The sequence below is a fragment of the Rana temporaria genome, chromosome 4, assembly GCF_905171775.1.
Source record: "Rana temporaria chromosome 4, aRanTem1.1, whole genome shotgun sequence".
Classification (NCBI taxonomy): Eukaryota; Metazoa; Chordata; class Amphibia; order Anura; family Ranidae; genus Rana; species Rana temporaria.
Window position 1 is genome coordinate 10,176,298 of NC_053492.1, and position 72,089 is coordinate 10,248,386.

Sequence of the window (72,089 nt, forward strand, 5' to 3'; positions counted from 1 at the left end):
AATTATTTCTATGACCTAATAGTTGAACTGCAGTTTCTGAGTGTATATCTAAATCTTTGTGACAGACAGAGTATCTCTGCCCTGTCCTTGCTAATATTTCAAATGTTGATATTTTAAATCCTTGATATTATTCCATGTTCCTCCTGTAGAAAAGCATAAACACAACATGATGCTGCCACCACCATGTGTCGGTGGGAATGGTGTGTTCAGGGTGATGTGCAGTGTTATGCCTCGTACACACGACCGTTTTTCACAACGAGCAAAGTGTCATTTTTTATATTGGTCGAGAAAACCGGTCGTGTGTATGCACCCTAGCAGTTTTCTCAATTAAATAACTGTCCGCAAAAAAATGAAACCAGCTCTCTTTTTCCTTGTCGTATTTCACGTCAGTCTTTTTCTCATCACGAAAAACGGTCGTGTGTGCTCTTTTCCGAGGGGAAAAAAAAGCGCATGCTCAGAATCAAGTATGAGACGGGAGCGCTCGTTCTGGTAAAACTAGCGTTCGTAATGGAGATAGCACATATGTCACTCTGTAATGAACTGAAAAGCACAAGGCTGAAAAGCGTGAATCTTCTCTCACCAAACTTTTACTAACACTAGGATCAGCAAAAGCAGCCCAATGGGTGGTGCCATTTGAAAGGAACTTCCCCTTTATAGTCCCTTCGTACGTGTTGTACGTCACTGTGCTTTGGTCGGACGTTTTTTTGCATGAACATGTGTATGCAAGTCAGGCTGGAGAGAAATCACGTTGTGAAAAACTACAGGTTTTTGAACGTCAGGAAAAACAATTGTGTGTACGCGGCATCTGTTTTTCGCCACACAGCATTTTGCTTTTATGCAAAAAAAGTAAAATTTTGGTCTCATCTGACCAGAGCACCTTCTTCTACTTGTTTGCTGTGTTCCCCACATGGATTCTTGCAAACTGCAAACAGGACTTCTTATGGCTTTCTTTCAACAATGTCTTTCTTCTTGCCACTCTTCTATAAAGGCCAGATTAGTGGAGTGCACGACTAATGCCCCGTACACACCATCACATGTGATGAAAAAAAATTACGTTTTTAAAAACGTCACTTTAATTGACCGTGTGTGGGGGAAAACGTCGTTTTATGTCTTCTAAAAAACAACCAAAAAAAATTTAAGCATGCTTCAATTTTATGTGTAGTTTTTCAAAACGTCAACTTTTACTTCACAGAAATTGACCGTGTGTAGTAAAAAACGTTGTTTAAAACTACGTTTTTTCACCTGCGCATGCCCAGAAGCTACTTATGACGCAAGCTTCAATGGAAAAAGTGGTGAGAACGTAACCTCGCTTTGCTAGAACATTGTGAGAAAAACGATGGTGTGTAGGCAACTTCGTCTTTGAAAATTGAAGTTTCAAAAACGTAATTTTTTACTTCACAGAAAATGTCGTTTTTTTTCATCACATAAAGTGATGGTGTGTACGGGGCATAATAGTTGTCCTGTGGACAGATTCTCCCACCTGAGCTGTGGATCTCTGCAGCTCCTCCAGAGGTAACATGGGCCTCTTGGCTGCTTTTCTGATTAAAGCTCACCTTGCCTGGCCTGTCAGTTTAGGTGGACGGCCATGTCTAGGTTTGCAGTTGTGTCATACTCTTTCCATTTTCAGATGATGGATTGAACAGTCATGTTCTCTGACAGACTAATAGCATACTTATAAGGCAAATTAAATAATCAATTTTCCTCTAAAGCAGCTGACATTCTAATTCCATCAATTTTGCCCTTCTGTGTACAAGAGCTAGGTTTTGAGATCTTGAAAATAATTTGTAGTTGTCATTGGCCCCCCAAAAAATCAGTTATTTAAGAAAAAAAAACTCGATTCACATCGAGTTTTTTTTTTCCTGATGGACACCGCGCCGGTTCCAAAGGACCGGCACTCAGCGGACTAGGCCGAAGCCGCAGCCTCGCCTAAAACATCCTGCCCGCAGCTCATGGCCTTTTCCCAGGATCGCGGCGAGCTGTGGGCAGGATGTTTTAGGCGAGGCCGCGACTTCGGCCTAGTCCGCTACGATCCTGGGAAAAGGCCACGGACTAGGCCGAAGCCGCGGCCTCGCCTAAAAACTTAGGACCGGCTCTCCGCGGACTAGGCCGAAGCCACGGCCTCGCCTAAAACATCCTGCCCACAGCTCGTCACGATTCCGAGAAAAGGCTGCGAGCGGCTTCCGGCTGGATGCTGCTCGCGGCCTTTTCCCAGGATCGCAGCGAGCTGTGGGCAGATTGTTTTTAGGCGAGGCCGCGGCTTCGGCCTAGTCTGCAGAGCGCCGGTCCTACGGAGCAAAAAAAACCATCAGTGGCTGCCGCGCTGCTCTCTTACTGCTCCATCCCCACTGACGCCGCTAATCACATTCCAAAATGACAGTGGCAGGCAGTACGAGGACCAGGCAATGTCCACCATCCCAGCCAAGACCCCACTCGCCAGGATGCTATTTCTAGTTGCCATGGCGACCAGGATTTGTTGAGCCCTGATATATTATAAAAGTCAGCAGCTACAAATACTGCAGCTGCTGACTTTTAATAATCTAGACACTAACCCAGGGATCCTCAAACGATGGCCCTCCAGCTGTTGAGGAACTACACATCCCACGAGGCATTGCAAAACTCTGACATTCACAGATATGACTAGGCATGATGGGAATTGTAGTTTCTGAACAACTGGAGGGCCGTAGTTTGAAGACCCATGCACTAACCTGTCCCAGGGTCCAGCGATGCGGGGGAATGAAGCCCTGCTCGTCTCCCCCTCCTCTCCACGGTGTCGGCATTGTCACTGTTGGGGCCCAGCTGTGCCTTCACAGCCGGGCATGCACAAGCCCCACTATGCACTGTGACTGGCCGAGCAATCATCTGGGACCTGTGACTTGTCCCAGATGATTGCCGAGAGGGAGGGGGGAGAGGTGAACTTCCTTCCGGCACCTCAGTGCCCCCGGGAGCAAGTGGGAATGTGGCATGTCAGGGGGTCATTTTCCCTTAAAGCGAAAGTTCCATTTTTGGGTGGAACTCCGCTTTAAGCCACAAAAGTATGTGTACAGACAGGAGAGCCAAACAAGAAACCTGCTGTATTGAATCCTTCAAGACATCAACAGAAAAACACATCGCTCAAGGTATATCTGCTCTGCTTTCAGCAGGATCATCCTCTTGGTTCGGCCTGTCAGGCCACCTGACCTGATCCTTTAAAGGGGTTGTAAAGGAAAACGTTTTTTTTTTCCCTAAATGACTTCCTTTACCTTAGTGCAGTCCTCCTTCACTTACCTCATCCTTCCATTTTGCTTTTAAATGTCCTTATTTCTTCCGAGAAATGCTCACTTCCTGTTCTTCTGTCTGTAACTCACCACTGTAATGCAAGGCTTTCTTCCTGGTGTGGAGGGAGGGGGCGAGCAGGCAAGTCAGGACACTCTCTACTTTGCAGATAAAGAAAGGAGCTGTGTGTTAGTGGGCGTCCTGACACTCCTGCTCGCCCCCTCCCCCTCGAGAGGCTTTCTCCACACCAGAAAGAAAGCCTCGCATCACGGTGTTGAGTTACAAAAACATTTTCCCTTTACAACCCCTTTAAGGACTGGCAGACTCCAATTGCTGTGACAGCTGTCTAAATAGCTGAACTAGCCAAAGAAAAGGAAGTCTTTAATAGTGACTCCAGTTTCTTGTCAACAGGGTCCTTCAAGCCCTGTGCGTTATCTACCGGACAAGTTAAGTTCTTGTTTAAGGAAGAGACTGCCGCATCTATGGCTGGCATACCATTTCTTAGCAAACTTTTTCTCCATGGGATATAAAAGGGAAAACCTCTTAGGAGGAATGAAAATTCGGTCAGGAGTGCTGGAGAACTTCATTTGATAGAATCAACAAGTGGGACACAATCATGAAAGTGGAACGAAATTGGGAGGCGTCCAAGATGGCTGCTTAAGCCAGGAGCTCCGCTCTGCCACGGCCCCACGTCAGCCCTAGCACCGGATTCACGGCGGTGCGGGACCTTCTGAAGGGAGGATTCGATAGGGGGACACTCGGTTGAGACCCCCATGTACAGCAGCGCGGTCCGGAAGGGCCTAGGACCGAGCTATTCAGCGCTGAATACACAGGCCGAATCCAAGATGGCGGCCGCGCCTCAGCCACAAACACCTCACGCAGGGGGAAGTGCTGAATTGAGGCAAGTAATCTCCCCAGCCACCCTGAACTTTACCCCTATGTCCACCCAAGGCTCCCCAGGCCCCATGTCTCCTCCGCCAGCCACCTCAGAGACCCAGTCAGACCCCTCACTGTCCCCCTATGCTGGTGCTGCACATGAGGTAACTTATGTATTGCCAGTCTCCAGGACCCCCACAGGACATTCAGAGATTGAAATACCACAGAATACAGGGGAACTTTTTTTGAAGTTTTCTGAACTACTTGAGCGAGGCCTTGCTCAAACAGCATATAATATCACAAAAGAAATACATGCTGACTTTCAGAACCTAGGCTCCAGGATGGAGATAATTGAAAGTAAACTGGACATCACTGTCACCAGAACTAACCAGAACACCGATCAAATACAATCCCTTCAAGAGCAATGGATGTGGCCCTAAATAGAATTGACGACCTTGAGAACCGTTCTAGAAGGGACAATTTTAGGGTCAGGGGTCTCCCTGAGTCCATTACAGATGTCCACAAGGCCATTCAGGACCTCATCAAAAGCATGATTCCCTCTATTGCTTCCCACAAGCTGGAACTGGACAGAGCCCACAGGTCCCTTGGCCCCCTGAGAAAGGACGGATCACCCAGGGACATTATAGTAAAACCTCACTACTACTCCGTGAAGGAGGAGATCATGAGAACATCTCGACAGCAACCCCGCATGTCATTCATGGGACAGGACATCCAGATTTTTGCTGATATTTCTGCCTCAACTATTCAAAGACGTAGAACACTGAAACCCTTGCTGCTGATTCTGTCCCAGAAAGAAATTAAATATTGGTGGGGATTTCCGTTTAATTTAAAATTCACTTACAAAGGCAAAACTCACTCTTTCTCCACGCTCTCTGAGGGAGAAAAAATCCTGCTCGCCTTAAAGCTCATCTCCTTGGACTCAGCAATGGACACTTCAAATTTACAACAAGGTTCTTCCAAGCGGTCCACCCCGGCTAGTCCCTTATCCCCTACATGGCAAACGAACAAGAGCCGACGCACCAAAGATCCAGCAAAGACTTGAACTATTCATCTTACTAGTTCGGCCTCCCACTCTGTTTTTTTTTTTAATTTTGTCTTTTGGGACTTATACCTTTCTGGTATAGCAGGACTGAGTCCCCTATCCGTGGCTGGGGACTCACGCAACCCCCCGCCCCTCTCTTCTTCCTCAAGTTGGCATATACCGGTCTAATATGTGGTTTTGGCTGATGCCACTTCTCTTTTTCTTTTTTTCTCCGCACTGACCGTGATTCGTATAGTCTATATATGAAATGTCATAGTATTCATTTAGAGTATTGTTTAATAAGTTATAATTCTCCTAACTACTCTTAGGGTTGACGGGGGCCGAGGCGGACGCCTTGCGCCTCAGACCATTCCTTGACGGTGGATCCTTCACTGTCAAGGAGTGGTCCAGTAGCCCATTTCAAGGGCTACGCTGATTGTTTTTCTGACGGGGGTGGGATGGATCCTTATCCCTCCCACGTTCGTTGTATGGTATCAATCTATTTACTGAAATGCATCGTTTCTTTTTCTGATTTTTTTTCTCTTCCTGTTTCCACTAATCTTTTTTTTTGTTTTGTTTTTCCCTCCTTTTCTCTTGATTGCCAGTCAATTTCTACAGCTTTCCGCCCAGAGTACCTCGGGCCCGGGCCCGGTTCATCGTCCGCGTCACTCTCTCCCATGCCTCCCTGTGACCGGGGTAAGTTCCAAATTATATTCATCTTGCTCTCACAATGACTTCATCCCTTAATTCGGCTCCGCCTACCGTTATTAGAGTTGTCTCACACAATGTTCAGGGGTTGAACTCGCCCGTTAAGAGAAGGAAGGTGTTTCAGTCATACCATTCCCAGAAGATGTCAGTTGTCCTTTTGCAGGAGACCCATTTCCCGGCCAATTATTATCCCTCATTTTTACATACACAATATCCACAATTTTTTTTGGCCAACGCAGAGGATAAGACGAGAGGGGTAGCAATCCTTTTCGCAAAGACCTGTAAATTTAACCCTCTGCTAATACATAGAGACCCTGACGGTAGGTTCCTCCTAGTCAAGGGAGAACTAGACGACCTGTTGGTGTCGCTCGTCTCATACTATGCCCCCAACAGGGGCCAAACTGCCTTTTTTAAATCTATGTTTAATATTTTATAACCCCTGTTGGAAGGAATGATAGTGTGCGGAGGGGACTCCAACATTGCATTCGACCAATGTCTAGACAAACTTAAGCCTCTGGCTACAAAACTAACCCGTCCAACTAGAGCCAGCTCGCACATAGCAAAATTAATATACCAACATAACCTTGTAGACATATGGAGGGAACTTAATCCAAATAAAAAGGACTATTCACATCCACATCGATCATACTCTAGGATTGATCACATATTCACACCTGCCAGACATGTCCCCACGGTTATTAAAGCTAATATAAAAGACACAGCCCTATCAGACCACTCTATGGTGGTATGCTCAATACAAACTCAAATTTTAGGATCCCACAAATCCCACTGGGAGCTAAACGAAACCTTACTACATGACCCGATTGTGGTCCGGGAGATTGAGAAGGCCATCAAGGAATATTTTGAGCTGAATGATGTGGATGGGATCTCGGCTGAGATATTGTGGGCAGCCCATAAAGCTACCATTCGTGGTAAGATCATCCAGATAGCTACTAAATGAAAAAAGGAAAAAACCGCGGAGATAGTGAAACTTGAAAGGGATTTCATAATCTTGCGCAAAAAACATAAGAAAGACCAGACGTCGGTCCAGGTCTCACAGCTTGATGCCGCTCGACTAGCATTGAACCTATCACTTACAGTTAGAGCGGAAAGATCTTTAAATTGGAACAACGCTAGATTTTATTTATATATGAATAAAATTAACACAATGCTAGCCACTAAGCTCTCGCCGAGATTCCGAACATTCGCTCTGCCCAAAATCAAGACCCGGGAGGGGACCACGACCCTCAATCCTAAACGCATCCCACAAGAATTTGAAACCTTCTATGCCTCCCTGTATCAGGGGTCGGGATTGGCCAAGCATTCTGAGGTCAAATCTTTTTTAGATCGGCTTCCGATCCCGAGCCTACAGGAGAGTCATGTAGATTTAATGGAAGCCCCATTCTCTAAGGAAGAAATTGTGGAGGTAATCAAGGGCCTGAGGGATGGTTCGGCCCCTGGACCAGATGGCTTTTCAGTGCCATATTACAAAGCTTTCTCTGAAACCCTGGCCCCATACCTTACTAAATTTTTTAATTCAAAACGGGGGGAGGAGGGGGGATTCATGCACCCGAATTTAAATGAGGCGTATATTTCAGTCATACCCAAACCAGACAAAAACTCAGAGCTAGTTGAGAATTACAGACCTATCTCCTTAATCAACAACAATTTAAAAATATTGACCAAGATCCTAGCCAATAGGTTAAATTCCTTCATAAAAATGTATATCCATAAGGACCAGGTCGGTTTTATACCAGGTACACAGGGCCCAGATCAGGTGAGGCGAGCAATAGATGTTATCTCATTACTCCAGTCAGGATGGGACGGGAGCCCACGGCAGGAAGGACTCCTTCTGTCATTGGACCTCCAAAAGGCTTTTGACTCCTTATCCTGGGAGTACCTTTTTGAGGTATTGCAGCGTTGGGGGTTTGGAGAGCAGTTTCGAGGTCTGTTGAGGTCCCTCTATTCTGAACCCAGTGCAAGGGTCAAATTACAGGGATACTTCTCAGACCCGGTTAGTATTGCCAGAGGTACTAGACAGGGTTGTCCCCTATCCCCATTGATTTTCGCCATAGCGATTGAGACTTTGGCTATCCCTATCAGGTCTGAACCGGACATTAAGGGGGTGACCTGCGGTAACCAAACCCACAAATGTGCGCTTTTCGCAGACGATCTCCTCTTGTTTGTCTCCTCTCCGATCACCTCTCTCCCAATTGTATGCAACTTACTTGAGTCCTTCGGAAAAATCTCGGGTCTGCGGGTCAATTGGAATAAATCCCAAGCATTAAATATCTCCACTCCACCCTCAGTGATCGATCATCTGAAACCCTACTTTAAATTCCAGTGGGCCGACTCATCCATTCGGTACTTGGGCACAAACCTCACTGCCAAAATTTAACAACTATATCAGGCTAATTTCCCTCCTATGTTTCGTAAACTAGAAACAGATCTCCAGACATGGGCTTGACACAAGCTTTCCTGGATAGGTAGGGTAAATGCAATTAAAATGACTCTATTACCTAGGTTACTCTACCTGTTCAGATCTCTCCCGATTGCCGTTAAAAAGGATCAACTTAGATCATTTCAGGGCAAAATCCTTAAATTCGTGTGGGAAGGTAAAGGCTACAGATTGGCCCAAAACGTTCTATATGGGCTTAAAACACAAGGGGGCCTTGGACTACCGAACCTGTTCAAATATTATCAGGCAGATAGACTAGCCCAATTATCGTCCATATATGCGAAATGTGAAAAACCAGAGTGGATAGACATTGAGAGGTTGGCGGTCCCTAACCTAACGTTGGGGAGCCTTCTCTGGTTACCTCAGAAATCCAGACCCGCGATAATGTCCCCCACACTGTCACAATCCTTCAAACTCTGGGACAGTCTGAGACACCTTACTTCTCTCGTCTCAGGGGCCAGGCCCTTGACACAGATCTTCCTCAACCCTCAGTTCGCCCCGGGAATGAACATTACAGCATTCCAATGGTGGCTAGACAAAGGAAACTATAGAATAGGTGATTTTTTGTCAACCACAGGCCCGCTTTCATTGGAAATTGTGTGAGGAACTTGGATCTGCCCCATTCGGAAAGACATCGGTACTCCCAAATTTCTCGCTTCGTGTCAACCTTTTGGATTGACAAATCCCAATATTCAATTCCCACTAGTTATGAACGCTGGTGCAAACAAATGACAGAACACAAAGGGGGTATTTCTACAATATACACGGCACTATCTGGGGTGACCTCCAAATTTTCATACATGGAGGCATGGGAGAGAGATCTGCGGATGACCTGGGACCTGGAAAGATGGCATAAGGTAGGAACAAGAACCTATAAAGGGTTGGTTAATACATCTTTAATTGAAGCTAATATGAAGGTTCTGATGAGGTGGTATCTAGTTCCCAGTAGGTTGGCTGTGATGTTCCCAATGACTTCTCCACTATGCTTTCGTGGTTGCCAAGCCCAGGGCACGATGACCCATATCTGGTGGGATTGTCCCAAAATCAGGGGATATTGGAACAGGATCTTTTGTCTTTTTAGAAAAGTTACGGGGGTTCCTGTAATAAAGTCCCCACAAATAGCACTCCTGGGGTCCGACATTCCCCCGGGTCCCTAAATCCAAACAAAAATTGATAACTTTTATGCTTCTAGGAGCAAAATCCACCTTAGCGGTGGCTTGGAAACAACCAAGAGTCTCTTTCGCAGCAGCCAAGAGGAAGATATCCTGGGTTATGACTCAGGAAAAAATGGTTAGTTCTATCTCAAATACGTATAACTTATTTGAGACCATATGGGAACCATGGGCCAAACACATGGGTGTACACCTTTCACCTGGTACTATGATACCCCTTACGGGTGCTTAACCTTCTAGCTGGCAATCAACTCTATTTTTTTTTACTTTCCTCCCTATTTTTTGCTCTCTCTTTAATGTTTCATCGAGTGCACCTTTTCTCCGTCATGTTGGACGGTTTTTTATTTTCTTTTTTTTTGCTAGATTTCTTACAGGTAACATGCTCATTGGGCCACTTTAGGGGGAGGGAGGGGGGGGGGAGGGATGGGAGAAAGGAGTTCCCTCTCCTCGCACACTCCTAAAAAACGTGTAGGTTTTTTTCACACTCTAAATGTTACTAGTGGTGAGGTCCCGGGTTATTTTGGGTCACAGGAGTCCATTGTTTAAATTACCCTTACTCAGCGGTTTGGTTCATAAAATATGTTCTTCTTTTTCAGCTATTTTGCCGACACAGATTGTTCCCTCTAAGGGGTGTCGGATTGGACTCCTGGTTTATGAGCTTAGTTAATCCTCTCACTTCCTTGCAGTTCATCCTACACGAGGTTGAGTATGACAAGTCTCGCAAGAGGACATGAGAGTATTGTTTACCATTTATAGTCTTTTTGTTCATGATAGTTCAGTGAACTTTCTCGACCGCACTCTGATATACACAACCCTTGCAGTATGATGTTGCTAAAATGTAATGTGAAGATTTGTTTAAATTGCTTTTATTTCTTTGTCTTTGATCTTCTACTCTGAAGTGTACTGAGAACACTAAGATGTACATCCTTTTTTTTCTATAATAAAAAATATTTAAATTGAAAATTCGGTCAGGGTGTTCCCAATCAGCATACACCACCTGTTCCACACAGGTGGGTCATTAACACTAAATACATTCCTCCACCCATACTGCTCACTGATTGGTCCAGAGTAGGGCAAGGACTGGGTGATATCAGCCTGTAATCCCCTGGTCACTGTCACCCAGTCGGCAGTTGATTGTAGATCCCAGGATCCAAAAATGCAGGAAAAAAGATAAGGAAAAGCGAGAAAATCGCAAAAAAAAAAATCGCCAGAGCACATGGGCCCAGAAGAGCCATGTCATCTCCTTTCGCTAGGCAGAAAAAAACTAAGGCTGCATGAGGCAGAGAGAGGGATGTACCCGGGGGATCCGCCCCCTGGGAGGTACTGTGTGGAGTGTTTTAACACTTAACATGCCGTTTTTTCTGCCTAGTCAATCTCCTAAAAGGAAGGATAATACGATAATACCCCTAAGGTCAACTGCTGCTGTGTCCGTCCATGAACGGAAGAGAAAAATAAGTTCTGTCAGTATTTTAGTTTATACAGTGATTCCCTCGGATCATTAGCTCCACCTTGTGGCAATTATTCAGTAGTATTCCTACAATACCACATTATCTCCACCAGATGGAGCAGATGATTATAGGAAATCATTATATGAAATATAGACAATATTCGTCATGACTGGGCGGATGCTGGTCACAATCATTGAATGAAAAAAATAGACCTCCAAATGTTTGCAAAAGCTTACACCACAAAATGTACTCAGCCAATGAAAAGGGAATGACTCCATTTTTATTTTTCTCCTGCTATCTATGGCCAACACGGTACAACACTTCATCCATGTCTTTGGTGATCTCTGATCTCCTTATGAAGTGTTTCTTACATGATGAAGATCAGCCATGGAGTATATCTGAGGTGTATATCAGGGTGTGCTTCTTCCCCACATGAGAGCTGTGATGTCCAGCAACATTCATATACAAGACATTTCCCGCACTCAAGGCACTAATACACCTCAAGGGTTGTGTGGGATCCCTGATGTACAGGAAGACAGGATTTCACTGAAATACATTTCCCTCACTCATGACCGGAAAGTGGCTTCTTCCCCGTGTGAGATCTCTGATGATGTTTGTAAAGAGTGGACTTCTGTGAAAAACATTTTCCACACTCAAAACATGAATACGGCCTCTCTCCTGTGTGAGATCGATTATGTTTATAAAGATTGGATCTATCCGAAAAACATTTTCCGCACTCAGAGCAGGAATACGGTTTTTCCCCCGTGTGTGACCTTTGATGTGTTGCAAGTTCTGATTTTTGTGAAAAACATTTCCCACACTCAGAACAGAAATATGGCTTTTCTCCTGTGTGAGACCTCTGATGTAAAGAAAAATGGGACTTCTTTGAAAAATATTTCCCACACTCAGAACATAAAAAAGGCTTCTCTCCAGTGTGCACTCTCTGATGTGCAGAAAGATTGGACTTATCTGAAAAACAGTTCCCGCACTCAGGACAAGAAAATGGTTTCTCACCTGTGTGAGATCTCTGATGTCTGTTAACATCAGGTTTCCTTAAAAAACATTTCCCGCACTCAGGGCAGGAATGTGTCTTCTTTCCTGTGTGAGTTATTTTATGCTTTCGAAGACCGTATTTAGAATGGAAACTCTTCCCACACTCCGTACAGGAAGAGCTCTTCTCTGTTGGAAGGATGGCACCATCCCTCACAGTCTGAGGTTCCTCAGGATAAGAGGAATACGATGGTCCGGCACCGTCCCTCACAGTCTGAGGTTCCTCAGGATAAGAGGAATATGATGGTCCACCTACACTGTGTGGTGCCGGATGGACATTTGAGGTAGTCGGGTTTTCTCCTGGACTATACTGTGTGATGTCCTCATCTTCTACTTTACAGTCTGGAGACAAAGTGAGACAATCCTCTGAGATTTTCCTCATCTCCCGTCCATCTACTAAAATAGAAATAAGAAGATTATTACTAGACATGAGCTGATTGGTTCCCCTAAACCAGGACTCCGCCCACATCAGGCAGCTTTGTCTCTGAGGATCTTACGATTCCACCCTCAGGGTAACTAGTAAATGGGTGCTCTGATCTCCTACCAGATCATTTCTTTATTCATGGACCTTAGTCAGAGAGTGAGGAAACTACGAGAACTGTCTTTTATAGGAGTGACAGTGATGAGGGGATTATAGGACGAGTGTCCCCACCCCCTCTATCACTCAATGCCATCTTCCCAACACAAGAAGTCGTGCAATTCCCTATTTAGTTCATGACTTTGTCATAAATAACAGCGAGGCTGAGCCCCACCAGAGGTCAGAGAGTGAGGGTGGGTGAGAACAACCAAATGAAGACTGGACTGATCCTGAAGACCACCTTCATTGGGTTATTGACTTCTCCCTCACTATCACTTTCTGTTTAAGGTTTCAAAAGTTTGAGGATGTTATCACATTATTATCAACATGTAAAAGTCTGTGCTCCAATCAAATCATCAGATATAAAATGTCCAGCTGGTAGAAATGGGTGTAACAAAAGAGAATACATATTATGTTTATATATAGCAGTGGGTAGAGGGGAGAGAGCAGAAGTCAGTAATAAACACATCTTTGGTAATAAAGTTGTGTTAGGTGTATACATACAATCAGTGGTGGAACTACCAGGGTCATAGCAGTCGCACTTGTGACCGGTCCCTGGCTTTCTGCCACCGTGTGTGTGGGGGGGGGGGGGGCGCATCTCCCCCTGCACCTCTGGCTGTCAGCTTAGTATGCAGTGTCGGAGGGGGCGATTGGCAGCTCTATGGTGCCCGCAGGTGGTGGGATCTCCCTTGGGCTAGTATTTTCTTTAACAAATGTATACAGTGGAGAGGGGAGGGGTCTCTGACCCGGGCAGGTATCGGTTTCACTCTTCAGTGTAAAAATTAGTCGCTCTGCTTGTACACTCTTGCTGATACCTGCCCGGTTCAGAGGCCCCTCTCCTCTCAACTGTATACACTCGGGAAGAAAACTACTAGTCCCAGGGAGATCCACAGAGCTGCCGATCGCCACCTCCCCAGGAATGTGCTGGGGGTTGGAGGTGCACAGTGGAGACCAGCCAGGTACATGGGAACCTCTGAAAGGGGGGTCGGCTGTCTGGGGACACTGATGTAATGATGGGGGCTCTGGGGTCCCTGATGTAAGGGAGAGGTTCTCTGTGGACCCTGATGTAAGGAAGGGGCTCTCTGTGGACCCTGATGTAATGAGGGGGGCTCTGGAGATCCTGATATAAGGAAGTGGCTCTCGGGGGACCCTGATGTAAGGAAGGGGCTCTCGGGGGACCCCGATGTAAGGGGGGCTCTTTGGGGGCCATGATGTAATAAGGGGGGCTCTGGGGACCCTGATGTAAGGAAGGGGCTCTCGGAGGACCCCGATGTAAGGGGGGCTCTTTGGGGGCCATGATGTAATAAGGGGGGCTCTGGGGACCCTGATGTAAGGAAGGGGCTCTCGGAGGACCCCGATGTAAGGGGGGCTCTTTGGGGGCCATGATGTAATAAGGGGGGCTCTGGGGACCCTGATGTAAGGAAGGGGCTCTCGGGGGACCCCGATGTAAGGAAGGGGCTCTCGGGGGACCATGATGCAATGAGGGGGGCTCTGGGGACCCTGATGTAACAATATTTTATATATAACACACACACGTATATTATATACATGTGTATGCCCGCCCAAGCATATGACTTTCTTTACTTCGCTGCTATGGGCTCTAGCCCCAGATCTTTTGTAGATCTAGAAACGCCCCTGGTGGGGGCCCTTCGTGGTTTCTTGCACCGGGGCCATGACGTTTCTAGTTACAACTCTAGATAAAATTATACTTTTGGTGCAAATATCCAAGTATTTTGCAGCACATCAAGCATAATACTGCATAGGGATTCGCTTCAAGCTGGGTTCATACATATGCAAATTGGATGTGGTTTTCCCAGCATCCAATTCACATGACAGGAGAGTGTGCCTGGCTCTCAATGGAGCCGGTTCACACAGCTCCGGGGCGGTCTGCATTTGGAAAGGGTCCTATGCGTCTTTGGTTCTGATTCAGGTGCAAATTCTGACCCGATTGGAACCTGAATCGGTGAACAGGGATGCACCGGACCCCTGCTGTGAGCCACGACTGCAGCATGTGAGAACCCAGCCTCATTAGTCATTTTAACCAACAAAAATACATACATGTATATAGACACACTGAGCACCACTAAGTCATATAGCAGCTGATATTCATAAATACATACATACAGGAATTCAATACCCAGAATAGAATGAGAAGGTGAGAGGAGGACAAATCCAATGTTTCTGGGGTGTAAGAACTCATATATACAATGGGTGACGCTAGTAGCTACCTATGTGCACTCTCTGATGTTTATAAAGATTGGACTTATCTGAAAAACAGTTCCCACACTCAGGACAATAAAAATGGTTTCTCACCTGTGTGAATTCTCTGATGTCTGTTAAGATCAGGCTTCCTTAAAAAACATTTCCCGCACTCAGGGCAGGAATGTGGCTTCTCTCCTGTGTGAGTTATTTTATGCTTACGAAGACCGTACTTAGAATGGAAACTTTTCCCGCACTCAGTACAGGAAGCGCTCTTATCTGTTGGAAGGACGGCACCGTCCCTCACAGTCTGAGGTTCCTCGGGATAAGAGGAATACGATGGTCCGGCACCGTCCCTCACAGTCTGAGGTTCCTCAGGATAAGATGAATGCGATGGTCCGGCACCATCCCTCACAGTCTGAGGTTCCTCGGGATAAGAGGAATACGATGGTCCGGCACCGCCCCTCACAGTCTGAGGTTCCTCAGGATAAGAGGAATACGCTGGTCCGGCACCGTCCCTCACAGTCTGAGGTTCCTCAGGATAAGAGGAATACAATGGTCCGGCACCGTCCCTCACAGTCTGAGGTTCCTCAGGATAAGAGGAATACGATGGTCCGGCACCGTCCCTCACAGTCTGAGGTTCCTCAGGATAAGAGGAATACGCTGGTCCGGCACCGTCCCACACAGTCTGAGGTTCCTCAGGATAAGAGGAATACGATGGTCCGGCACCGTCCCTCACAGTCTGAGGTTCCTCAGGATAAGAGGAATACGATGGTCCATCTACACTGTGTGGTGCCGGATGGACATTTGAGGTCGCCGGGTTTTCTCCTGGACTATACTGTGTGATGTCCTCATCTTCTACTTTACAGTCTGGAGACAAAGTGAGACAATCCTCTGAGGTTTTCCTCATCTCCCGTCCATCTACTAAAATAGAAATACAAAGATTATTACTAGACATGAGCTGATTGGTTCCCCTAAACCAGGACTCCGCCCACATCAGACAGCTTTGTCTCTGAGGATCTTACAATTCCCCCCTCAGGGTAACTAGTAAATGGCTCCTCTGATCTCCTACCAGTTCATTTCTTTATTCATGAACCTTAGTCAGAGAGTGAGGAAACTACGAGAACTGTCTTTTATAGGAGTGACAGTGATGAGGGGATTATAGGACGAGTGTCCCCCTCCCCCTCTATCACCCATTGTCATCTTCCCAACACAAGAAGTCCTGCACTTCCTTATTTAGTCCATGATTTAGTCATGAATAACAACGGGGCTGAGCCCCACCAGAGGTCAGAGAGTGAGGTTGGGGGGAGAACAACCAAGATGAAGACTGGACTGACCCTGAAGATCACCATCATTGGGTTATTGACTCCTCCCTCATTATCACTTAGTGTTGAAGGTTCCAAAAGTTTGAGGATGTTATCACATTATTATCAACATGTAAAAGTCTGTGCTCCAATCAAATCATCAGAAATAAAATGTCCAGCTGGTAGAAAACGGGTGTAACAAAAGAGAATTTATAATATATTTATATAGTGGGTAGAGGGGAGAGATCAGAAGTCAGTAAGCAAATCTAATAACAAAAATGCTTTGGTAATAAAGTTGCGTTAGGTGCATACATACAATCAGTGGCAGAATTACCAGGGTCATAGCAGTCGCACTTGTGATTGGGCCCTGGCCTTCTGCCGCTGTGGCCCCCCCCCCCCCCCCAAGACCTGGCATCTCCCCATGCACCTCTGGCTGTCAGTTTAGTATGCAGTGTGGGAGGGGACAATCAGCAGCTCTATGGTGCCCACGGGGCGGTGGGATCTCCCTGGAGCTAGTGGTTCTCCTCCTGAGTGTATACAGTGGAGAGAGGAGGGGTCTCTGACCCAGTCAGGTATCAGTTTCACTCTTCAGCGACAAATGAGTCGCTCTGCTTGTACACTGTTGTCGATACCTCACCGGGTCTGAGGCCCCTCCCCTCTCAACTGTATACACTCCTGAAGAGAACTACTAGCCCCAGGGAGAGCCAAAGAGCTGCCAATCACCGCCTCCCCAGAGATGTGCTTGGGTTGGAGGTGCACAGGGACCCTGTTGTAAGTAGGGAGGCTCTCTGAAGACCCCGATGTAAGTGAGGAAGAAAAGTGAGAGGGTCCCTCTCTAGGGACCCTGATGAAAGTAGGGAGGCTCTCTGGGGACCCTGATGTAAGGGGAGGCTCTCTGGGGACCCTGATGTAAGGGGAGGCTCTCTGGGGACCCTGATGTAAGGGGGGGCTCTCTGGGGACCCTGATGTAAGGGGGGGGGCTTTCTGGGGACCCTGATATAAGGGGGGGGGCTCTGGGGACCCTGATGTAATAATGGGGGCTCTGGGGACCCAGATGTAATAAAGGGGGCTCTGGGGACCCTGATGTAATAAAGGGGGCTCTGTGGACCCTGATGTAATAAGGAGGCTCTGGGGACCCTGATGTAAGTAGGGAGGCTCTCTGGGGACCCTGATGTAAGGGGAGGCTTTCTGGGGACCTTGATGTAAGGGGGGATCTGCACTCAGATATGTAACGATAATATATATAAGATATATATAAGATACACACACGTATATTATGTACATGTGTATGCCCGCCCAAGTGTATGACTTTCTTTACTTCGCTGCTATGGGCTCTAGCCCCAGATCTTTTGTAGATCTAGAAATGCCCTTGGTGGGGGCCCTTTATGTTTTTTTGCACCAGGGCCCTGAAGATTCTAGTTACGCCTCTGCATTCGATTATACATTTGGTGCCAATATACAAGTATTTTGCAGCACATCAAGCATAATACAGCACAGGGATTCGCTTCAAGCTGGGTTCACACATATGCGATGGATTGGATGTGGGTTTCCCTGCATTCAATTCACATGACAGGAGAGTGTGCCTGGCTCTCAATGGAGCCGGTTAACACAGCTTCGGGGCGGTAGCGGTCCGCATTTGGAAAGGGTCCTGTGCGTCTTTGGTTCTTGCCAATTGATTCCCAGAATCTCCATAAATCAAATCTAGATACATAAATTGTGTCTGCAACACAGACACAAGAGACATCTCTCTGGTGGGTTCCCATTACTGGATCCATCTGTAGGAAACACACACACTGACTGAATACATTGTTTCTATGGCCCGGATTCAGAAAGATGAGCGCATCTTTCTGCGGGCGTAACGTATCTCCGATACGTTACGCCGTTGTAACTTTGGGCGCAAGTTCTGTATTCAGAAAGAACTTGCGCCCTTAGTTACGGCGGCGTAGCGTATGTGTGGTGGCGTAAGCCCGCCTAATTCAAATGGGGATGTTGGGGGCGTGTTTTATTTAAATTTTACTTGACCCCGCGTTTTTGAAGTTTTTTTTAACGGCGCATGCGCCGTCCGTAAACTTATCCCAGTGTGCATTGCTCTAAAGTACGCCGCAAGGACGTATTGGATTCGACGTGAACGTAAATGACGTACAGCCCTATTCGCGAACGACTTACGCAAACGACGTAAAATTTCAAAACTCTGCGCGGGAACGACGGCCATACTTAACATTAGCTACTTGCGGAACAATACGGAAGCCCCACCTAGCGGCCAGCGAGAATATGCAGCCTAAGATACGACGGTGTAAGACACTTACACCAGTCGGATCTTAGGGAAATCTATGTGTAACTGACTCTCTGAATCAGGCGCATAGATACGACCGAGCGCACTCAGAGATACAACGGCGTATCAGGAGATACGCCGTCGTATCTCGTTTCTGAATCTAGCCCTATGTGTTTATCAGATGATGGGGGATCTAGGTGGAGCCTCTGTACTGCTCTCTCCTTTACAATAAAGTCTCCTCTTACCCGGTGATGTGAGGGGCGGCTGATTGTCCATCATGACGTCCTTGTAGAGATCCTTGTGCAAAGTTGGAAACGTTGACTTCTCCATCACCCAATCCTCCTCTTTTATCTCTTCTTTAACATCAACGTTAGGATCTCTCAGGTTTCCACACTGAATATAAAATAAAAATGACATCAATGGTAACAATGCAGATAATATACAGATCTTAAAGTGGATGTAAATCCCAATTTAGTTTTTTTTAGGTCACAATGTAGAGAATAAGATTTCCTATCATCTGTGCCCAGTCTTCCCTCACAGAGCTAATCCAGCTCTGAGCAATCCTCTTTTTATTGTTCAGTGGTTCACACTGGTGCGATTCGGGAACCATGCAAATCCACTGCGGGTTCCCACATCGCACCCGACTCGCACGGCCGTTCACACTGCCATATGCGAACTGCTGGGGAGTTTCATACAATGGTAATGACACCCCCATTTCAGCTCGCATATCGCACTGCGAACTGACAGTTAGGACATGAATCCGATTGCATAGGTGTGAACACCCATGCGATTCTGGTGTGGACCAAAAAAAGGGCCCTGTGCGTGTTTGGTCCGAATGAAATGCAATTTCAGCCATACAGTTTGTATGGCTGAAATCGCAGCGCACAGACTTTGCATGTGATCTGAACAGCAGTGCGGTGCGAATCACTTGCGATCTTGCACAGCATGTGAACCAGCCCTAAGTTCATTCAGCCTTACTGGGTGTAAGTATAAAAAGTAAGAAATCCACCCCTCCCCCACGTAACACATCTTGGTAATACAGGAATGTTGCATATGTGATCAGGTGACCTCAGATACACACACACTGCAATATAACAATGAGAAGAAGATCATTCAAGCTCGGAATAAATACTTCTCCCCTAATAACTTGTCTATGTATATTCTGATGGCTGTTCACTGCAGCATTTCATCATCACACTGACCTGTGGATCACCCCATATTATGAAAACATCTAGTCAAAACACAGGAAAGGCAGCCAATCCTGGGAGAGCTGGAGGGGAGGAAAGGAGAGGAGAGGGGAGGGGAGGAGAGGGGAGGGGAGGGGAGGGGAGGGGAGGAGAGGGGAGGGGAGGAGAGGGGAGGGGAGGGGAGGGGAAGGGAGGGGAGGGGAGGGGGATGTGAATTGTGAACTTTTTTTTTGTGAACTCCAGGCTAGTGCACAAGATATGTAAATAACCTGTCACTCGAAGCAAGGGGGCGGAAAGGACTTTGGTTTTTATCTGCAAGTCTTTTTATTTTCACTGAACAATGAAAAGAGGATTGCTCAGAGCTGCATTAACTCTGTGTGGCAAGACTGGGCACAGATGATAGGAAATCTTATACTCTACATTGTGACATCAAAAAATAAATAAATTTGGGTTTACATCCACTTTAATGATACTATCAGTGATTGTTCCTCATCTACCTGATGATGGTGGGGGATGGTGTGGCCTTCCTGTGTGGAATCCCGGGAATACAGAGGACGGGGACATCTCTCTGGTGGGTTCCTGGTATTAGGTGGCTCTGTCATATCCTTGTGTCCTTCTGAAAACTCCTCCATCACTCCATACTCCTCATCCTCCTCTTTATACTCTTCTTTCACAACAATATTATCATCCCCGAGGTTTCCACTCTGAATATATAATAAAACATTCCTTGTAACAAACACGCTGTGTATAAATCAGAACTACCAATAATTGTCACGTATCTACCTGATGATGGTGAGGGATGGTGTGACCTTCCTGTGTGGAATCCCGGGAATACAGAGGACGGGGACATCTCTCTGGTGGGTTCCTGTATCTGGATGACTCCACCATGGTGTCCTGGTACAGATCTTTGTGTTCTTTTAGAGACTCTGACTCCTCCATCACCCCATCTTTATCGTCCTCCTCTTTTATCTCTTCTTTCACCTCAACTTTAGAATCTCTCAGGTCTCCACTCTGAATATAGAATAAAAACAACATCAATGGTAACAATGCAGATAATGTACAGATACTATTGATACTATCAGTGATTGTTCCTCATCTACCTGATGATGGTGGGGGATGGTGTGACCTTCCTGTGTGGAATCCCGGGAATACAGAGGATGGGGACATCTCTCTGGTGGGTTCCCATTACTGGATCCATCTGTAGGAAACACACACACTGACTGAATACATTGTTTCTATGTGTTTATCAGATGATGGAATCTAGGTGGAGCCTCCGTACTGCTCTCTCCTTTACAATAAAGTCTCCTCTTACCCGGTGATGTGAGGGGCGGCTGATTGTCCATCATGACGTCCTTGTAGAGATCCTTGTGTCCTTCTAAATACTCCCACTCCTCCATGGAGAAATAGACAGTGACATCCTGACACCTTATAGGAACCTGACACACACAATGATACAGTCACCATCCAGACACTGACAGTTTGAATTGGAACACATTGATTGGGTTACCTATAGGTCTATTCATAAACAACATTTGCATAGCCATTTATTCCGCAAATCTGCATGTACATTCTTTTTGTGCAAATTGTGCTTTGTGCGAACACAAAGGTTCTTCATACTATTTTCTCTTCTGAACAAATAATGCTTTATTAGAGGCAGTAGTAATATACCACATTAAGGGCCACTAAATGGAGCTGAGGAGCACATAAAATACACGTGCCCTTGTTACAAGAGATACAATGTATAATTCTGGAGAAAGCTAGAGGGAATGAGCAAATAAATGTAAATGTAATCAATGGGTGTGAAACATATACATGTTTTTGGAGCATTATGTATGCAGCCTGCCATCACCTTGCTGTGCCGCAAACAATGTGAAGTAAAAGTACCACCTCACCACCATAATATAAATAAAATTGAGGCTGTTCATTCACCTTCATTAAAATACTGCTAAGACAGAGACCTAATATGAGAGGCAGAGTTGCTTCACGGGGAGATAGTAGGGGGGAGACCAATTGCTGTGAGGGGAGATAGTAGGGGGGAGAGCAGTTGCTGCGAGGGGAGATAGTAGAGGGAGAGCAGTTACTGCGAGGGGAGATAGTAGGGGGGAGAGCAGTTGCTGCAAGGGGAGATAGTAGGGGGAGAGCAGTTGCTGTGAGGGGAGATAGTAGGGGGAGAGCAGTTGCTGTGAGGGGAGATAGTAGGGAGAGAGCAGTTACTGCACAGGGAGATAGTAGGGAGAGAGCAGTTGCTGCACAGGGAGATAGTGGGGAGAGAGCAGTTGCTGCACAGGGAGATAGTATGGGGAGAGCAGTTGCTGTGCGGGGAGATAGTATGGGGAGAGCAGTTGCTGTGCGGGGAGATAGTATGGGGAGAGCAGTTGCTGTGCAGGGAGATAGTATGGGGAGAGCAGTTGCTGTGCGGGGAGATAGTATGGGGAGAGCAGTTGCTGTGCGGGGAGATAGTATGGGGAGAGCAGTTGCTGTGCGGGGAGATAGTAGGGAGAGAGCAATTGCTGCACAGGGAGATAGTAGGGAAGAGCAGTTGCTGTACAGGGAGATACCGTATTTATCGGCGTATACCGCGCACTTTTTTGCCCTGAAAATCAGGGCAAAATCGTGGGTGCGCGGTATACGCCGATACCCGCTTTCCCGCACCGAGTTTGAATACTGCGCCGACATATACCGAGCGCAGTACACTTGTGTATTGTCGGGCAGTCTCGGCTCCTCCCGCGCTGACGTCCTGGACGTACAGGACGTCAGCGCGAGAGTAGCCGAGCATTGCCGACAATACACGAGTGTACTGCGCTCTGTATATGTCGGCGCAGTATTCAAACTCGGCGCGGGAAACGAGCGGGGAGGACGCAAGGACGCCGCAGAAGGACGCCGGACACCCGAAGCCGCAGACGGACGCCGGAACCGACGAGGCCGCCGATGGACGCCGCGTAAGACACCAAAACTGTAAGTACAAAAAAACTTTTTTTCTACAGGATTCGGGGCAACTTTAGGGGTGCACGCTATACGCGGGAGCACGCTATACCCCAATAAATACGGTAGTAGGGGAGAGCAGTTGCTGCACAGGGAGATAGTAGGGGAGAGCAGTTTCTGCACAGGGAGATAGTAGGGGAGAGCAGTTGCTGCACAGGGAGATTGTAGGGGGAGAGCAGTTGCTGCACAGGGAGATAGTAGGGGAGAGCAGTTTCTGCACAGGGAGATAGTAGGGGAGAGCAGTTGCTGTGAGGGGAGATAGTAGGGAGAGAGCAGTTACTGCACAGGGAGATAGTAGGGAGAGAGCAGTTACTGCACGGGGAGATAGTGGGGAGAGAGCAGTTGCTGCACAGGGAGATAGTAGGGGAGAGCAGTTGCTGCACAGGGAGATAGTAGGGGGAGAGCAGTTGCTGCACAGGGAGATAGTAGGGGGAGAGCAGTTGCTGTGAGGGGAGATCGTATGGGGAGAGCAGTTGCTGTGCGGGGAGATAGTAGGGAGAGAGCAATTGCTGCGAGGGGAGATAGTAGAGGGAGAGCAGTTACTGCGAGGGGAGATAGTAGGAGGAGAGCAGTTGCTGTGAGGGGAGATAGTAGGGGGGAGAGCAGTTGCTGCGAGGGGAGATAGTAGGGGGGAGAGCAGTTGCTGCGAGGGGAGATAGTAGGGGGAGAGCAGTTGCTGTGAGGGGAGATAGTAGGGGGAGAGCAGTTGCTGCGAAGGGAGATAGTAGGGGGGAGCAGTTGCTGCACAGGGAGATAGTAGGGGGAGAGCAGTTGCTGCATGGGGAGATATTAGGGGGGAGAGCAGTTGCTGTGAGGGGAGATAGTAGGGAGAGAGCAGTTACTGCACGGGGAGATAGTAGGGAGAGAGCAGTTACTGCACGGGGAGATAGTGGGGAGAGAGCAGTTGCTGCACAGGGAGATAGTAGGGGGAGAGCAGTTGCTGCAAAGGGAGATAGTAGGGGGAGAGCAGTTGCTGTGAGGGGAGATCGTATGGGGAGAGCAGTTGCTGTGCGGGGAGATAGTAGGGAGAGAGCAATTGCTGCGAGGGGAGATAGTAGAGGGAGAGCAGTTACTGCGAGGGGAGATAGTAGGAGGAGAGCAGTTGCTGTGAGGGGAGATAGTAGGGGGGAGAGCAGTTGCTGCGAGGGGAGATAGTGGGGGGGAGAGCAGTTGCTGCGAGGGGAGATAGTAGGGGGAGAGCAGTTGCTGTGAGGGGAGATAGTAGGGGGGAGAGCAGTTGCTGCGAGGGGAGATAGTAGGGGGAGAGCAGTTGCTGCGAAGGGAGATAGTAGGGGGAGAGAAGTTGCTGCATAGGAAGACAGTAGGGGGAGAGAAGTTGCTGTATGAGGAGATAGTAGGGGGAGAGCAGTTGCTGTATGAGGAGATATTAGGGGGGAGAGCAGTTGCTGTGAGGGGAGATAGTAGGGAGAGAGCAGTTACTGCACGGGGAGATAGTAGGGAGAGAGCAGTTACTGCACGGGGAGATAGTGGGGAGAGAGCAGTTGCTGCACAGGGAGATAGTAGGGGGAGAGCAGTTGCTGCAAAGGGAGATAGTAGGGGGAGAGCAGTTGCTGTGAGGGGAGATCGTATGGGGAGAGCAGTTGCTGTGCGGGGAGATAGTAGGGAGAGAGCAATTGCTGCGAGGGGAGATAGTAGAGGGAGAGCAGTTACTGCGAGGGGAGATAGTAGGAGGAGAGCAGTTGCTGTGAGGGGAGATAGTAGGGGGGAGAGCAGTTGCTGCGAGGGGAGATAGTAGGGGGGAGAGCAGTTGCTGCGAGGGGAGATAGTAGGGGGAGAGCAGTTGCTGTGAGGGGAGATAGTAGGGGGGAGAGCAGTTGCTGCGAGGGGAGATAGTAGGGGGAGAGCAGTTGCTGCGAAGGGAGATAGTAGGGGGGAGCAGTTGCTGCACAGGGAGATAGTAGGGGGAGAGCAGTTGCTGCATGGGGAGATAGTAGGGGGGAGAGCAGTTGCTGTGAGGGGAGATAGTAGGGAGAGAGCAGTTACTGCACAGGGAGAGCAGTTGCTGCACAGGGAGATAGTAGGGGGAGAGCAGTTGCTGCACAGGGAGATAGTAGGGGAGAGCAGTTGCTGTTATTTTTCCCAAAAAGATTGCGCTTGTGAGACCGTTGCGCAAACAATGTATACTGTTTGAGGGTTCCAAGTAATTTTCTAGCAAAAAAACAAACAAAACAGATTTTAACTTGTAAAAACCAAATCTCAAAACTAGGCTCGGTCCTTAAGTGGTTAAAGTTAACCATGAATAAGAGCCCTAGAGGCGTGGGGGGAGGTTGGTATCTTCAAAGGACCAGTGTGAAAGAGCAAATTTCAATACAACCCAAATCTATATCTCATCCTTCATTACAAGAGACTGCTAAGTTGAGAAGGTGACACATTTCCAAAATGAAGAGAATGTTCCGGCCCTGTAAATGGGGAAATGTTCTGCCCCTGAAGGGGTTAATCTAGGTTTCCACACTATATATGTGTATTATCATCTGCTGGAGATAAAAGACGTCATAGTGACTATGGAGGAAGAGGACGGACATGACGGGGTTACTGGGTGTAAATAGAAAATAAGATCTTATTACCTCCTCTGCTGCCACTTCCAGCAACGTCTCCTCTCTACTTCCTCCCGACTCACCTCTCACCTAAAGCTTCCTGATTATACCTGACATCACTTCCTGTCTGCACCTGACAATACTTTCTGTCTTCCATAGAGACTTGCTATCTGTATTCTATAGAGATGTCCTGTCTGGGTAGAAGTAAGATCACCACCTTGTGGAGCTCAGAGGAACTGCCAGCTTGAGAAACGTCTCATAGTGTGAACATGGCCTTGTGCTGTGTGTGTATTTCAGGGAGGTTTCAAACTCATTTCAGGGAGGTGACGCTTCAGGCTGGCACCAACCCCCTCGCAATGAGATGCAGCCTTACCAGTGCCCATGAAATGCTGCTGGGGCTGGGCTGCTGGTCCTGGGGTCTGGCTTCTGGAGCCTGGGATCTGGCTACTAGGGTAAGGTGACCAGATTTTTAAAATGAAATCCGGGGACATATTTTTTCTTTACTAGTAATGGCGGCAAACAGCGACTCTCTGCCCGTCGCCGCCCGCCTCACAGCCTGTCAAGTCTTACTCTCCGGGCCCCGGCTACTACTGGATGGGGAGCTGAGGAAAATCACTCCGCCAGGGAAGGCAAAGAGATAGGCAGGTGGCTGGCCAGGATTTGAGCCAAGGCAGAAGAACATGCGAGCGGAGCTGAATGGACATGCGCCCGAAACTGAAGAAATATTCCCTCCGCTCCGACCAGCACATGATCATCAGAAAGGGACACAGATAATGGGAAAAATACAACCCCCCTATGCTAGTATAAAAACAAAAAAAGGGGGATGCAGCGCTAATAAGTGACGAATCAGCAATATAAGTGAGTAATTGGTGATGTTAGTAGAAAAAATCAATAATAAAAATGATCATTCCAAAGAATAAACAATTTAAGGAATAAATAAGAGAAAATCACCACGCTGCAAATAGTCCAGAAATTAATGAATGATTGCACTTAATTTTCTCTTAATTGTCCCACAAGTGAAAATGTGAAAAAAACTAAAAAAAGAAAAGATGACACGGAAAATCCATATAAAAAAGATCCATAAAGATTTCCAAGACGGTGAAGATAGGGTGATGAAAGATGAAATTCCACACTGCACCCGTGCTTATAAAATGCCTCCTTACCGCAATTAAAGACTGTATCTCACCAGTCTCATAAAGCCTATGGGAATTGAGGTATCCCACAACCCATCCACCTGGATGATCAGAGGGCTCAGCATAGGATCCGAACGGAACCGTGGATAATGAAAGAGAAAGGGATTCTCATAGTGTATACCGTTTAAAATCACAATCGATATTTATTAAAAGTTGCACTTACAGTTAAGTAGTGTATAATAGGCAGTAACAAGCAGTCACAGAAAAAAGTCCTTCTCCGATGCTCCAATGCTACGATGCTTCCTCGCTACCAGGACTCACACACCGCTAGCGTACAGGGCGAAAACGCGATGACGTTGCTGTGACGTCATCGCGTTTTCGCCCTGTACGCTAGCGGTGTGTGAGTCCTGGTAGCGAGGAAGCATCGTAGCATTGGAGCATCGGAGAAGGACTTTTTTCTGTGACTGCTTGTTACTGCCTATTATACACTACTTAACTGTAAGTGCAACTTTTAATAAATATCGATTGTGATTTTAAACGGTATACACTATGAGAATCCCTTTCTCTTTCATTATCCACGGTTCCGTTCGGATCCTATGCTGAGCCCTCTGATCATCCAGGTGGATGGGTTGTGGGATACCTCAATTCCCATAGGCTTTATGAGACTGGTGAGATACAGTCTTTAATTGCGGTAAGGAGGCATTTTATAAGCACGGGTGCAGTGTGGAATTTCATCTTTCATCACCCTATCTTCACCGTCTTGGAAATCTTTATGGATCTTTTTTATATGGATTTTCCGTGTCATCTTTTCTTTTTTTAGTTTTTTTCACATTTTCACTTGTGGGACAATTAAGAGAAAATTAAGTGCAATCATTCATTAATTTCTGGACTATTTGCAGCGTGGTGATTTTCTCTTATTTATTCCTTAAATTGTTTATTCTTTGGAATGATCATTTTTATTATTGATTTTTTCTACTAACATCACCAATTACTCACTTATATTGCTGATTCGTCACTTATTAGCGCTGCATCCCCTTTTTTTGTTTTTATGTTTGTAAAATTGTGGTACACAATTTAATGCTAGCTGCTCTTCATTAATATAACTATTAATTTTTATTGTTACACCTTTTAATCACCCAATTAATTCAGCGCAGCGCCAACCTTAGGGTTTTTTGTTTTGTTCCCCCTATGCTAGTAGGCACGGCGGAGCGGGGGGGGGGGGTGAAATTCTAATTTTTTTATTTTAATTCTGCACTGACTGTCTTTGAAATTGCCCCTGCCCCCTATTAAATCCAATCTGGGGACAAAACCAGGGACAGACTTGGTCCGGGGACAGTGTCCTCAATCAGGGGACTGTCCCCTGAAACTGGGGATGTCTGGTCACCCTATACTAGGGCCAAGGGTCTGGCTGTTGGGGCCAAGGGTCTGGCTGCTGGTCCTGGGGTCTGGCTGTTGGGGCCAGAAGTCTGACTGCTAGGCCCTTGCTACTGGGGCTGGGGCCAAGGGTCTGGCTGCTGGGACCAAGGGCCTTGCTGCTGGCCATGGGGTCTGGCTGCTGTGGCCAGGAATCTGGCTGCTGTTCCTGGGGTCTGGCTGCTAGGGCTGGGGTCTGGCTGCTGGGGCCAGGGGTCTGACTGCTGGTGCCAAGGGTCCGGCTGCTGGGACCAAGGGTCTGGCTGCTGGAGCAGGGCTGCTGGCCCTGGGTCTGTCTGCAATGGGGCTGGTGAGCCACCCCAGTCCAAGAATTCCCCAGAAGGAAGGGGATGGGCGGAGGCAGAGAGAATACTGGGCGCCCGTGATCTGCAGGCTGTAGCAATTAAAAGAAAAAAAACTTTCTCCAGTCAAGCGGACTCTTTCTCCATTTTTGGGTGCCGCGGCGCAGTGATCTCAGCACAGACCGGGACTGTCATGTACTTGTCACACAGGAGATCACTGCGCAGTGGCACCCAAAAGTGGAGAAAGAGTCCTCTTGACTGGGGAAAGTTTTTTTTTTCCTTTTAATTGCTATAGCCTGCAGATCACATTGTCTTCTCTCAGCCTCTGCCGACCCCTTTCCTTCTCTGCTAAATCGGCTGGACCGACCCCAAAAAAAAGTACCCATGCAGCAGCCAAAGCAGGCTGGGGTCAGTAGTAAGGGCTGTCCCCCTCCTCTGCCTCAGCTCACAGCGCCTTACATCCGCCTGCCACTCAGCCACAGACAGAGCGGCCGTACTCCATTCGGCTGCTGTGGCTGAGTGACAGGCCCAGCCGGTACATCGCCCTGTGCTCACGGGACCACGTCCCTCTAGTGACGAAACGTTGGGAGGAACAACGTTCTGACGTCACCGCGTTGTGCGCCAGACCCGGAAGATACGGGCTGGTGAATCGAAGAGCCGGCCGGCTCGATTGTATTTTATATGCCTTCTCTCACTTCTTTGATGTAAGTGTGCATTTTTGTTACTTATTACATTTTTAAGGGTTTTATGTGGTGCATCCTGGATTGCTACATTGTTTGAGACATCTTCTATGCAATATTGAACCACACTGAGGGATTTTTGCTACCAATAGAGACCCCAGGCTGGGATCACGTCTATCTGGTAAACGACAGTGTTATTGTTTGGTGGAGGCACTATCCTGTCAGCACTTTTTCCTGGACTATTGGATTCGTTGGAAAAAAATGTATAAAGGGAAAATTTGGGACTTTGAATGAGGCTGCAGACAGGGTGGGGGTGTAAAAAGTACAAATTTATTCATAGAATTGCAGGCATACATCAACATACAGAAAAACATGTATATGAGAACATATATTTCTCAGGGTAAGGACATTCCTTTATATTGAAAACACATAATATGTGCATGTACAACAAACGCAACAGTAAGTGCAGCAATGCCTGGCATGTGCCACATGCTCTTGTGCATGGATAAATGGATGCATTCAATGACAACATATGTACAAAAAGCAATTAACAGTCATAGCGAAATGATTACAGTGGTGAAAGACTGGTAAAAGGCATAATCAATGCCAATACTAAAATATGATGACATAAAATATATATGTGTTATCCAAACTAGCCCAGAGTATATGGCATCCATACTAGCCCGACATGTTTCGTGTCTGAGGACACTCTTGCTTGAATAGTCTAAAAACGGGTATAACATAATTAGTAAACAATTCATAACTGAATAACCAGTATGGGGTGGAGAAACTATAACCACCTAGAGTACTCACATAGGGTCTAAGGTGGCACATGCCAGGCATTGCTGCACTTACTGTTGCGTTTGTTGTACATGCACATATTATGTGTTTTCAATATAAAGGAATGTCCTTACCCTGAGAAATATATGTTCTCATATACATGTTTTTCTGTATGTTGATGTATGCCTGCAATTCTATGAATAAATTTGTACTTTTTACACCCCCACCCTGTCTGCAGCCTCATTCAAAGTCCCAAATTTTCCCTTTATACATTTTTTTCTCTTGAACCAGGGATGGAGGTGCTATACTCATACACCTCATTTAAAGTCCCAAATCTTCCCCTCCCCTTCTATATTGGATTCGTTGAACACTGGGGTTATTTAAGTTCATATGGACACTCTGCATTCATTTTAATTATATTCACATTTTTTACCTTTGACGCTTTGTTAATGGTATTCCTAAGTGTTTTTTTTGGTTTGTTCACACGGTCTGCTATTTATTCACTTGATAATTCTCAGGTTTCTACCTAATTTAGGCATTAACCCCTTCTTGTTATCCTATTGAGGTCTCAGGCCCCGTACACACGTCCAAGAAACTCGACGGGCAAAACACATCGTTTTGCTCGTCGAGTTCCTTGTGAAGCCGCCGAAGATCTCGGCGAGCCAACTTTTCCCATTGACTAACGAGGAAATAGAGAACATGTTCTCTTTTTGGCCCGACGAGATCCTCGTCGGTTTCCTCGGCGAAAAGTGTACACACGACCCGTTTTCTCGGCAGAATACGTCTCCCATCGAGTTTCTGGCTGAATTCTGCCGAGAAACTCGGTCGTGTGTACGGGGCCTCACAGACCTATTTACAGATATAATTTTTTTTTTACTCAGTCAGTGTTTCATAATTTTAATTGATATTTATCTAGCACTTTATTATCAGTAGTGTCACATTTTATCTTACAACAGCGCAGCTCTTCCTTTGACCATTATTATTAGTGTTGTATAACATTTTAGTTGCCTCTTTACTATTTATTGAATTAGCGCAGTACACCCCTCTTTTTCAGAAATATATTACTGCCTAGGCCAGTCTTTCCCAGCCAGCTGGTTCCTCCAAAGGTTTCTAGGAGTTCCTTGAGCAATGAAAAATATCGGTCTCTCAGTAAAAAGTGGGATCAATGGTCTGTAAGGGGGGAAATCTTTCCAATGATGAGAATGCCTTAATAAATATTAACAAAAACTTTATCAGTGCCCCCTTAACCAGTGCTCATCAATTCAGCCTCACCTGTGCTCATCAATGCAGCCTAACCGTGCCCAACAATGCAGCCTACCTAGTTACATAGTTATATAGTTAGTCAGGTTGAAAAAAGACTCACGTTCATCTAGTTCAACCATAAAAAAATAAAATAAATTTGCAGCAAGGATCGGAAGTGTTATCATAATGGGGGATTTTAATTACCCAGACATAGACTGGGCGGAGGGAACCACGCATTACTCTTAGGTCTTGTACACACGAGCAGACATGTCCGATGAAAATGGTCCGCGGAACGTTTTCATCGGACATGTCTGCTGGGAGCTTTTGGTCTGATGTGTGTACACACCATCAGACCAAATTCCCCGCGGACAGAGAACGCGGTGACGTATAAGACACCGACGTTCTCTAACGCGCGAGTTCAATGCTTCCACGCATGCGTCGAATCAATTTGACGCATGCGCGGGATTTCGGGCCGCTGGTTATACGTCATAACCAGCGGACATGTCCGATGAGTCGTACTAACCATCGGACATGTCCGACGGACATGGTTCCAGCGGACAAGTTTCTTAGCATGCTAAGAAACTTTTGTCCGCTGGAAACCTGTCCGCTAGGCCGGAAAACTGTCCGCTAGGCCCTACACACGGTCGGACATGTCTGCGGAAACTGGTCCGCGGACCAGTTTCAGCGGACATGTTCTGTCGTGTGTACAAGGCCTCAGGCTCGTCAGTTCCTAAATATCTTGCAGGACAATTTCATGAGTCAAATGGTAGATGCACCAACTAGAAATAAAGCGTTACTAGACATACTGATTACCAAAAATACAGACCTGATCACGGATGTGGAAATACGGGGCAATTTAGGTAACAGCGATCACAGGTCAATTGGCTTCAGTATAAATCACACAAATAGGAAACACAAGGGGAATACAAAGACACTTCATTTCAAAAAAGCCAACTTCCCTAACTGACGAATCTTGCTAGAAGGCATAAATTGGGATAAAATCTTAGGAACAAAGAACATGGAGGAGAGATGGGCTTGCTTTAAGAGCAAATTAAATAAGGACATTAGCCAATTAGCCATTGGGTAATAAATTCAAAAAAGCGAACAAAAGTCCTGGTTGGCTTAACTCCGATGTAAAAATGTATATAAAAGCAAAAGAGAAGGCCTTCAAAAAATACAAGGTTGAGGGCCCATCATCAGCATTTAGACTTTATAAAGAATGCAACAAGAAATGTAAGGGTGCAATTATGGCAGCTAAAATAGAACATGAAAGACACATAGCGGAGGAGAGCAAAAAAAAAAAATCGCAAGAAATTCTTTAAGTATGTAAACAGTAAAAAAGGGAGGACAGACCATATTGGCCCCATAAAGAATGAGGAAGGGAATCTGGTTACAAAGGATGTGGAGATGGCGAAGGTACTGAATGTATTCTTCTCTGCAGTCTTTAGTAACCAAAACTGCAGTGTTTATCCTCATGACACATCACAGGAAGCACCTCCATGGTTAACAGAGGACATAATTAAATTAGACTTGGGAAACTTAACATTAATAAATCACTGGGACCAGATGGCTTGCACCCAAGGGTACTTGGGGAACTCAGTCAAGTAATTGCCAGACCATTGTTCCTATTTTTTACTGACAGTCTACTGACTGGAATGGTACCAGCTGATTGGAGAAAAGCCAATGTAACACCAATATTTAAAAAGGGCCCAAAATACATCCCTGGGAATTACAGACCAGTTAGCCAAACACCAATAGTATGTAAGCTCTTGGAGGGGATGATAAGGGACTATATACATGATTTTAGTAATGAGAATGGTATCATTAGCAGTAATCAGCATGGATTCATGAAGAATCGTTCTTGCCAAACCAATCTATTAACCTTCCATGAGGTGGCGAGTTGCCGTCTAGATAAAGGGAGGCCCATAGACGTGGTGTATCTGGATTTTGCAAAAGCATTCGATACAGTTCCCCACAAACGTTTACTGTACAAAATAAGGTCCGTTGGCATGGACCATAGGGTGAGGACATGGATTGAAAACTGGCTACAAGGGCGAGTTCAGAGGGTGGTGATAAATGGGGAGTACTCAGAATGGTCAGGGGTGGGTAGTGGGGTCCCCCAGGGTTCTGTGCTGGGACCAATCCTATTTAATTTGTTCATAAACAACATGGAGGATGGGGTAAGCAGTTCAATCTCTGTATTTGCGGAGGATACTAAGCTAAGCAGGGTAATAACTTCTCCGCAGGATGTGGAAACCTTGCAAAAAGATCTAAACAAATTAATGGGATGGGCAACTACATGGCAAATGAGGTTTAATGTAACAAAATTAAAAATAATGCGAGTGGCAAAAATATGAAGGCAATTTATACACTGGGGGAGAACCTCTGGGGGAATCTAGGATGGAAAAGGACCAGCCAGGATCCTCAATTTAATTTGGGGCCAGTGCAGGGGATACCCAGGAATCAGGATGGAGGTTCTGAAGGCTCACTGGATTGGCAAAGGCTCAGGATGGCAGAGGATTGAGACAGGATAAGCGGAGCTCCACTGCAGCACGTCCTTCTTGGCTCACATCTGGACACATCCCCTTGTCATATTCTTTTAACAGTGTTTTCAAAAATCGACCTCTAAAAAATTTACTCAGCCAACTAAAAGTAGAGACTACATTTTTATTTTTTTACTGCTATCAATGGCCAACATGGTACAACACTTCATCCATGTCTTTGGTGATCTCTGATCTCCTTATGAAGTGTTTCTTACATGATGAAGATCAGCCATGGAGTATATCTGAGGTGTATATCAGGGTGTGCTTCTTCCCCACATGAGAGCTGTGATGTCCAGCAACATTCATATAGAAGACATTTCCGGCACTCAAGGCACCAATACACCTCGAGGGTTGTGTGGGATCCCTAATGTACAGGAATTCACTGAGTAACATTTCCCTCACTTAGGACAGGAAAGTGGCTTCTTCCCCATGTGAGATCTCTGATGTCTGGAAAGATTGTACTTCTGTGAAAAACATTTTCCGCACTCAGGACAGGAATACGGCTTTTCCCTTGTGTGAGACCTCTGATGTGTGACAAGTTCTGATTTTTGTAGAAAAGATTTCCCGCACTCAGGACAGGAATACGGCTTCTCTTCTGTGTGCAATCTCTGATGTCTGTGAAGCCGAGACTTATTTGAAAAACATTTCCTGCATTCAGGACAGGGAAATGGCTTTTCCCCTGTGTGAGATCTCTGATGTGTAAGAAGTACTGATTTTTGTAAAAAACATTTCCCGCATTCAGAACAGGAATACGGCTTTTCCCCAGTGTGAGACCTCTGATGCGTGACAAGTAGTGATTTTTGTATAAAACATTTTCCGCACTCAGAACAAAAATATGGCTTCTCCCCTGTGTGCAATCTCTGATGTCTGTAAAGATGTGACTTATGTGAAAAACATTTCCTGCACTCAGGACAGGAATACGGCTTTTCCCCCGTGTGACACCTTTGATGTGTGACAAGTTCGGATTTTTGTACAAAGCACTTCCCACACTCAGGACATGAATACGGCTTCTCACCTGTGTGCAACATCTGATGTCTGTAAAGATCGGTCTTCTGTGAAAAATATTTCCCGCACTCAGAACAAAAATATGACTTCTCCCCCGTGTGCAATTTCTGATGTCTGTAAACATTGGACTTATGTGAAAAACATTTCCCGCACTCAGAACAGGAATACAGTTTTTCTCCTGCGTGAGAATTTTGATGTTCTACAAGTTCTGATTTCTTTACAAAATATTTTCCACACTTAGGACAGGAATATGGCTTCTCAACTCTGTGAGATCTCTTATGCACATTAAAATCTGATTTATAATGAAAACTTTCCCCACACTCAGTACAGGAAAAGCTCTTCTCTGTAGGATGGATGGCACCGACCCTCACAGTCTGAGGTTCCTCAGGATAAGAGGAATACGATGGTCCGGCACCGTCCCTCACAGTCTGAGGTTCCTCAGGATAAGAGGAATACGATGGTCCGGCACCGTCCCTCACAGTCTGAGGTTCCTCAGGATAAGAGAAATACGATGGTCCATCTACACTGTGTGATGCCGGATGGACATTTGAGGTAGTCAGGTTTTCTCCTGGACTATTCTGTGTGATGTCCTCATCTTCTACTTTACAGTCTGGAGACAAAGTGAGACCATCCTCTGCGGTTTTCCTCATCTCCCGTCCATCTACTAAAATAGAAATACAAAGATTATTACTAGACATGAGCAGATTGGTTCCCCTAAACCAGGACTCCGCCCACATCAGGCAGCTTTGTCTCTGAGGATCTTACAATTTCCCCCCTCAAGGTAACTAGTAAATGGGTCCTCTGATCTCCTACCAGATAAATTCTTTATTCATGGACCTTAGTCAGAGAGTGAGGAAACAATGAGAAGTGTCTTTTATAGGAGTGACAGTGATGAGGGGATTATAGGACGAGTGTCCCCACCCCCTCTATCACTCATTACCATCTTCCCAACACAAGAAGTCCTGCACTTCTTTATTTAGCCCATGATTAAAGCCGCGTACACACGACCATTTATCATGTCATGGAAAAAAAATTGAGTTTTTCTCAACGTGATTCTTGTCAAGCCTGCCTTGCATACATAGTTACATAGTTAGTCAGGTTGAAAAAAGACCATGAAGTTCAACCATAAGAAATAAAATAATAATAATATTGTACAATCACATACACCCAATTCTATACCCACAGTTGATCCAGAGGAAGGCAAAAAAAAAAACAACAAAGCATGATCCAATTTGCTACAGCAGGGGAAAAAAATCCTTCCTGATCCCCTGAGAGGCAATCGGATATTCCCCGGATCAACTTTACCTATAAATCTTAGTACCCAGTTATATTATGTACATTTAGGAAAGTATCCAGGCCTTTCTTAAAGCAATCTACTGAGCTGGCCAGAACCACCTCTGGAGGGAGTCTATTCCACATTTTCACAGCTCTTACTGTGAAGAAACCTTTCCGTATTTGGAGGTGAAATCTCTTTTCCTCTAGACGTAGAGAGTGACCCCTTGTCCTCAGTGTTGACCGTAAAGTGAATAACTCAACACCAAGTTCACTATGTGGACTATATTCACTATATGGACCGCATACACACGATCGTGAAAAAGAAAATGCTTGAGAAAAGCGTGGTGACGTACAACGGCACTATAAAGGGGAAGTTCCATTTGATTGGCGCCACCCTTTGGGCCGATTATGCAGATTTCCCTTCTCATAACTTGCTTCTGAGCATGCATGTTTTTTACCCCGTCATTAAAGCCTACACACAACTGTTTTTCATGACGTGAAAAACAACGAGAAAAAATAGAGCATGTTCTAAATTTTTAATGCCCATTTTTCACGTCGAGAAAAATGCTCTGGAGCCTACACACGATCGTTTTTAATGACCAATTAAAAAATGAAAAACGGTCATGTTTATGCGGCATTAGTCATGAATAACAGCGGGACTGAGCCCCACCAGAGGTCAGAGAGTGAGGATAGGGGAGAACAACCAAGATGAAGACTGGACTGATCCTGAAGACCACCATCATTGGGTTATTGACTCCTCCCTCATTATCACTTTATGTTTAAAGGAACACTAAAGGTACAATTTTTTTAAATAACAATCATGTTATACTTACCTCCACTGTGCAGATCGTTTTGCACAGAGTGTCCCGGATCCGTGTCTTCTGGGGTCCCTCGGCGGCTGTCTCGGCTCCTCCTCGCAAAAGCTTTCCACGTTCATTCGAGCTCCCTCGCATGGTGGAAAGCTTTTGCGAGCGCGCTCCCGTGATACAGCAGCGGCCATAGCCGCCGACTGTATCACTCGGCCCCGCCCCCCGGGTCATCCGCTGTGATTGACAGCAGCGCCAGCCAATGGCTGCGCTGCTATCAATCCGCCCAGCCTAGCCATATCAACGGCCAGGCTGGAACCCGAGCAGGATGACAAGCACGCGCCCGGGACTTTCGAACGGTGAGGTAAGTAAAACGGGGGCTTTTACCTTAATGCATAGGATGCATTAAGGTAAAAAAACTTTTACCTTTACAACCCCTTTAAGGTTACAAAGTTTGAGGATGTTATCACATTATTATCACCATGTAATAGTCTGTGCTTTAATCAAATCATCAGATATAAAATGCCCAGCTGGTAGGAAATGGGTGTAACAAAATAGAATACATATTGGGGCAGATTCATCAATAGATACGCCGGCGGATCTCCTGATCCGCCGTCGTATCTGTGAGACCCGACGGTCGGATCTGTGAGATCCCACCGTCGGAGCTATGCGACTGATTCATAAGAATCAGTTCCGCATAGATCTCCCTTGGATCCGACTGGTGTAAGTGACTTACACCAGTCGAATCTTAGGCTGTAATCTCCCGCCGGCCGCTAGGTGTCGTCGCGATTTTTTACCCGTCGCATATGCAAATGAGGAAAACCGCCGATTCACGTCCGTACGCCCGCCCGTCGCTCGTTTTCTACGTCGTTTGCGTTCGGGTTTTTCCGGCGGATAGCTACCCCTGCTTCTATGAGGGGTAGCTAATGTTAAGTATGGCCGACGTTCCCGCGCCGATTTTTTAATTTTCTACGTCGTTTGCGTACCGCGATCGGGAATACCGATGGCCGCAAACGACGTACCCGCCGCAAACAATGACGTCGTAGCGACGTCATTTGGAGCATGCGCACTGGGCTTTTTCGCCCCGGCGCATGCGCAGTTAAATCGGCGCGGGAACGCGCCTGATTTAAATTGTACACTCCCCCTAGCCGCGGAATTTGCATTCCGCCGGGGGGAGTTAGGATCCGACGGTGCAGTTTGCGAGGTAAGTGCTTTATGAATCATGCACTTGCCTCGCTAAATTGCACCGGCGGATCGTAAACCAGGTAGATCTAGCGGATCTAAAGATCCGCAGATCTATATGAATCTGCCCCAGTATGTTTATATATAGCAGCGAGGAGAGAGCAGAAGTCAGGTCTATATTGTACATGATACAATATTTAGGACTATATAGTGTGAGAATTATGTAATGTATAGCATAGTGTATATATTGTAAGGGTCAATATAGCAGTTCAGTAATCAGTAGTAACTTAAATGTTTACTTACCTAAAACAAGTTGTAGAGATCCCACTCCGATGTCTCCAATCTCCTGAGACTGCACTCAGTGTCTATACTCTCCCTACTCTGGACCAATCAGTGAGCAGTATGGGTGGAGGAATGTATTTAGTGTTAATGACCCACCTGTGCTGATCTCTGTAGGAGTGTCCTCCTCTATAAATGTCCCCGTTATTCCATCCTCCTCCATAGACTGCTGATCATCCCACTCGTATGTCTCTTCTTCTTCTGATTTAATCTCAACTTTTATATCTATCAGATCTTCACCCTAAACCAAGAGAAGGATGAAAAATATCATACAAAATGTAAGCTTTAATATTGTGAATTCACATAAAAGAAAAACACATTAGCTCCATGAATCCATGTACTAGAAGCTCCGTCTCACCAACCTTGTAATGGTGAGGGATGGTGTGACCTTCCTGTGTGGAATCCCGGGAATACAGAGGACGGGGACATCTCTCTGGTGAGTTCCCATTACTGGATCTATCTGTAGGAAACACACACACTGACTGAATACATTGTTTCTATGTGTTTATCAGATGATGGGGGATCTAGGTGGAGCCTCCGTACTGCTCTCTCCTTTACAATAAAGTCTCCTCTTACCCGGTGATGTGAGGGGCGGCTGATTGTCCATCATGACGTCCTTGTAGAGATCCTTGTGTCCTTCTAAATACTCCCACTCCTCCATGGAGAAATAGACAGTGACATCCTGACACCTTATAGGAACCTGACACACACAATGATACAGTCACCATCCAGACACATCCATTGTCTGTTACTGGATAATGTCCCAGAATTCCCGGCATCGCTCACCTCTCCTGTCAGCAGCTCCATCATCTTCTTGGTGACTTCTAGAATCTTCTCCATGTTGTGTCTCTCGGGTTTTAGGGAGTCACATGGAGGCACTGTGATGGTCATATGATCACCTGACTTCACAAGAGGAAATCTCTGTATTGGAAACCAATAGGAATATTATTTAGAATCCCAGAATCCTCCTTCCCTCTCCGGTCAGGTCTGTGTTTTATTAATAGAGATAGGAGTGATGTCATGTGACCTCCCAGAATCCTCCTCACCTCTCCGGTCAGGTCTGTGTTTTATTAATAGAGATAAGAGTGATGTCATGTGACCTCCCAGAATCCTCCTCGCCTCTCTGGTCAGGTCTGTGTTTTATTAATAGAGATAAGAGTGATGTCATGTGACCTCCCAGAATCCTCCTCACCTCTCCGGTCAGGTCTGTGTTTTATTAATAGAGATAAGAGTGATGTCATGTGACCTCCCAGAATCCTCCTCACCTCTCCGGTCAGGTCTGTGTTTTATTAATAGAGATAAGAGTGATGTCATGTGACCTCCCAGAATCCTCCTCACCTCTCCGGTCAGGTCTGTGTTTTATTAATAGAGATAAGAGTGATGTCATGTGACCTCCCAGAATCCCCCTCACCTCTCCGGTCAGCAGGTAGATGATCTCCAGGGTGAGGTTTAGTATCTTCTCAGTCATGTGACTCCGGTCCTCCTCCATCCACATTGGTGACGTCATTTGATCTATACAGGTCTCCTTGTAGACGGATAACTTTGGGAAATGAAAGTAAGAATTATTTAGATGGTATTGGTCACACAATAATAGGATGTGGATGTGTGGGGGTTAAAAGGAGGGATGATGTACATTAAGTAACCACTGCCCCCATGAGAACACATTTTGTTTTGGACTGTTTAGCTTTTGCTACGTTTTCATGAACCCTCTTCCCCTGCCAGATTAAAAATTCCCTTATCTGAACTGGTTTGATTAGTTTTAGATCTGCAGACAAGCAATGATAATTATCCTTCTTTTGACTTGTTTGCTCCGAGGCAGTGCTGTGAGGTCAATGTTGGGTCATCACGATGTCCAGGAAGGGGAACTTGCTGACCTTTGGATGGAGTTGCTGGCTAATCAGGATAATTGTCAGAACTCCGGCTGCAAGTCTCCAGTCTCCGGCAGCCTGCTGATTGACAGGAATTAAATCACTGTCACTCTCTGCAATAAGAGAAGGGATTGGATAGCAAGAGGATGATGCTGGTGGAATAGAGCAAGAATCTGTTCTAATCCTTCCAATCTACAGAGTAGCATGGGCTTCTGGTGTTCTGAAATTCAGCACTGGGCACTGAAAGAGCCTGTGTCATGGGAAGGTATTGAACTGCCTCCCCCAAATGCATATAACTGATCCCTGACCATCTGTTAATGATGCGTAAACAGGTTTCCTCAAGGAATAAGTGCCCACTTGGTGTCTTGAAAATGTTTATTTGACCAGTGAGATGATAAGAAGGTAAAGTTTAATGGCGCTTGCCAGTGGAGAAATATAATAAAGTAAATAACAAATAACGCACAGCAACGTATGGATATTGACCAATGAATCCAATAAAATGTGTTCCACTCCTACTTTCCTCAAAAACCCTTCATGACATCCACAACTAAGATGTGAATGGTGGGAATAGTGAGATTGATGAGATAAATGAAGACTAAAAATAATAATTTAAAGTCAATAAGTATTGTGAAGACAATTGCAATACATAATAAACTCCAGTGCTATCACCAAATAGACAAAACAGTGATAGCGTGAATAATGATAATCATGTGTAATCCAAAAAACACAAAGTGAAAAACTCTAAATGTGTTTTAGTAAAAGAACAAAAAAAATATAAAAAAATGTGCACCAAAAAATTGTGCAAAGTGAAATAAATAATGTTCAGTCATAAATAAATAAATAAAGTTCAAGTTAATACAGTGTTCAAAGTAAATTCCAGCGCTTGATGAAATATTCCAAAAGTGCAAAAAAAGTGTATCCTCCAGTGCGGTGGATTGCAGTACCATTTTCTGTTTAAACACCATTGCACCTCTTGGGAAATTTTGAAATCAAGCACCTTATCAACTTTATTTTATATACACTTTTTTTGCACTTTTGGAATATTTCATCAAGCGCTGGAATTTACTTTGAACACTGTATTAACTTGAACTTTATTTATTTATGACTGAACATTATTTATTTCACTTTGCACAATTTTTTGGTGCACATTTTTTTATATTTTTTTCGTTCTTTTACTAAAACACATTTAGAGTTTTTCACTTTGTGTTTTTTGGATTACACATGATTATGATTATTCACGCTATCACTGTTTTGTCTATTTGGTGATGGCACTGGAGTTTATTATGTATTGCAATTGTCTTCACAATACTTATTGACTTTAAATTATTATTTTTAGTCTTCATTTATCTCATCAATCTCACTATTCTCACCCTTCACATCTTAGTTGTGGATGTCATGAAGGGTTTTTGAGGAAAGTAGGAGTGGAACACATTTTATTGGATTCATTGGTCAATATCCATACGTTGCTGTGCGTTATTTGTTATTTACTTTATTATATTTCTCCACTGGCAAGCGCCATTACACTCCCCTTTTTACATATGTCATTTGGTGCGTGAGCACTGCTTTGGTAGTGGCTGCTGCTTTCATATTGTAGTATTGTTATTTTAATTAAACCATTATTTAGTTGCCCATGGTTAGTTTGGTTTTGCGCATTAGTTCCCCCCTTTATACAAGAAGGTAAAGTTGCCTTCCTTTCCTGGCCGGAGTTCTGAAAAGTAAGTTTAGGTGGGAGGACAATCGTAGAACAAGCGCCCCCCTCTGTACCTTAGGGTCCCCCTGAGCCCTACAGCCTCTTTTTCCCTCAGAGCCCTGCTACCCCCCAAACCTATCAAGTGCCCAGAGTCCTTCAGCTTAGAGTTGCCACCTCATCCCTTTAAAAAGGAACACATATGAATTACACAGGTTCTGAGGCTAATTTAATGCAGGTAAGGCACCAAATGAGTCTAATTACCACCTTAATTAGCCACAGAACCTGTGTAATTAATATGTGTTCCTTTTTAAAGGGATGAGGTGGCAACCCTACTTCAGCTACACTACCCCCTCAGAATCTTTCACCCCCCACTACCCCCTCAGGAGCCTCAAAGTCCTTCAGTCTCAGTATTCCCCTCAAAGGCCCCTCAGGTCCTTTACTTCTTTTAGAACCTTCAGTATTTTCCTCCCTCTTACACCAATGTTGGAACATATTCTTCATAGCAGGCTGGGGAATGTTTTCTTCCTATTGACCAGCAATGTAAGGGGCTCTATGCTCCATATTCCTGACTAAGGATGAGCTCAGGCGTAGAGTGACCACGTGTCCCGGTCTACCCGGGATCGTCCCGTAATGTACATATTTGTCCCTGGTCCCGGACACCTTCATTGCGGGACAATACAGTGTCCCGCAATAGAAACTGACAGTCTGGGAACAGGGGAGGACCGAGCCGCCATAGTTCTGGCTCTGCTTCCACCTGATCACTGGTTGCTATAGCCGCTTGGCGTCTGGCAACCAGTGACGTCACTGCCCACGTTGAAAGCAGAGGAGGATTTCACTTCTTCCTCCTCCTCTGCGCTAGTGCTGCTGGGGAGTCACTGCTGGTTCTGTCACCTCCGCTCCAGTGACTGCCTTGCTGCTTCTGTGAGGTGTTTCTGTTCCCACAGCTGTGAGGCATCTCTCCCTCTCACTTCCTCCCCCCTCCTGCCCACCTCACACTAACACACGGACTGAAGCCCCCCTTCTCCTTGGCTCGGATGTCAGGAGGGAAGGAGGGGGAGGAGAATGAACACAGCACTCAGGAGGACGGGACATGCTGATCCGAGGTTAGTACACAACATCTTAATGCTTGGCACTAGCAGGAGGAGACACAGAGACAGGGGGCAAGTTGTCAAAAAATAATACTTGCAGTGATTTTGGGAGATAAGAGCATGCTGTATGTGATAGGGGGGCACTTTAGGAGGGGAGATAAATTGTTTTTTATTCACCCCCCCCCTTCCAGCACAATTTCTCTCCCCTCCCAAAGTGTGCCCCCCCCTAGCACATACAGCATGCTCTTATCCCCAAAATCACTGCCAGTATTCTTCTTTGACAACTTGCCCCCTTCCCCATCTTCAAAGACAAGCTGTCTGCTATTGAGGGGGGAAACTTTGCTAGACATTCAGGGCAATTTCTCCAGGTGCCAGTGCCCCCCTGTCAGGCAAGTTAGTGAAGCCAAGTGCCTGACCTTTTTTCAGCAATGGGCTCCAAGACTCAGGACTGGTTCACACCACAAATCACATAGGAACACGCTCTGCGTTCCTTTGCGATTCACGTGCCTTCCAGATTCTGTGCGATTTCAGCTCTTTCATTTGAATGGGCTGAAACCCATTGGTCTGCACCAAGAGCTGTGCATGCGCTACTTTACAAAACGCACAGCAACTGGATCGCATGGTACTGCTGATCATACAAACACTACATTTGCTACCTGCATTTGGGTAGTCATTAACCCCTTAGTACCAGCCACACACAAATATGCGGCTTCTCTGTGCCTGGGCCTTGGCACAGAGAGGCCACATATTTAAATGAATTGCGATCAGTAGCGCTGTGCCGAGAGCGCACTCCCTGAGCACCCCCTTTACAGTTACCGGCGTCTAAGTGAAAGCTTGCGATCGCTGCAATCGATCAGGAGTTTTTGAATCGTGTGTGCCAGGAGGTAAAGAGGTTAAGTTGACACCCACAACAGATCGCTATGGGACACAAAACGCAGGATTCCCTCACAGCATTCTGGTATAAACAGACCCTTAGTCCGGATACACAGGATTTCATTTGTATCTCAGAAAGGTCCCACCAAAATCTTGCACATGGGCCCGCTGATTTCATACGCCCCTGCCCCAAAAATCGGCAAAAAATATGTCAAAAATCATCTTTTTGTGGGGGGGGGGGGTGTCCCTGAATGGCAGTTTGGAAATGTGGTCACCCTACTCAGGCGTGTTCGCAAACCCCACGTACAGAGCCTGCCCGGAAGTTGGCACTGCGCTGCGCTAATCACAGGCAGTGAGACATTTCCTGAGCTCTGCAGCCGCGCAACGGGAAATGTCTCATTGCCTGTGATTAGCGCCGACTTCCTGACAGGCTCTGCACGTGGGGTTTGTGAACACGCTTGAGCTCATCCTTACTCCTGACCCCTGCACTCCATCGTTGTGTTGGCTGCATATTGTAATGATTGCCCATTGGCTGCCTGTGTAGTGTAATAATTGTCCTTTGTAGGCCATGTATGGTCAGGGTGGCCATTGTCTTGTCTATTTATTGTCAGTGTTGTTTGTTTAGGGAAAAATGTTATGGAATTTATCTCCAAAATTAAGAGAATGTTCCGGGTCCATAAATGGGGAAATGTTCTGCCCCTGAAGGGGTTAATCTAGGTTTCCACACTATATATGTGTGTATTATCATCTGCTGGAGATAAAAGACATCACAGTGACTATGGAGGAAGAGGACGGACATGACGGGGTTACTGGGTGTAAATAGAAAATAAGATCTTATTACCTCCTCTGCTGCCAGTTCCAGTAATGTCTCCTTTTTACTTCCTCCCAATTCACCTCTCACCCGCAACTTCCTGTCTGTACAATACATCGCTTCCTGTCTGTCTTCCATAGAGACTTCCTGTCACCTAGATAGATGCGAGATCACCACCTTGTGGAGCTCAAAGGAACTGCAGCCCTGAGAAACATCTCGTAGTGTGAACCCGGTGTAGTGTCACAGTTTGCTCCTGCTGCGGAAGTCACGTGGCAGCGAACTGCGCATGCGCAATGCGTTCCAATGGCAAATGCGATGCGTTCCAGGGGATTCACGACACTACCCTTCAGTGAACCCATCACAATTTGTCACGGAAGTGACGTAGACGTATTACTATATACAGAGCGGGAAGCAGTGAACCCATCACAATTTGTGACCCTATTGCCATAGACCGAGCGGGAACAGACAGAGAGACATACGGGGAGAGAGGGAGACATATGGTTCTCATTAGATGTGTATGTCTCTTTCTAGGCCGCCCCCCCCCGCTCTGTGTATGGTTCTCATTAGATCTGTATGTCTCTTTCTCTCCCGCCCCCCTCCCCCCGCTTTATGTATGGTTCCTCGTCACTTCCGTGACAAATTGTGATGGTTCACTGAAGGGTAGTGTCGTAAATCCCCTGGAACGCATCGCATTTGCCGTTGGAACGCATTGCGCTTGCACAGTTCGCCGCCACGTGACTTCCGCAGCATTCTGCGATAGGGAGCAGAATATGACACTGCACCGGCCTTGTGCTGTGTGTGTATGTACTGTATATCCTTATAGATGGGTCATCTCCACTCCCACCAAGGGGGATAGAAATATATTACTGCCTAGTCCAACCTTTCTCAGCCAGAGTTCCTCCAAAGGTTTCTAGGGGTTTCTTCACCAATAAACAATTGCTGTCTCTCAGTAACACCTGCCATTATTATTATTATACAGGATTTATATAGCACTAACAGTGCAGTGCTTTACAATATAAAGGGAGATAATACAGGCACAATGCAATTGAAAAGGGTTAGAAGGGCCCTGCTCCTGTGAGCTTACAATCTAATAGACATCAATGATCAATTAACAATATCTGTCTCAATGATCTGTAAGGGGGCAGACTTCCTACTGATGATGCTATAAGAATGTCCTTCCCCCGCTGATATAAGTGGGTCACCAACAGACATCTCAAGTCTACCGCAGCCTCCTGCATTTTAGGGGCGGCTCCCGTAGAGAGACTGAGAAACCTTAAAAGGATCCCACAGGGTTATGTCACCGCAGATGGGTTACAACTCGAGTAATACCCATAAGGAAATAAAAAAAGATAAACAACTATAGTGAAAATACTGTTCAATTTTTTTTTTTTTAAGTAAATAGAAAAAATGGGATGGTAAAAATATCCAAGTCCAAAAAACAGACACACAATGTGCAAGATTTAGGGGCAAAACCATATAAATAGAATGCATTAAATATACTAAGGGGGTTATCCACAAAAGAGATACGCCGGCGTATCTCCTGATACGCCGTCGTATCCCTGTTTCTATCTATGGAACTGATCCACAGAATCAGTTTACCATAGATAGGCAGAAGATCCGACATGTGTAATTGAATTACACTGTCGGATCTTAAGGATGCAATTCTAGGCCGGCCGCTAGGTGGCGAGGCCATTGCGGCCGGCCTAGAATATGCAAATGAACACTTACGGCGATCCACGAACGTTCCGACGGGCCCGTCGCGCTAAATCTACGTCGTTTACGTCGAGTTACGCCGTGTAAAACTAGGGCTAAGTCCTATTTGACTAAGCCCTATTAAGTATGGCCGTCGTTCCCGCGTCGAAATTTAAAACTCTACGTCGTTTGCGTAAGACGTCCGTGAATGGCGCTGGACGCCATTTACGTTAACTTCTAAGCAAATGACGTCGGAGCGACGTCTGTTGGCGCAATGCACGTCGGGTAAGTTACCCGACGGAGCATGCGCAGTACGTCCGGCGCGGGAGCGCGCCTAATTTAAATGGGACTCGCCCCATTAGATTCGGCACGCCTTGCGCCGTACACATTTAAGTTACACCGCCGCAAATTTCAAGGTATGTGCTTTGTGGATCGGGCACTTAGGTAGAAATTTTGCGGTGGTGTAACTTAAATCGGAAGATTTAAGTTACGCAGGATATTTGTGGATCTGGCCCTAAGATCCTGCAACCACTAGGATTCGGGGAATAAAAATATGAATAGATAAAATAGTAACAAATGTTAAGTGGAAAAAAAAAAAACATTACCAACCCAAATACCTTGCAATATATACAGCCTAATCTACATTTACTGTACTTCTATGCGGAAATGGGTAAAAAATATCCCCAAAAAAGGGGGATGTGGAACTGTGGTTGCCTCCTTATATACTGGTCTTGATTTAAAATGGAGGAATGCCATGTCCCCCATTGGAGGCAGCAATATAACGTCCTTTCCTGTTACATCATATCCTCCTTTATTAGGGTGACATTTTCTCACCTTCTGTTACATCATCTTCTCCCTTACTAGGGTCAAATATAGTCCATATTAAAACCATATCCTATGCGAGACAACACTGGCCAGGGTGCACTGCCCACCTATCTAAAGTGCTACGCGGTGGCCCGGCAACAATGCATAATGCGCCGCGATGACGACACATGCTGACCCAGTCCCAGCACCCAACCAGCCCTTTACCCACTCCTGTCATTAGAATTGCCAAGGAAAAAGGAAGTTGCATTAAGGGTTCAGCCATGAGGAGAGGGCCTCCTCATCGCACCCTCCCAAGCACTCTAGAAATGGATGGGCCAGGCTGGGACAGGGAGACCCATGCTCCCACATCAGTGGACAAACGGTCAACAATGGAGCTATTAAAAAAAAGCCACAATCACATCCTGGCACAATTCCTTGACATAAGGTTCTATACCCTTTTCTAATTTGTGTGTGTGTGGTACCCTCTTAGGTAGATTCACAAGATGATAGATAGATGTAGTTCTTTTTGGCTCCTCTGTAATCACTGGAGCAGCTATTGCTTTCTTTGGGCTGTTCTAGATCTTACAGGCTTGCAGGTTTGGTTGCTTCCCCCTGCATTCTGGGGGCTTCCATAACAGGACTGGGGAAGTCAAATGGGGAGCTTGAACATTTATTGTGCCTAAACCCTAATGAGGTAATGCCCAGCAGGTGGCTAGGGGGAACATAAATAGTCTGAGGTCTAGAACTGTTGTGTTTATGTCTTTCTGGAGAAGTTCCCAGCCTTAGGGGCTGTTGCCCCTTTGAGGGAGTTTGGCTGGAGTCTGTTGCTGTTCATTGAGGTCCCAGCTATAGCAGAGCTGAAAGGCCTTTTCCTAATTACCTTTGGAGCAAACTAAGTAGTTTCAGTAGAAGGGAAGGGAGAACTCACTGAAGAGTGCCTGGTGAAAGTAGGAAGGTATGGTGGCCCTGAGACATTGTGAGTACTGACCGAAGCTCAGGATCCCTTGATTTGACTCCAATTGCTTCCAGAAAATAGGCCCCCAGTTCCCACTGAGCTGGGACGTCAATGAACTTCTGCAGACTTTAGCTATGTGTCCAGAGGGACAGCAGCCTTTGAGGCTGGGATCTTGTTTTCCTGGACAAGAACCCTGCTGCTCTAGGCCCCAAGGCACCATGTATGCCCTCCTCAGGTACCTACAGGGAATTGACTGAGCCAACAAAAATATTCAGGCCAAGGGTCTGCCTCTTCCAACCCTCTACATTTATGAATCTACTAGAAGGCAGGGAGAAGTAGTTGAGCCTGCAGCCAGCGAGACCCAGACCAGCAAAAAATAATCACAAACCCCTCGAATGATTACAGAGGAGCTAAAGAGCTTGATTTACCCTAAGCCTCTCCAGCAATCCATTCTAGGAGGGGGCTACACATACTAAACCACCCCACATGTTGAAACCCATCACTTGTGGTCTTCAAGGTGTGTTGCCAACCCATCACCTTAAATGAATGTGATCCTCTTCGAAAAAAGAGCTTTGTGCTCTGTGAAAGAGAAGATGTAGAGGATGAGCTAAATGGTGAAGCGAATGAGCTAGATGGTGAAGCCATGGATGTGTTATTATCCTGAAAATGAGACTCCTACATAATCTCTAACTAAGGAGGGAGTTGGCCATGTGTAGGATCTCCCCTCTGAGAATGACAATTTCTCTTGTCAAAATGTATTTAACTTGTCTATTGGAACATTCTAACCGCTCTTCCAATTGTCTGTCATATTAATCCATGGATTACTGAGATTACAAGGTTCTCTAATGCCTTGTTTCCACTGAACGGAACGGTTCGGGTCAGTTAGTTTGGAACGGTTTAGAATAGACCGGTCTATTCTCGTGAGCGTTTCCACTGCAAATCGGACCATCGGGGACCATACAGGATTTAGAAAAAATGCCTAGCGCGTCCACCAATCAGTGTAATGTATTGCATCTCCTCCCCTAATGGAAACGTTCCATTTTCTATGGCCCCACATCTGAAGCAGGACCCAAAATGGTCCGGTACGGTTCGGTTTAATGGCACACTTTCATAATGGAAACACCCAAAATAGCGTACCGAACCATACCGATCCGCTCAGTGGAAACGAGGCAAGAGAGGAGACCAGACCCATGAATGATTGAATGTGTGGGATCCCTGATCTACAGGAAGACAGGACTTCAGGGAGGAACAATTCCCTCACTCAGGACAGAAACGGGACTTCTCTCCCATGTGCAATCTCTGACATGTGGAACGATGGGACGTACTCAGGACAGGAATGCGGCTTTTCCCCTGTGTGAGATCTCTGATGTGTGACAGATACTGATTTTTGTTCAATTTATTTCCCGCACTCAGAACAGAAAAGTGACTTCGTCCATGTGTGAATTCTCTGTTTGTAAAGATGGGACTTCTCTGAAAAACGTTTCCCGCACTCAGCACAGGTAAGCGGCTGTGAGACCTCCAGTGTGTGATAAGCTGTGATTTTTGTGCAAAATATTTCCCGCACTCAGAACAGGAATACTTTTTTTCCCCAGTATGTAATTTCTTATGATTGTAGAGGCTGGAATGCCTTGAAAAACATTTTTCACACTCGGGACAAGAATACGGCTTCTCTCCCGTGTGGGACCTCTGATGTGTCACAAGCTGTATTTGGGTTACAAAACATTTCCCACACTCAGCACAGGAATACGGCTTCTCCCCCGTGTGAGATTTCTGATGTCTGTCCAGATCGTATTTCCTTGAAAAACATTTCCCGCAATCAGGGCAGGAATGTGGCTTCTCACCTGTGTGAGATATTTTATGAACATTAAGGCCGGATTCAAAACGGAAATTCTTCCCGCACTCAGAACAGGAAAACCTATCTATTGTAAGGACGGCACCGTCCCTCACAATCTGAGGTTCCTCAGGATAAGAGGAATACGATGGTCCCGCACCGTCCCGCACAGTCTGAGGTTCCTCAGGATAAGAGGAATACGATGGTCCGGCACCGTCCCTCACAGTCTGAGGTTCCTCAGGATAAGAGGAATACGATGGTCCGGCTCCGTCCCGCACAGTCTGAGGTTCCTCAGGATAAGAGGAATACGATGGTCCATCTACACTGTGTGGTGCCGGATGGACATTTGAGGTAGTCGGGTTTTCTCCTGGACTATACTGTGTGATGTCCTCATCTTCTACTTTACAGTCTGGAGACAAAGTGAGACAATCCTCTGAGGTTTTCCTCATCTCCCGTCCATCTACTAAAATAGAAATAAAAAGATTATTACTAGACATGAGAAGATTGGTTACCCTAAACCAGGACTCCGCCCACATCAGGCAGATTTGTCTCTGAGGATCTTACAATTTCCCCCTCAAGGTAACTAGTAAATGGGTCCTCTGATCTCCTACCAGTTCATTTCTTTATTCATGGACCTTAGTCAGAGAGTGAGGAAACAACGAGAACTGTCTTTTATAGGAGTGACAGTGATGAGGGGAATATAGGACGAGTGTCCCCACCCCCTCTATCACTCATTGCCATCTTCCCAACACAAGAAGTCCTGCACTTCCTTATTTAGTCCATGATTTAGTCATGAATAACAGTGGGGCTGAGCCCCACCAGAGGTCAGAGAGTGAGGATGAGAGCGACCAAACCAAGATGAAGACTGGACTGATCCTGAAAACCACCATCATTGGGTTATTGACTCCTCCCTCATTATTGAGGCTGTTATTACATCAAATTGGTGTAACAAAAGAGAATACATATTATGTTCAAATACAGCAATGGATAAAAGATAGAGAGCAGAAGTCAGGTCAATGTAAATTACAATACATTGGACTATATAATATCATAATTATGTGATATACAACATAGAGTATATACTACAGAGACCAGGACAATGTAAAGTGCAATATGAGTCATATAGTGTAGGTGTCAGGACTCATAATATTGGTATTCAGTAATCAGTGGTAGCCTAAATGTTTACATAACTGACTGCACTCAGTGACCATCTTACCTAATTTGGACCAGTACAAACAGAGGACTGTATTTAATGTTAATGACCCACCTGTGCTGATCTCTGTAGGAGTGTCCTCCTCTATAAATGTCCCCGTTATTCCATCCTCCTTCATATACTGCTGATCATCCCTCACATACCTCTCTTCTTCTTCTTTTATTTCGACTTTTATATCTATAAGATCTTCACCCTAAACCAATAAAAGGATATCCAATATTATCTGTAAAACATGAGCTCACATAATAAAAATCCACACATCATCTCCACAAGTCTATGTTCTAGATGCTCTGTCCCACCAACCTTGTAATGCCGCGTACAGACGGTCATTTTTTGTGATGAAATAAAATGACATTTTTAAAAATGTCAATTAAAATGATCGTGTGTGGGCAAAATGTCATTTTATGTCTTCTGAAAAATGACAAAAAAAAAATTCGAACATGCTCGAATTTTTTGTGTCGTTTTTCAAAATGTCATTTTTTGTGTCAATGAAAATGATAGTGTGTGGGCAAAACGACGTTTTTAAACCCGCACATGCCCAGAAGCAAGTTTTGAGACGGGAGGTAAAACTACCATTCATAATGGAGTAAGCACATTCATCACGCTGTAACAGACAAAAAAGCACGAATCATCTTTTACTAACAAGTAACCAGCTAAAAGCAGCCTCAAGGCGAATAGAACTTCCCCTTTAGAGTGCCGTCACTTTGTTCATCATTTTTCAAAATGATGGTGTGTATGCTACATCGTTTTTGAAAATGAAGTTTCAAAAATGTCGTTTTTTTTCATCACTTCAAACGTCATTTTTTTTTCATCACAAAAAATGACCGTCTGTATGGGGCATAACAGTGAGGGATGATGTGACCTTCCTGTGTTGAATAGAGAGAATGGTGACATCTCTCTGGTGGATTTCTGTTACTTGATGGCTCCATCATGATGTTCTTGAAGAGGTTCTTCTGTCCTTGTGAAAGCTTCTTCATCACACCATACTCCTCATTCTCCTCTTCATACTCTTCTTTAACAACAATATTATAATCCCCAAGGTTTCCAATCTGAATATTAAATAAAACATTCATTGTAACAAACATGCTACGTATAAATCTTAACTATCAGTGATTGTTCCACATCTACCTGATGATGGTGGGGGATGGTGTGACCTTCCTGTGTGAAATCCCGGGAATACAGAGGACGGGGACATCTCTCTGGTGGGTTCCCATTACTGGATCCATCTGTAGGAAACACACACACTGACTGAATACATTGTTTCTATGTGTTTATCAGATGATGGGGGATCTAGGTGGAGCCTCCGTACTGCGCTCTCCTTTACAATAAAGTCTCCTCTTACCCGGTGATGTGAGGGGCGGCTGATTGTCCATCATGACGTCCTTGTAGAGATCCTTGTGTCCTTCCAAATACTCCCACTCCTCCATGGAGAAATAGACAGTGACATTTTGACACCTTATACCTTCTGTCAGCAGCTCCATCATTTTCTTTGTGACTTCTAGAATCTTCTCCATGTTGTGTCTCTCAGGTTTTAGGGAGTCACATGGAGGCACTGTGATGGTCATATGATCACCTGACTTCACAAGAGGAAATCTCTGTATTGGAGAACCAATAGGAATATCATGTTAGAATCCCAGAATCCTCCTCACCTCTCCGGTCAGGTCTGTGTTTTATTAATAGAGATAAGAGTGATGTCATGTGACCTCCCAGATTCCTCCTCACCTCTCCGGTCAGCAGGTAGATGATCTCCAGGGTGAAGTTTAGTATCTTCTCAGTCATGTGACTCCGGTCCTCCTCCATCCTCATTGGTGCCGTCATTTGATCTATACAGGTTTCCTTGACAGATAACTTTGGTAAATGAAAGTAGGAATTATTTGGATGGTATTGGTCACCCAATAATAGGATATGGATGTGAGGGGGGTAATTTGAGGGTTTCTGTACATTTAAGAACTACTGTCCCCATGGGAACACATTTAGCCTGGGCTGTTTAATGTTTGCTACAGAACCTAGAAGTCTCTTGGCCTGTTGGATCAGAAACTCCCTTTTCTGTTGGGTTTGTTTTGTTTCTGAACTGGTTTTGATCTGCAGACAAGGAATGATAAATACGATAGTTTTTTTATTTTACTTGTTTGCTCTAAGGCAGTGTTGTGGGGTCAATGGAGGGTCATCATAATGTCAAGGAAGGGGAACTTGCTGACTTTTGACGGTTGCCTTCTTTTCCTGGAAGGAGTTCTGAAAAGTAAGTGCCAGTGGGAGAATCACCATAAACTAAGAGCCCCCCTCATTTCCCAGCTGCCTGTCAACCCTATCAAGAGTCCTTCAGCTACACTTTCCTCTCAGAATACATCAGCCTCAGTACCTCCTCAGAGGCCCCTCAGCTCCTCTACTTCCCTCAGAACCTTCAGTATTTTCCTCCCGCTGACACCAATGATGGAACATGTTCTTCATTACAGGTTGGGGAATAATTTCTTCCTCCTGACCAGCAATGTAAGGGGCTCTATGCTCCATACTCCTGACCCCCGCACTCCATCATTGTGTTGGCTGCATTTTCTGCTGGTGTAGTGTAACAATTGCCCTTTGTAGGCCAGGTATGGTCATTGTCTTGTCTATTTATTGTCAGTACTGTTTGTTTAGAGGAATATATTACTAGAACTTAAAAATTAAGAGAATGTTCCAGCCCGTAAGTGGGGAAATGTTCTGACCCTGAAGGGGTTAATCTAGGTTTCCACACTATATATGTGTGTATCATCATCTGCTGGAGATAAAAGACATCACAGTGACTATGGAGGAAGAGGACGGACATGACGGGGTTACTGGGTGTAAATAGAAAATAAGATCTCATTACCTCCTCTGCTGCCTCTTCCAGCAATGTCTTTTCTCTACTTCCTCCCGACTCACCTCTCACCTGTAACTTCCTATTTATACCCGACATCCCTTCTTGTCATCCATAGAGGTGTCATGCCTTTCTTCCATAGAGACTTTCTTTCTGGGTAGGAGTGAGATCACCACCTTGTGCCGCTCAGAAGAACTGCAGACCCAAGAAACATCTTGTAGTGTGAACACAGCCTTGTGCTGTGTGTGTATGTACTGTATATCCTTATAGATGGGTCATCTCCACTCCCACCAAGGGGGAGAGAAATATATTACTGCCTAGTCCAGCCTTTCTCAGCCAGGATTCCTGCAAAGGTTTCTAGGGGTTCCTTCATCAATTAACAATTTCTATTATTATACAGGTGTAGTGCTCACCCCCGAAGAAAACGCTGGTTATAGATTGGGATGGCGTGTTACCTCTGTGAGCGTCTAGGGGTAGATGATGATGAGAGCAGCAATGATGGAATGTCCAAACAGCAGGTGTCTTTTCTTGTGCTTTATTTTACCCAACACGGTAAACAGTAAAACTTGAGGTAGATAGGTGTAAAAGAAGAAGTAGCAGATTCAGGCTCAACAGTATGGAAGCAGTCCTGCTTCCAACGACACCTTTAATTTTGTCGCCACTCGCCACTCCAGCCGGAGTGGGTATAGTGTACCTGGATAGGCCTCCCACACCGACCTGGCAGCCAGGGTATCACTCGGAACTTTGAGAGGAACAGGTCTCTGCTACAGACCTGGCCTCAGAACTTAGGACACAGAGACTTCTTCTTGCCTAAATCTCTCTCAGGTAGTTTCAATTTGGTCACCGACTGACAGGTGGCCGGCATTCACCCCCTCAGTGTCCGGTTACCTCGATCCCCGGTGGATTGTCTAGGCCCTGTTGGACCACCAGCATCTCATTGGCGCTCCTCAGACGGACTGCGCACCAAACAGCTACACTTGCTTGGGATCTCCTCAGAGTTGGGGCCCAGTCGATCACTGGAGCCCCGCCACAACTTCAAATGTTCCGGGCCAACATGGTCCCAGAACCAGGAACACTGCGTGGCACGTGCACCCCGGGGGGCCGAGATGTGTGGTCACCCTAAAGGTGGGCGCCACACCAGGGACAAGAAACCATGCCTAATGGCGTCTGCTCCAGAAGTACCCTCCCCCAGCATGCCCCGCGAGAGAAAAAACCCTCCTGATTGGCTGCTGGCAAGAGACACCCTAGCCTGGCCTACACTGGCTTCACCTGTCGCTTCGGGGTGGTATAACACCCCAGCAACAACAAAATGAGCCCACAGTACAGCCCAGCTGAAACAGAGACCCAATTTAACAAATCAACTGGATGAGAGCTAACTAACTCTCTCATCCCCCTTAAATTTAGAATAGCACCTGTACCTGAAAGTACACAGGCGCTACACACTCCCCCCATATAAATAGACACTGTCCCCAGTGTCCGAACCAAAGGCATTCAAGCCTGAATGCCTGACCTGAATCTGCATAACAGTAAGAGAAAGATAGAAAGCATATAAAACTTTGAGATATACCCATATATTAACTGTATATATATATACAAAATCACTACGGTTGGAGTTGAAACTACACCCTCTCGTCAGAGGGCGAAATTTCCCTTCCTCCCAAAGAGAGATCAGTAAGTGCTGAGATTTCCCTAAGTTGCAAGACCTAGAAAAAAAACGAATATATACAAAATTAGTCTTTTTGCGGTAGAATATATCTGCAGAACACTGCCCCTGGTGGTCAGTGCACTGGTACTACAAAGGCAGTCCACTGTTCACTTTATAACAGATAGCAGAAAAAGGGAGATGTAGAAAATGGCATCTTCTCCTCGTTTCTTTTTCCTGGTGCTGTGAAGAAGCCGGCAAGACCCTATCCTTTCTAACTGACACCCCCCAAAGTTCTGCACAAGCACCAAGATGTGGATCCGGTGGGATGAAAACACAAACTGGAAAGGGGTAACAATTCTTGTCCGTAACTTCTTTAAAAGCAGCAGCAGGAATGACAAAACAGCCATGAGGCCTATTTGTAGAACCGTGTATCTGGCAGAGAAACTATGTCCCATCGGGAATTTGTAGTGGTAACTGAAAAAACTTGATCCACTCTCCCGGGACACTTGAGAACCACTTTATCACAAAAGATGTACTGGCCAGGGCTCCATTCCTTCAAACAGCCTTCAAGTCTGTTGCCTACACAGAGAAAGGCATACTCTGTCTCACGGTCAACCTTCCGGACATTTAAGTATTCCCAAACAGCATCCCTGTACCAGCTCTCTCTTGCTTGCTCAATCACGGGCAGAAGAGCTGGAGGCACATAGGGATATTCCCATCCGTAATCAGCAGCTACCTTCCGCATAACAATGCGCTGCAAGCGTGCCAGTCTAGGCAAAACTCGAGGATCTCCAAGTCCTGAAAGCACAATTGGGTCAGCTGCCCTCTTTAGTACAGGCACTACGGCAGGTATGGGGTTGGTAATACTGGTGCTGGACGTACCAACTCCCCATGTTAGTTGCGGAACACCTGGGCTCTGTGCACTCCGGCCGGAGCGTTTCTTCCTCCTCCGAGACTTGTTGGCTCGAAACCCACCACCAAATTGAGACTCAGGAAACTCGGCCTCGAACCAGTGGTCATCCCCACCGTCCGACAGGGAGTCTAGCTCAGAGGTATCGTACTCCTCAGCAGGTAGATAAGTACGTTCCCCAACAGGGACGTTGGTTGGGTCACTTGTTTAGGAAGGCAGGCCTCAAACGCAGCCGCGGGAAGCCTGTGCGGGGCCCACTTTGGCAATGGCACGCCACACGGAGACCACATTGGTAGCCGCAGCCTCCGGCACGGCATCTGTCTGCACACTAGCCACACTGGTCACACACTCTTCCACTTCGCTTACCTCCGGTGATCTGATTGGAGAAACAGCCGATGGCAGGGTAAGCGTGGACGGCACGGTCATGACCTCCAGATTGGCGACCACAGCAGGTGAGGAGGGTTCCAGCCATGGGGCCTCCTCCTCCGCGGTTACAGTCCCAGCGATCCAGTCCACCTTGTACTCCCGGGGAGTTTCGGTCGGTGGCTCGACCTGGAACAGATAGGCCCGGCACCTCTTGCACTGAGCAAAGGGCAGGATCCGGACGGCCAGCTCCAAGCAGCGGGGGCAGGACAGTCCGAGGGCCTCCATTCGAGAATAACACAAACTTCCCCCTGGTCTGCATTCGGATCCCAGTATCAGTCAGGGGTACTCCGGCAGCAGCAGGCAGCGGACGGACTCCAGTAGTCGACATTGGAGGTCTCAGTTTCTCAAACGGTATCAGGGGAACAGACATGTTGCACGTGTCTCTCTCTCGTGGGCGGGCAATCACTCTGCTGTTTGGCGCCAATTTTGCCCTACGTCTCACGCAGGGGTGGGTAACTCCTCCCACTTAAAGTACTTTTCTGGGCACGTTGCAGGCACATGTCACTCCGCTGCACGTGCGCCCAGACTTTTACTACCGGAGGTTAACTCCTTCCTCACTGCACAGTCCAACACCACGACAATTCCTGGCTCTCAATGGCAGAAATAAAATCTCACAGTTCCGTTGTCAGAGGCAACAGCCGATCCCGGACGAGCCCCCACATGTAGCGCTCACCCCCGAAGGAGCCGCTGGTTATAGATTGGGATGGCGTGTTACCTCTGTGAGCGTCTAGGGGTAGATGATGCTGAGAGCAGCAATGATGGAATGTCCAAACAGCAGGTGTCTTTTCTTGTGCTTTATTTTACCCAACACGGTAAACAGTAAAACTTGAGGTAGATAGTAGAGGTGTAAAAGAAGGAGAAGTAGCAGATTCAGGCTCAACAGTATGGAAGCAGTCCTGCTTCCAACGACACTTTAATTTCGTCGCCACTCCAGCCTGAGTGGGTATAGTGTACCTGGACAGGCCTCTCACACCGACCTGGCAGCCAGGGTATCACTCGGAACTTTAAGAGGAACAGGTCTCTGCCACAGACCTGCCCTCAGAACTTAGGACATGGAGACTATTCTCCTCAGTAAACTTCTTCTTGCCTAAATCTCTCTCAGGTAGTTTCAATTTGGTCCCCGACTGACAGGTGGCCGGCGTCCACCCCCTCAGTGTCCGCTTACCTCGATCCCCGGTTGATTGTCTAGGCCCTGTTGGACCGCCAGCCTCTCATTGGCGCTCCTCAGACGGACTCCCCACCGAACAGCTACACTTGCTTGGGATCTCCTCAGAGTTGGGGCCCAGTCGATCACTGGACCCCCGCCACAACTTCAAATGTTCCGGGCCAACATGGTCCCGGAACCAGGAACACTGCGTGGCACGTGCACCCCGGCCTGGTAGGCCACATCGCCGGGGGGCCGTGATGTGTGGTCACCCGAAAGGTGGGCACCACACCAGGAACAAGAAACCCCGCCTAATGGCGTCTGCTCCAGAAGTACCCTCTCCCAGCATGCCCCGCGAGGGAAAAACCCCTCCTGATTGGCTGCTGGCAAAAGACACCCTAGCCTGGCCTACACTGGCGCCACCTGTCACTTCGGGGTGGTATAACACCCCAGCAACAACAAAGTGAGCCCACAGTACAGCCCAGCTGAAACAGAGACCCATTTTAACAAATCAACTGGATGAGAGCTAACTAACTCTCTCATCCCCCTTAAATTTAGAATAGCACCTGTACCTGAAAGTACACAGGCGCTACACAGGATTTATATAGCACTAACAGTGCAGTGCTTTACAATATAAAGGGAGATAATACAGGTACAATGCAATGCAATTGAAAAGAGTTAGAAGGGCCCTGCTCCTGTGAGCTTTCAATCTAATAGACATCAATAATATGTAAGGGGGCAGTTTTCCCACTTAGGACGATGTAGGAACGTCCTTCTCCCACAGATTACAGATAAAAGGGGGTCCTTGTTATGTAAGGGACCACTACACTGACCACAGGGAAGGGTCTCCAGGTTTTGTCTCAATTGAGGTTCAAACTGAATTTTACTTGTTCAAAAATTCGGAGAATGGCCAAACTAAATGGGTATTCAGCACAGTTGAACCTATTACTATGGCAGCTAAATTAAGGGTGACCACATTTTTAAAATGAAATCCGGGGACATATTTTTTTTTTTACTAGTAATGGCCGCCCCCATCACAGCCTGTCAAGTCTTACTCTCCGGGCCCCGGCTACTACTGGGTGGGGAGCGGAGGAAGATCACTCTGCCAGGGAAGGCAACGAGATAGGCAGGCGACTTAAGCCAAGGGAGAAGAACATGTGAGCGGAGCTGGATGGGCATGCACCCAAAAATGTAAGAAATATTCTTTCTGCTCCGACCAGCACATGATCTTTAGAAAGGGGAACAGATAATGTGCAATTCAGATTTTCTTTCTTTAATTCTGCACTGACTGTCCTTGAAATTGCCCCAGCCTCTGTTTAAATTTAATCTGGGGACAGCCTTGGGCTGGGGACAGCGTCCTCAATCCGGGGACTGTCCCCTGAAACCGGGGATGTCTGGTCACCCTAAGCTAAATACTATCATGAGCTCATCCCCACCCCTTCCTGCAAGTCACACCTGAAATTTCGGAAAATGTTGCAGGAACCTTTTGTAGAACCCCCCTCGGTCTACTGGGGGCAAGGAGGGACCTCCAGTCTCTGTTGACAAAACTAAAGGCTCTTTTTCTTTATTCAAAACAGGAACAAACTGTTGTTTAAAGCGGATGTGCCATGGGGAAAAAATATTAAAAGCCAGCAGCTATAAATACTGCAGCTGCTGACTTTTAATATTAGGACACTTACCTGTCCTGGAGTCCAGCGCTGATCGCAGCAGAGCACAAGCGATCGCTCGTCTCTCTGCTGCTCCCCCCGCCATCCACGCTGAGGGAACCAGGAAGTGAAGCGCTGCGGCTTCACTGCCCGGTTCCCTACGGCGCATGCGCGAGTCGCGCCGCGCCCGCCGATTGGCTCCCGCTGTGTGCTGGGAGCTGAGTGTTCCCAGCACACAACGGGGGGGGGGGGTGACGGGAAGTGACGGAATGCCCGTCTTTTGCCCGTGAATGCCGGGCCGGAAGTGGGTGCAAATACCTGTCTGTAGACAGGTATCTGCACCCCCCTCCCCCCTGAAAGGTGTCAAATGTGACACCGGAGGGGGGGAGAGTTCCGATCAGCGGGACTCCACTTTAGGGTGGAGAACCGCTTTAAGAGCAGAGACTAATATTTGCCACCTCTTGAGGGGGCGAGCAGGAGAGTCAGGACGCCCACTAACACACAGCTCCTTTCTCTATCTGCAATGTAGAGAGCGTCCCGAGTCTCCTGCTCGCCCCCTCAAGAGGCTTTCTCCACACCAGGGAGAAAGCCTTGCATTACGGTGGTGAGTTACAGACAGAAGAACAGGAAGTGAGGATTTCTCAGAAGAAATAAGGACATTTAAAAGCAAAATGGAAGGATGAGGTAAGTGAAGGAGGACTGCACTAAGGTAAAGGAAGCTATTTAGGGAACTTTTTTTTTTTACCTTTACAACCCCTTTAACTATGACAGTCCCTTGAAATTGTTACCAGTAGAAACGAGGTTTTGGCAAAGTAACTACCTTTCCTTGTTGTTTGTCCACAGTAGTAACATAGTAAACAACATCTTTTTTTCCAGGTCTGCAGATGACCACTTTGTCAGAGTAGATATGCCGGCCATAATTCCAGTGAAGCATGCACCCATCATAACACTCATCCATGACAGATGAATGAAGCATGCACCCATCATAACACTCATCCATGACAGATGAATGAAGCATGCACCCATCATAACACTCATCCATGACAGATGAATGAAGCATGCACCCATCATGACACTCATCCATGACAGATGAATGAAGCATGCACCCATCATGACACTCATCCATGACAGATGAATGAAGCATGCACCCATCATAACACTCATCCATGACAGATGAATGAAGCATGCATCCATCCATCATAACACTCATCCATGACAGATGAATGAAGCATGCATCCATCCATCATAACACTCATCCATGACAGATGAATGAAGCATGCATCCATCATAACACTCATCCATGACAGATGAATGAAGCATGCACCCCATCATAACACTCATCCATGACAGATGAATGAAGCATGCACCCATCATAACACTCATCCATGACAGATGAATGAAGCATGCACCCATCATAACACTCATCCATGACAGATGAATGAAGCATGCACCCCATCATAACACTCATCCATGACAGATGAATGAAGCATACACCCATCATAACACTCATCCATGACAGATGAATGAAGCATGCACCCCATAACACTCATCCATGACAGATGAATGAAGCATGCACCCCATAACACTCATCCATGACAGATGAATGAAGCATGCACCCCATAACACTCATCCATGACAGATGAATGAAGCATGCATCCATCATAACACTCATCCATGACAGATGAATGAAGCATGCATCCATCATAACACTCATCCATGACAGATGAATGAAGCATGCACCCCATCATAACACTCATCCATGACAGATGAATGAAGCATGCATCCATCATAACACTCATCCATGACAGATGAATGAAGCATGCACCCCATCATAACACTCATCCATGACAGATGAATGAAGCATACACCCATCATAACACTCATCCATGACAGATGAATGAAGCATGCACCCCATCATAACACTCATCCATGACAGATGAATGAAGCATGCACCCCATAACACTCATCCATGACAGATGAATGAAGCATGCACCCCATAACACTCATCCATGACAGATGAATAAAGCATGCACCCCATAACACTCATCCATGACAGATGAATAGCCAGCTTTCCTGAAAGGCTTTGGTACAGACAGATGGTCCCAAATAGCTTCGCTGTACTACTCCTTTCGCTTAGATTCAATTTCTTGCATAGTCTATAAAGGAAACTTATGGAAATTCTAGGCCATATTCTTTAGCAACTCTTTTATTGAGCACTCTTTGTAAGCGAACAAGCTTCGGCAAGGCTCTGGTATTCCCCAATCCAGGAAGCACACAAGGGGCCAGATTTACATAGAGATACGACGTTGTATCTCAGAGTTGCGTCGGTCGTATCTATGCGACTGATTCATAGAATCAGTTACGCATAGATATGCCTAAGAGTCGACAGGTGTAACTGTGTTACACCGTCGGATCTTAACTGCAATTTTAAAATGGCCGCTGGGGGCGTTCTTGCTGATTTACGCTGAGAATATGTAAATCAGCGAGATACGCCAATTCACGAACGTACGCGGGCCCGACGCAGTCACTTTACGCCATTTACGTAAGGGTTTTCTCGGCGTATAGTTCTATGAGGTGCAGCCAATGTTAAGTATGGCCGTCGTTCCCGCGACAAAATTTTAATTTTTTACGTCGTTTGCGTAAGTCGATCGCGAATACGGATGGATGTAATTTACGTAAACGTCGAAACCAATGACGTCCTTGCGACGTCATTTGGAGCAATGCACGCTGGGAAAATTTCCGGACGGCGCATGCGCTATTCGATCGGCGCGGGGAGGCGCCTGATTTGAATAGTACACTCCCCCTAGCCGTGGAATTTGAATTCCGCCGGGGGATTTATGATACGCCGCCGCAAGTTTTGAGGTAAGTGTTTTGTGAATTACCCACTTGCCCCAAAAACTTGCGGCGGCGGATCTTAAATCACATGTTACACGGATCTAAAGATCCGCTAACCTATGTGAATCTGGCCCAAGGATTCAGAGACTTTTGCACCATGACCTTAGCAGACAACCTTTTGTTTTCATTTTCACTGATAACTTTAGGCAGAGGCTCACTAGTAACACTTGGCATTTTCATTCTAGCTGATGATTCATCATCACCAGATAAATCAGATAAGGAATTTAGCTCAAACTCCCTTAATTCTTCTGCCGATACATATTTACCTAGTGACCCCACTGTAGTATTTGTCCCAGATTTCTCATCAGTTCCTGACGTGGATTTCCCAGGGGTAATGCCTTCCTCTGGTTCTGGTGGTCTATAGGGTAGGCCTCTGCCTTTAAATAGCCCACTTTCTTGGGGACAGGTACAATGGGCACAGTAGCAATGGTCATGTCTGCTGATGGCACTTTAGGAACAGTAGCAGCGACAACTTCAAATGGAACACTCACAGTGGCAGGCGCGATGGGTGTAGGTTTCACAGCAGGAGCAGAAGCGGCAGCCTCCTCTGTAGCAACACCTGTGGCCCAATCAACTCTATAGGCGTGGGGCGAATTGGTAGGGTGTTGCACAGCAAACAGGTACTCCCTGCATGGCAGTCAATAAACAAACGGGCAGAGGTGTACCGCCAGTCCTCCACAAATATGGCATAACATACCCAGCGCTTCATGGTCACCAACAGTATACAGCACGAAACAACCATGTGGCTTCAGCGGATGCCGGTTTCTGTTAGCAGGGTTCCAGAAACATCTTGGATCCCACCTTGGCACAAGAAAAAATTCAGCCATGACTAGGCTCTGATTTTCCTTGTAGTAGCAGCAGCAGCGCTCTCTCTCTCCAGCGCCAGACACACACACAGCGTCTTGCACAGCAGCAAGCACTAGCTACTTCCACTTACTTTTCTAAACACGTAGCTCCCGAGCTTCTGACTCCACCCACAGCTCACGCAGTCAGAAATGTGATCTTGCAATTAACCTGTCACTCTGGACCACACCTTCCTCATCTAAAGGAAATTGCACAAGCAGATGCTATAGTATATGGTGAGCTTTACAGACTTCTAGGAACACACTTTTCACTGTTTTCAATACTACAGCTCTATCAACATATGCTGTGATGTGATTGCTTAGCTCCTGCACACCCTGCCAAATGAACTACCTATGCAAGAAGAAGGTACAAAACTATTGATGACTGTGTATAGAGGGAGAAGCTCACTGACAATGTCAGCATTGGATAAGCATGTAACCGCAGAGGTGGGTGGGAGCAATCTCCTGGAGGGAGGGCAGGTGCAGGGTGAGCGTTAATGAGGTCAGCTGCCGAGTTATTTCCTTTAAACTATTTTTCTGTCCCAAATACCAAACTTCAGGAAATGCAGGAGTTTTATACAGGAGACTGGAGTAGGGTTGCCAACTGTCCTGGATGCACACGTACAACCCAGATTTTGCATCACGTATCTGGGTTTCCAACTGCCAAATACCCGGACACATTATTCTGACAGCATGCTTGTCAGTGAGATGTCCCTAGTGCCTGCCAATGTGTCTTTCCCTCATCTCTCCCAGTCCAGTGACAACACCCATTACTCTATTTTACTACTACTGGCTTCTGTCCCCTCACTGACATTCAGAGTTTACACATCAAGGCTTTAGGTGCCCAAAAATGCCAGGCACCTCTCAGGACAGACCAAAGGACCCCTCTTCTCCCAGTCTGTGTGTCAGGAGCCCAGCAGAAGAAGCGGCCAGCGCAGCTGATCACTCACTGCTTGCAATGGCAGCCCCTCGCAGCCTACAGAACTTAACAGGAGACAGGTATACAGTACACCATTGTTTCCTCACTGTACACCTGACTTTTGCCCACTTGTCCATCCCGTTACCTCCCTGTCCACTCTGCTGCCCCCCGTCCATCTTACTACCCCCAGTTCACTCCACCCCAGTCCACTTTGCTGCCCCCCAGTACACTCTACTGCCTGGACAATCTTGCAGCCCCCCCAGTCCATCCACTGCCCCCAGTCCATCTTGCTACTCCCAGTCTACTCTGCTGCCCACCTAGCCATCCCACTAACCCCAGTCTACCGCTTTGCCCCAGTCAATCTCGCTGCCCCCAAGTCCCTCTTGCTGCCCCTTTAATAAGGATGAGCTCTGGTGTGTTCGCATAGAACACGTGCAGAGCCCGCCAGGAAGTGTGCACGGCGCTGTGCTAATCACAGCCAGGGAGACATTGTCCCGATGCTCGGCTGCAGGGATCGTGAAATGTCTCCCTGGCTGTTATTAGCGCAGCGCCGTGCACACTTCCTGGCGGCCTCTGCACGTGTTCTATGCGAACACGCCAGAGCTCATCCTTACCCTTTAATTTTGCCTTTAGTTATTATTATGGACAGTCAGAGTGTTGGTAGAGTGCTGAACCCAAAACAAGAAGGATCTGATTTTAGATATACATTTTCAAGCAGCTTTCTGTCAGCTGGGGTGTATCCTTGGGATTCCCCAGGGTAGTCTGAGGTCCCTTGCACATTGGGCATTTAGCTATGCGTAGAGGGCACAGATGTGCCAACAAACCCCACTACAGACTGCCTGTCATACTCTTTGAGAGGCCGAGAACTGCTGGGGATGGGTGTTGCATTGCACAGTACTTAAAGGAGAAGTCCAGGCTGAGCTTTTTAGGTTGAGCTTCTCCTTTGGATCACAGTAGTGCAATTCATTTTGTCCTCCTGTGACCCATTTTCAGCAGAGAGTGGTCTGAAGTCCATTCTCTGCTCATATTACTGCCATCAGTCAAGGCAGCGCATCATCCCGACTTCCAAAATCTGGATCTGCCAGCTGCCTTGTGGGAAAGGGGTGGGTGGGGATGCGTTGTGGAGAGGGATGGATGGTGCTGGGCATGGGTGGGGATGCGTTGTGGAGAGGGATGGATGGTGCTGGGCGTGGGTGGGGATGCATTGTGGAGAGGGGTGGGTGGAAATGCGTTGTGGAGAGGAATGGATGGTGCTGGGCGTGGGTGGGGATGCGTTGTGGAGAGGGGTGAGTGGGGATGCATTGTGGAGAGGGATAGATGGTGCTGGGCGTGGGTGGGGATGCGTTGTGGAGAGAAATAGATGGTGCTGGGCGTGGGTGGGGATGCGTTGTAGAGAGGGGTGGGTGGGGATACATTGTGGAGTGGAATGGATAATGCTGGGAATGGGTGGGGATGCGTTGTGGAGAGGGGTGGGTGGGGATGCGTTTTGGAGACAGATGGATGGTGCTGGGCGTGGGTGGGGATGCGTTGTGGAGAGGGATGGATGGATGGTGCAGGGGATGCATTGGAGAGGGATGGATGGTGCTGGGTGGGGATGAAGATAATTGCGTTGCATTGTGAAGATGGGTGAGGATGACTCTGTGTGGGGATGAGTTACATTGTGAAGAGGATCTCCACAATGTAACTCTCATATCCACCCAGAGTCATCCTCATCCCTTTTCTCAATGCCAGTTTGTCAGCCTCTGCCGATTACTAAAAAACGGCCAAATATCGGCCGATATATCGGTCGACCTCTACCAAGAGTACGATCTCAGTTATTAGTATATAGCCGCATACCTGACAAGCAATTGACATTGCCATTACAAATTCTAGCTGTAATCTCTAGCCGCTCCATCTATTGCCTATAAAATTGTATTTTTCTTGACATGCCTCCATCAAAAAAAGTAATACTGCATTATGGCCATGAGATGGAGCCATTGATCATAGGAAATCACTATATAAAGTAAAATTCGACCAACGTGTATCATGGTCCTGTTCTTTCAACAATTTTTTTAAATACATCTTAAGTGTTTGTGAAATCCTATACCACAAAATGTGCTCAGCCAATGAAAGGTAAGGACTCCATTTTTATTTTTATACTGCTATCCATGGCCGACACGGTACAACACTTCATCCATGTCTTTGGTGATCTCTGATCTCTGATCTCCTTATGAACTGTTTCTTACATGATGAAGATCAGCCATGGAGTATATCTGAGGTGTATATCAGGGTGTGCTTCTTCCCCACATGAGAGCTGTGATGTCCAGCAACATTCATATACAAGACATTTCCCGCACTCAAGGCACTAATACACCTCGAGGGTTGTGTGGGATCCCTGATGTACAGGAAGACAGGACTTCAGTGAGGAACAATTCCCTCACTCAGGACAGGAAGGGGGCTTCTTCGCTGTGTGCAATCTCTGATGCGTATAAAGATTTGACCTCTGTGAAAACCTTTTCCCACACTCACTACAGGAATACGGCTTCTCACCCGTGTGAGACCTCTGATGTCTGACAAGATCTGATGTTTGTACAAAACATTTCCCACACTCAGGACAGTCAAATGATTTTTCCCCCGTGTGAGATCTCTGATGTCTTACAAGTTTTGATTTTTTCAAAAAACTTTTCCCACACTCAGAACAGGTATACAGCTTCTCCCCCCTGTGCAATTTCTGATGTTTGTAAAGACTGGACTTTAACGAAAAATATTTCCCACACTCAGGACAGGAATACATCTTCTCTCCTGTGTGGAATCTCTGATGTCTGTAAAGATCAGACTTCCTTGAAAAAGATTTGTCGCACTCAGAACAGGGATAAGGTTTCTCTCCTGTGTGCAATCTCTGATGTCTGTAAAGATCGGAATTCCTTGAAAAACATTTCCCACATTCAGTACAGGGATAAGGCTTCTCACCTGAGTGAGATCTCCAATGTCTGTTAAGATGGGACTTTTGTGAAAAACATTTTCCGCACTCAGAACAGAAATATGGTTTTTCCCCCGTGTGAGTTCTCTGATGTGTGACAAGTTCTGATTGTTTTGCAAAGCATTTCCCGCACTCAGGACAAGAATATGGCTTTTCACCTGTGTGAACTCTCTGATGCTTACAAAGAGAGGACTTCTCTGAAAAACATTTTTTGCAATCCCGACAAGAATACGGCTTCTCCCCCGTGTGAGATCTCTGATGGGTGGAAAGATGGTACTTCTGTGAAAAACATTTCCCACACTCAGGACAGGAATACGGCTTTTCACCTGTGTGAGTTCTTGTATGGACAATAAGTCCGGATTTAAAATAGAAACACTTTCCGCACACAGCACAGGAAAACCTCTTCTCTGTTGGAAGGACGGCACCGTCCCTCACAGTCTGAGGTTCCTCAGGATAAGAGGAATACGATGGTCTGGCACCGTCCCTCACAGTCTGAGGTTCCTCAGGATAAGAGGAATACGATGGTCCAGCACCGTCCCTCACAGTCTGAGGTTCCTCAGGATAAGAGGAATACGATGGTCCGGCACCGTCCCTCACAGTCTGAGGTTCCTCAGGATAAGAGGAATACGATGGTCCGGCACCGTCCCTCACAGTCTGAGGTTCCTCAGGATAAGAGGAACACGATGGTCCATCTACACTGTGTGGTGCCGGATGGACATTTGAGGTAGTTGGGTTTTCTCCTGGACTATACTGTGTGATGTCCTCATCTTCTACTTTACAGTCTGGAGACAAAGTGAGACAATCCTCTGAAGTTTTCCTCATCTCCCGTCCATCTACTAAAATAGAAATAAAAAGATTATTACTAGACATGAGCAGATTGGTTCCCCTAAACCAGGACTCCGCCCACATCAGGCAGCTTTGTCTCTGAGGATCTTACAATTCCCCCCTCAAGGTAACTAGTAAATGGCTCCTCTGATCTCCTACCAGTCCATTTCTTTATTCATGGACCTTAGAGAGTGAGGAAACAACGAGAACTGTCTTTTATAGGAGAGACAGTGATGAGTGGATTATAGAACGAGTGTCTCCACCCCTTCTATCACTCATTGCCATCTTCCCAACACAAGAAGTCCTGCACTTCCTTATTTAGTCCATGATGTAGTCATGAATAACAGCGGGGCTGAGCCCCACCAGAGGTCAGAGAGTGAGGATGGGGAGAACAACCAAGATGAAGACTGGACTGATCCTGAAGACCATCATCATTGGGTTATTGACTCCTCCCTCATTATCACTTTCTGTTTAAGGTTCTGAATTTTGAGAATGTTATCACATTATTAACATATAAAAGTCTGTGCTCCAATCAAATCATCAGATATAATTGTCAGGACTCAAAGCTTAAATGTTTACCAAGGCCTGATTGACATCTATGCATTTTTTTTGTACATATTCAGTTTTGTAGAAGCACAGTACTGTCCATTTAACATGGTTTCCTATGGGTCATGTTCACATGTGTATATTTTATGGAAAGTGCCAGGGACTTTTTTTCTGGTTTTTGGTTCCATAGACTACAATGGCTCAAAAACGTGTATTGAAAAACACAAAAATGCACCTGGCATAGACAAACTGCAACCTGCATTGGTGTGAACCAGACCTTAACTGAGACAAGTTGCATTGGTCCCACACAGCTGCCTCCCTTCTCCTGAGACTGCACTCAGTGACTTGAGTTTGAGACTATACAGACATATTCCTCCACCCGACACAGCCAGAAAACAACAGAGTGAGTAACCTGGGAGAATTGTTGTGTCAGAAATCTTGCTAGACCCGGGCATGGGGCAGAAAACCCAAGACACATGTCCTAGGTGCCTAGGTAAGGTAACACCTATTGCAAAAATCTACATTTTCCTGCCAGCTGAACCCCAGAATCTCCATAAATCCAGTCTAGATACATAAATTGTGTCTGAAGCACAGAGAAGGAAGATTATCCAAGAGAAATACAGGAATACAGGACGGGGAACACAGCTCAGGAAAGTGACCAGGGGATTACAGGCTGATATCACCCAGTCCCCGCCCTACTCTGGGCCAATCAGTGAGCAGTATGGGTGGAGGAATGGATTTAGTGTTATTAACCCACCTGTGCTGATCTCTGTAGGAGTGTCCTCCTCTATAAGTGTCCCCGTTATTCCATCCTCCTCCATAGACTGCTGATCATCACTCACATACCTCTCTTCTTCTTCTTCTTTAATCACAACTTTTAAATCTAACAGATCTTCACCCTAAACCAAGAAAACGAGAGAAAATTATATCTGTAAAAGATATGTTTACATAAAAAAAATATTCACACATCTCCAAGAGTCCATGTTCCAGATGTTCACTTTCACTAACCTTGTAACAGTGAGGGATGGTGTGACCTTCCTGTGTGGAATCCCGGGAATACAGAGGACGGGGACATCTCTCTGGTGGGTTTCTGTAGCTGGGTGACTCCACCATGGTGTCCTGGTACAGATCTTTGTGTCCTTTTACAAGCCCTGACTCCTCCATCACCCCATCCTCATCCTCCTCCTCTTTTATCTCTTCTTTTACTTCAACTTTAGAATCTCTCAGGTCTCCACTCTAAATATATAATAAAAATGACATCAATGGTAACAATGCAGATAATGTACAGATCCTAATGATACCATCAGTGATTGTACCTCACCTCTCCTGTCAGCAGCTCCATCATCTTCTTGGTGACTTCTAGAATCTTCTCCATGTTGTGTCTCTCAGGTTTTAGGGAGTCACATGGAGGCACTGTGATGGTCATATGATCACCTGACTTCACAAGAGGAAATCTCTGTATTGGGAAACCAATAGGAATGTCAGGTTAGAATCCCAGAATTCTCCTCACCCCTCCGGTCAGGTCCGTGTTTTATTAATAGAGATAAGAGTGATGTCATTTGACCTCCCAGAATCCTCCTCACCTCTCCGGCCAGGACTGTATTTTGTAATAGAGATTAGAGTGATGTCCTGTGACCTCCCAGAATTCTCCTCACCTCCACGGTCAAGTATGTGTTTTATTAATAGAGATAAGAGTGATGTCACGTGACCTCCCAGAATCCTCCTCACCTCTCCGGCCAGGACTGTATTTTGTAATAGAGATTAGAGTGATGTCCTGTGACCTCTCAGAATTCTCCTCACCTCCAAGGTCAAGTATGTGTTTTATTAATAGAGATAAGAGTGATGTCACGTGACCCCCCAGAATCCTCCTCACCTCTCCGGTCAGCAGGTAGATAATCTCCAAGGTGAGGGTTAGTATCTTCTCAGTCATGTGATGCCAGTCCTTCTCCATCCTCATTGATGTGGTCTTGTCATATACACAGATTTCCCTGTTGATGGATAGCAGAGAATGATATTGTATATGGACTGTATTAATTGTAAAATATTGGTGTCATGGTCAGGTTAGGAGACCAGTATATAGCAGTAGAGAGGCTGGATAAGTACAGAAGTAGGTCACCCTGATGGATGATGTGGGCTCATCCGACGTGCACTAACTCGTATTCACCAGAGCTCCTGATGGTGGAGATGGGTTTTGCTGCATGTTAGTACCAGTTTGTGGTCCTCAGGATCACCCAACCAGGTGAGCAACCCAGGGTCCAGGAGGCGATAGAGCAGAATGGATAAGCAGCAGTATAGTCAGTAAACAAGGCAAAGGTCACTAACAAATGGTTGCAGATTGGGATCGAGCAAAAGTTTAATTAAGGAACAAGCCAAAGGTCAGTAATGAATGGTAGCGTAGATACAGACTGTAGCAGGAGTGACGAGAGCATGATATCGTGGAAAAAGTGTAGCGCTAAAAATGATTTGAATTCCTTGTGATGAATTCATAAATAAATAAAATAAATAAATAGACAATATTCATATACAACACCACATGTGACAATGGATAGTGTTACCATTAGTAGTAGTCCATAAACCTCCAATAAATGTATACTAATGACAAGAAACTGGACGGAGCCAGAAAAATAAAAGTGAATGAAAACTGTTCATAAAACAAAGTTCATATATGAAAGATCCAGTGACTATTCACCTAGTCACTGGATTTTTCATATATGAACAGTTTTCATTCACTTTTATTTTTCTGGCTCCGTCCAGTTTCTTGTCATTAGTATCCATTTATTAGAGGTTTATGGACTACTACTAATAGTAACACTATCCATTGTCACATGTGGTGTTGTATATGCATATTGTCTATTTATTTTATTTATTTATGAATTCATCACAAGGAATTCAAATAATTTTTAGCGCTACACTTTTTCCACAATATTTTTCTAGCAAATTGATCTTTCTTACTGTGTTAGCTGCTCCGCTCACACATTATTAGATAGCACGGTATTTTTTCTTTTGTAGTTTGTAAAGAGCATGATATCGGCTGGAGAGAGCACAATAATCTGGCAAAAATTAAATGGAAATGCATGGCCTAAATAGGATGTTTATGGGAGAAACAAAAGGTTCAAGAGAAACAAGCTTAAAGGCAAGATCATTCAAAGAAATTGTCCAGAGAGCAGTCCAGTATTTGTCAAGATCGATAAAAAAAAAAAAAAAAGCGGGCACACTGGCCTAGTGCATTATCCCACAAATTTTATTAATAATGGAATAAAGTAAAGAAATACTACTCACAAACACAGACGTAATCTCCCAAACTCTCTTCGGCTCTGATGAAGGGGGACATGCCTTCGAAACACGTTAGCCAGCAGTGATCGGAGAGTTTGGGAAATTACAACCAAGTTGTGTTGCCAGATGAGCGCTTTTACTACCTATGTTTGCGAGTAGTATTTATTTATTTTATTCTATTTTAATACAATTTGTGGGATAATGCACTAGGCCAGTGCGCCTGCTTTCTTCTATCTATCACTACAGTGTTCTGAGAACAATCCTGGTCCTAGAGGTCAGCAAGGCTTCAAATGAGTTATTCACTTCTGCAATAGAGCTATTGTTCCATTTGGGTTTCTCAGGGGATCATTGTTGTAGCTGTTCAGCATCCCAGGTGGCTCAGCAAGTAGAGACACCTCCAGACACAGGGGGCCAGATTCATCAAGAGATACGACGGCGGATCTCCTGATCCGCCGTCGTATCTGTGAGACCCGACGGTCGGATCTGTGAGATCCCATGGTCGGATCTATGCGACTGATTCATAATAATCAGTTCCGCATAGATCTCCCTTAGATCCGACTGGTGTAAGTGACTTACACCAGTCGAATCTTAGGCTGCAATCTCCCGCCGGCCGCTAGGT

At 46.1% G+C, this 72,089-nt stretch overlaps 2 protein-coding genes across 2 annotated transcripts; both read right to left on the bottom strand.

Annotated features, from left to right (window-relative positions):
- Positions 1-33,463: 33,463 nt before the first annotated feature.
- LOC120935500 (gastrula zinc finger protein XlCGF17.1-like) lies at positions 33,464-51,692 on the bottom strand. The gene is made up of 3 exons (XM_040347550.1): positions 51,524-51,692; positions 39,657-39,763; positions 33,464-34,287 (listed from the first exon to the last, which is right to left on the bottom strand). The coding sequence occupies exons 1-3, from the start codon at positions 51,690-51,692 to the stop codon at positions 33,574-33,576; spliced, it is 990 nt and encodes a 329-aa protein (XP_040203484.1). The 3' UTR covers positions 33,464-33,573.
- A 14,563-nt stretch (positions 51,693-66,255) lies between these two features.
- LOC120935501 (gastrula zinc finger protein XlCGF17.1-like) lies at positions 66,256-68,652 on the bottom strand. Its single transcript, XM_040347551.1, has 2 exons — positions 68,610-68,652; positions 66,256-67,293 (listed from the first exon to the last, which is right to left on the bottom strand). Exons 1-2 carry the CDS (start codon positions 68,650-68,652, stop codon positions 66,284-66,286), a joined length of 1,053 nt encoding a protein of 350 aa, XP_040203485.1. The 3' UTR covers positions 66,256-66,283.
- Positions 68,653-72,089: the final 3,437 nt, after the last annotated feature.

What these genes read in the sequence shown, in the direction of transcription:
- LOC120935501 (XM_040347551.1), bottom strand. Translation starts at nt 68,652, where the DNA reads ATGCCCGGGTCTAGCAAGATTTCTGACACAACAATTCTCCCAG. An exon ending in TGACACAACAATTCTCCCAG is followed by an intron (nt 67,294 to 68,609) that starts GTTACTCACTCT and finishes GTGCCAGACCAT; the next exon opens with CGTATTCCTCTTATCCTGAG.
- LOC120935500 (XM_040347550.1), bottom strand. Translation starts at nt 51,692, where the DNA reads ATGTTTGTTACAATGAATGTTTTATTTAATATTCAGATTGGAAACCTT. An exon ending in CATCATGATGGAGCCATCAA is followed by an intron (nt 39,764 to 51,523) that starts GTAACAGAAATC and finishes CTCTTATTGCAG; the next exon opens with AGAGTGACAGTGATTTAATT. An exon ending in GCCAGCAACTCCATCCAAAG is followed by an intron (nt 34,288 to 39,656) that starts GTCAGCAAGTTC and finishes TACAGACATCAG; the next exon opens with AAATTGCACACGGGGGAGAA.